This window comes from Dendropsophus ebraccatus, chromosome 12 (genome assembly GCF_027789765.1).
Source record: "Dendropsophus ebraccatus isolate aDenEbr1 chromosome 12, aDenEbr1.pat, whole genome shotgun sequence".
NCBI classification, from domain to species: Eukaryota; Metazoa; Chordata; class Amphibia; order Anura; family Hylidae; genus Dendropsophus; species Dendropsophus ebraccatus.
Genome location: NC_091465.1, coordinates 48,746,238 through 48,804,811, shown reverse-complemented (window position 1 = coordinate 48,804,811; position 58,574 = coordinate 48,746,238). Strand labels below are relative to the sequence as shown.

Below are 58,574 nucleotides of genomic sequence, written 5' to 3'. Positions count from 1 at the left end.
TAGAGCTTAATTGCAATCTGCACCTGAACTGGAGACAACAGTAGGGGGAAAAGGGGCCATGTTTTTGTAGCGCTGGATAACCCCTTTAAGAAAAACTTGTACCTCAGGAATGGCAGCAGCTAGGACAGGAGACAGCTCAAAATACTCAGGGGGGCTTGGTGAGTAAGATCAGCTTGCACTTAATTTTTCAGCTCTTAGGTGGATAACCCCTTTAAGTCTCATGTATTAGTTTCCAATTGACAATTGATGTATCTCAGTTCTTGTGTACCGTGCACCTGTTTTAAATTTTGGCATAAGCCATGTTCGTTTTAGGATTGATCCAATCTTGAATAAATTATTCAGCCCAGTGGTGGTGGTGAAGTTATTCTACTGTTTACCTCTAAAGCATTAGCTTTACTATCTGAATATTGTTTATATCCATGCTTTTAGGGGCACAGTCTATGCATATTCTAATGTATTCTCCCAGCAGGATAAGACGCCGTATCATAAAACATACATTGTTCAGCATACATACCATTGCTTTCAGTGTTCTTCAATATAGCGCTCAGGCACCAAATAGAAATCTAATAGAGTAGCTTTGGGATTTAGTAGAGTAAATGTGTGTGGACCAGCATGCCATGCACAAATGTTTTTTCACCTTGTCACATTCATCCAGGTTACATAGTGAATGTGTAAAAGAAGATTTCTCCCAAGTACCAGAAAGGTGCATCAGATAAAACTGCTGCTTAATGTATAGCTTGGCTTTATACACATGAGAAAGCAGGCAAATTTCCAGGAACATTTTTTTTATAAGCCGCCCCCATTCCGGAAGATGCGAGCGAGCAGTGATGATATCACAGAATGTATATGAGCCATATACTGTACATGTCAGTTTAAAGGAAAAATATATTTAATTGTTAGGTTTGTCAGGACAAAGACTCTCCCACAAAGCAAAAAGCAACAAACATATTTTAGACAACGTACAAAAACAGTTGCACAGTTCTAGTGTACTGATCCAAGAGTCTTACCTCAACATACAAAAGTCAAAACAATTCTAACTATATTAGGTTAACAACTTATTGTATTGGGCTGGGTTCACCAAGGGGGAAGGGGGTGGGGAGTTTTTACTTCTATTAAAATAAAAAAAAAGGCCAGAGGGTATATGCCATTGTCCAGTGTGAACCCAATCTAAAGCAGGTTACTGCCCAATTGTCTTTACAGCTTTACAAAAGGTGTAGCAATGAACTAACAAGAACTATAATGGACTACTATGAGGGACATCGTAAGCAATCGGACATGATAGTGTATGTGTTTAGTTAATGTAAGCCATTAATAAAGAGTAGTGTCTCTAGGACTGTGCTAAAGTAATACAGCAAATATCTATATTATAACAGTTTCAGATAAAAAAAATACATTTATACCGTTGCATAGAGGATTGTGTTGCTTTCTTATTTTAGATACCATGGAATTTCGCACGTATGACCATTTCATGCCCTAGGAATTTTTTTTTTCTGATGTTCCAGCATTTCTTCAAACTGGAACTCAAACTATCAAGTACATTCAGAATGTTACATCTCTGTGCGATATACTCTTCGCATATAGGTATAAGTAATATGTTCTATTTTTATGGTTTTAAAGAAGGTCATCTTAGTTAAAAAGATGCTCTGGCTTGGAATCACTTTAGCTAACATAACTAGCACCCCCCCTAGCAATCTGGAATATATAGGACATTAAAGGGGTTGTGCCATGTGCCAGTCGGGGGCTCTGGGTGTATGGACCGCCATTTCTTTTTACATATAGCCAGAGGAAGCGCTAGGCTCAACATTTCTCTCTCAAACTACCTGCAATATCTGTCTTGCCAGACATATGGATCCCAGGAGTGACGCACATAACAACCTGCTTCTACTGGCAATATCTAGAAATCGGTGATAACCTAACACTCTAACTAGACACTGACCGATCAAATGAATGTTCAACAATATAGAACATGGTTTGGCTTGTACAGAGGGGACCTTTATTTAAGACATCCACATTTAGGGAAAGAGGCTTACCTTTATTCAACAACCCATTTCCTATTATAATATTATGTTGTTATAGGAAGGGCTTTACTTATAGGTGTAAACATTTTATCAATAACCTATAAAGATGCAAAAAATTCCTATATTCCCTACCTATACTCTGTAAACGCACTGTCCATTTAGCAGATTGTGTAAATGGTGACTGTGTTCTGCTGACAGCAATGAGAAATGTGAACACCTACCTTCCCACCCTATAATGGCATTAGTGCTTCTTAAGAAGTGGACAATTCTTGTACCCACATATTATGGAGTTATGGTAGTTATGTAATAAGACTTATTAACATACAGGCTATTTAACATACAGGCTATAAGGTTATTTAACATACAGTAAAATAAAAGCAAAATATGACAGTAAAATAGGTACCATATTTTCTGGCGTATAACACAACTTTTTAACCCCGAAAAATCTTCTCAGAAGATTATCTTATACGTTCGGTATGATGGCCGCATACGGTGAGGGAGCTCAAAAATGGCCGCATCCCTAGCATTTGTGGCAACCACAATAAAAAAAACAACAATTCAACTCACCTGTGACCTGTTCCCGGCAGCCACGTGTTTCCCGTCCTATTTTCGGTGCACGCAGTGTGATGCAGAGACACTGCCTGTCCCGGAGGTCTTCGAAGCTCTCCCTGCAGCCAAGCTTCTCATCGGAGAATCTCGTTGACGCTCGGCTTCTGGGAGAGCTTCAGGAGAATGGCCGAGGTGCCGGAAGTCCCCAAAGCCTCTGTCATTCTCCGGAAGCTCTCCCGGCAGCTGAGCGTCTCCGAGCTTCTCTGATGAGAAGCTTGGCTGCAGGAAGAGCTTTGTGGACCTCCGGCGCTGACAGTGTGCATCAAACTGCCTGCGCCCGGAATATGACGGGAGATGTGCGGCTTCCGAGAACGGGTGACAAGTGAGTTCAGTTCAGTTAACCCCTGCCTGACTGCAGCAGGGCTCCAGCTAGTAAACCCTGCTTCAGTCAGCCAGGGGTTACCATTTTCCAGCATATAAGACAAACCCCTGAAAATCTTAAGAGTCAGGGGTCATTTTATATGCCAGAAAATACGGTATATAACCTGGCTGTATTTTTTATCTAATAATTAGCTGCATTAAAGTCTATGGAAAAACAGCCATCTATGCACAATGTGTATATTATACAGCTGTATATTGCTTTTATTTTACTGTGTGTAAACATAGCCATAAAATGAATCTGAACCAGAGCTAAATCTGTATACAAACACCTTTTATATTCTCAATCTTGAATGTAAAAATATATATATATAATACAATAATATTTACAATAGAAGGAGAATCAGAAGCTATTTCCAAGGTCATGTCTGAAGCAGCTGCCGCCTTACCTTCCAGTGCCTTGTGATGGGACTTACAAAATAAAAAACTATTGGCATCTATGATGTATATGTGGTAGGATGACTTTTTCAATCTTAAATGCTGACTTTATGGCAAGAAAAAGGCAAATAAATCTTATAAAGCAATAAAGTTCTTGTGAGAGAGCTGATCCCCTGGAACATCACATTTATTATCAAACTGATGGGTGCAAATGTGTGGTTGGCTCATGAAACCCGTCCTGCCAAATCCTATTCTATAATAAGTGACAATTACTTCTGGTAGTATGGCGATTCATGAAGTGGGAGTAATAAAGAATGAGATTAGTATATGCCAAATCCAGTGAGCTACAGGTTCACAAGACAAACCCAATAAAAAAAAACGTCCCTAGGTCTGTCCAATGCTCCTTCTGTATATCTCTTCATTTGCGGTAAGGAAAATGTCTGTTGTGTTACTCCCGTTTTCTTAGGTGGATGTACATGATGCCGCTCACCATTGCGAGAGGGAAGGCCACCCAGGCCAATACAAAGCAGTGACCAAAGGATCCTCCTTCACCCTTATCTTTATGAAACTCTGACACGTGGGTCGCATAGATTACTGCCCCAGAAAACACAGCCAGACCTGTGGGAAAAAAATATAAGAAGTCATTCGGCATGTTATCGCATGGCCATCTACAACAGAATGGAAATAACGTCCATAGCAAGATAATGCATGCACATATGGAGTTTATCTCCATCCTACAATAATTAAACAGAGGCATGAAATAGAAGAAGAACTGAAAGAGGTGTAGTATATATAACTAAAATATTAGCTTAAAGAGGTTGTCCCATCATTAAAATTTATAGGGCATACCTGTTTGTTTAAGGGGGTCACAAAGGGCGGACCTCAAGAACCCAGATCATCATAATGAAGTAGCAGAATGCACATGTGACCAACACTCCATTCATTCTGTATAGATGCTGGAGATGGTCAAGTGTTGTACTTGCCTATCTTTGACAGTTGTCGTAGGAAATTATTGGAGGGGCAGTGTACACATGGGACCACTGCTCTTTTCTGATGGAAAACTCAAGTGCCTATACTTGAGATTGGAATCCTTCCAGGATCAGTTGTCTCAGATTCTATGGATATGGGAAAATGTCTATGGCTGGGTTCACACTGAGGAATTCTGTAGGAATTGTAGAGGAAAGTTTTCTGCTTGAAATTCCTCGTCTATTCAGCTCTGGCGGAATAGGAGCAGAATTTGAGCGGAATTTAAGCAGAATTCAAGCAGAATTTAATGCAGAATTTAAGCCCCATTAACTTCTATAGGATTCCTCTAGCGGAATCCGCCCAAATTGTTCAGTGTGCATATACCCAAAAATTGACATGTCAATTCTTCAGGCGGAAAGCGGATCCGCGACAGAATTTTCTGCATGGAAATTCCACTGTGTGAACAAATAAGCGGAAAGCCCATTTAAGCCAATGTACATTAACAATGTTCATTCTTTATGGGCATGAGGGAGAAAATAACAAAAATGCAGCGCTCAGAGATGGTAGCTATGTATGCAATTCCATAAAAGGCCACCATTGGCAATATGTAGCACTCACTTCACAGTGGGGGAAAGGCCATACTTTATGGGCAGAATTACGGGCGGATTCCACATGCATTTTGCAGCGGAATCTGCCTGAAAATCCGCTAGAATTCCTTAGTGTGAACCCAGCCCAGTTCAGGTGGCTGAACTCCTTTAATTAAAGAGTCCCTGTCAGTAGAAACCCCCCCCCTCCTCCCTACCCATCCCGATCATGTTTTTACTCTGACACACACACACCCCACAACCGCCAGGCTACTCTTGGGACAGTTTCGACGTTGTGCTAATTCTACTGCTATCCTCTGTGTACCTTATGCTCCGTTTTATGTATGATTGGTATGCCTCTGTCCTCATTTGACTTTGCAATTACTGTGGTTGTTGTTCCTTATCTGTATTTGAAATAATTAAAGCATAACTATAATTTAAGTAGCCAAAAATTGAATTTCTCAAATAAAAAGCCCATGTGTTACCCTTTAAAAAGAGCCCTGAACTGTGTTGATGTGTTGTGTTGAACTGTGTGTGCGCTCGCTGAGATGTCCCCAGTTGTTTTGCTCAGAAGAATAAATGAATTTTTCTTCTGGCTGACTGAAAGTGGGCGTGGCCTATCCCTCATCTCCCTGGCTGGCTCCCTCTATTCTCTGACCAGCACCTTAGCAGATGGTATCACACACATTGGATCAGATAGAGCTCCAGCATACAGTATCACACAGTAAGATTAGATACAGAGCCCCAGCAGATAGTATCACATACAGTGGGATTAGATACAGTCATCTGCTCTCATAACACTGCAGAATAATGTCAGCCATGGAGGTGGGGGCAAAAGTCGCATATACGCAAACAAGGTACCGATAGTACAGATCATGGCGCAAAAAGTAACAACTGGCACAGCCCCATAGACCAAAGAATAAAAGCGTGATAAGGATGGTAATAGAGCAATGTTAAGGAACATTTAGTTTTTTAAATAGATTTTAATTTTTTTAAAAGCTGTTTTATTTTCAATTTCACCACACATATAAATTTTTTCTCGTTTGGCAGCATATTTTATGACGCAAAAATAAGGGCTCATGTGGGTCTGTAAGTGAAAAATACAAGTGCTATGGCCTTTTAAATACAAGGAGGAAATAACGAAAGTGCAAAAATTTATATTGGTTCAGACCTTAAGGGGTTAAATAAAGGCTGTTTTGTGGACGGTGTGTGAACATAGCCTTAACTTGTTGCTGAATTTTGAAGTTTTGATCGGTCAGGGTCTGGGTGTTCAGACCTCCACTGATCTGTAAAATGAGCCAGAAGAAGCACACTGTTATGTTCTTCACTACCTGGCTAACTACATTTTCTGTCTCATTACATGAGACAAGCTCCATAGACTTATAATGGAGCTAATCTTGTGCAGTGAGACAGAAATAGCAGCAAACAAGTGATTGAAGCACATAACCGCATGATTGCCTTTGAAAGTCTTTATACATGCACTGTGATAAAATGTGCTCTCGATATATATACATTTCTATTTATCGATATGTATACATTCCTATATATCAGTATGTATACATCCCTATATATCGATATGTATACATCCGTATATTAGGAACGGCATATGAAACACTTACACAGACCAATATACAGATGAGAGGAGAAATGCAGGAGATTACTATAGATTACCACCAAGCACTGGCGGAACTACCGCCGTAGCAGCCGTAGCGGCTGCTACGGGGCCCCGCCGCATCAGGGGGCCCGTGACGCGGGCCCCTGGAGCTTACATATCCTGCAGCACCCGGCGGCTGAGCATGCCTCCCGGGTGCTGTAGCCGGGGGCCGGTCCCGTGCTCCTCCCGACCCGGAGACTCCTTTCCCCAACCATAGGGAAAAGGAGTCACTGGGCCAGGAGGAGCACGGGACCAGTCCACAGCGCTCCTGTCACCCCCTGTCTGATGCGCGGCTGCCGTCTGATGCCGCGTCCTAGCCCCGGCAGCGCGCGTATCATAGAGTTCTGTGTGGGCTTGTGCTGCGGCCGCGACTTTCGGCACAGAGACGTGTGCCGGAAGTCGCGGCCACAGGCCCACACAGAACTCTATGATAGGCGCGCTGCCGGGGCTAGGACGCGGCATCAGACGGCAGCCGCGCATCAGACGGGGTGACAGGAAAAAAGCTCGACGGGGGAGTGTGTTGTTAGGTGAGTTTTTTTCTTTTTTTAAACTTGCTTTCCTCGGACGGAGGGGGGGGGAGAAGGGGGCATCTATAAGCAAGTGGGGGGGGAGAAGGGGGCATCTATAAGGAAGGGGGCGGAGAAGAGAAGGGGGCATCTATAAGGAATGGGGGGAGAAGAGAAGGGGGCATCTAGAAGAGAAGGGGGCATCTATAAGAAAGGGGGGGAGGGGGACATCTATAAGGAAGGGGGGGGGAGAGGGGGGCATCTATAAGGAAGGGGGCGGAGAAGAGAAGGGGGCATCTAGAAGGAATGGGGGAGAAGAGAAGGGGGCATCTAGAAGAGAAGGGGGCATCTATAAGGAAGGGGGGGAGGGGGACATCTATAAGGAAGGGGGGGAGAGGGGGGCATCTATAAGGAAGGGGGGGAGAGGGGGGCATCTATAAGGGAGGGGGGAGAGAGGGACCATCTATAAGGAAGGGGGGGGGAAGGGGGCATCTATAAGGAAGGGGGCGGAGAAGAGAAGGGGGCATCTATAAGGAATGGGGGGAGAAGAGAAGGGGGCATCTAGAAGAGAAGGGGGCATCTATAAGGAAGGGGGGAGGGGGACATCTATAAGGAAGGGGGGGAGAGGGGGGCATCTATAAGGAAGGGAGGGAGGGGGGAGAGAGGGACCATCTATAAGGAAGGGGGGGGGAGGGGGGCATCTATAAGGGGGGGGACCATAGGGGGAGAGAAGGCCATCTATAAGGGGAGAACATAGGGGGAAAGGGGGACAACATAGGGGGAGAGGGGGATATAAACGTACAACTTTGGGGGAGTGGGGAACATCTATAAGGGGACAATAAAGGGGGAAAGGGGGCCATCTATAAGGGGACAATATAGGGAAAGAGGGGGCCATCTATAGGGGGGGCAACATAGGGGACCATCTATAAGGGGAAAACATGGGGGGGCATCTATAAGGGGGACAGCGGGGGTGGGGCAACATAAGGAAGCTATCTATAAGGAGGGGCGACAGAGAGGAGGGCCATATACTAAAATGGGATCACATAGAGTCAGCCTACCCACTAAATGTGGGTGTAAAGGGGCCAATACAGATGTGCAGTGTGTATAGAGATGAGGATGGTGACAGAGTGTGGAGCCTAATATGTCTGTCTGGCAGATTCTGTGGATTCGTGGCCCGGAGAAGTTCTCATAACGGCACAGGGCAAATGGAAAAGAAAATGAAAAGGGAAGAACTCCGATCAGAGAAGACGTCTCCTGTAAGTCACCTGATGTAACTGTACTGTAATTTATATGGTGTACAGAACCTGTGTAGAGCTGAGTGTGTTGATGGCATAGTGGTCGATTGAGAGGGGGTGGGGCGGGGGGCCCAATCAAAAGTTTGCTATGGGGCCCAGCCATTTCTAGTTACGCCCCTGCCACCAAGTGTTATGACAGGATCTTCTATCCAAACTGTATTCTTGCTCTTACATACAAAAGGACAAAACTATGGCATTGTCCAACAAATTACTAGCTGAATGAAAGAATTAGCTGTCAAAATCTTTCAGACTCTGCAATGTAAAGTAAAACTGACCATAAACAGACAAGGAATTTCTCACTGGTCATACTGCCCTTTAAAACATGACATACGGGGGTTGTTCATCGCTCAGGAGTCACTTCTTTGAGCTGGAATGAAGTGCTGCTTTTGTAGAGAAGGATTTAAAGGGGTTATCCAGTGCTACAAAAACATGGCTACTTTCTTTGACAGACAACACGACTCTTGTCTCCAGTTCAGGTGCGGTTTGCAATTAAGCTCCATTCACATCAATAGAACTTAGCAGCAAAACCCCGCCCAAGCTGGAGACAAGAGTGGTGCTGCCTCTGGAAGAAAGTGGCCATGTTTTTGTAGCACTGGATAACCCCTTTAAGCTGTCTATCCCTCCAGTGGAGATGTAAGCATGGGCTCTTTATCTTTTTCTATATTCTTGCTACGATATATAAGTTTTTAGTATCCGGATAACTCCTTTAGCGTTCAGCCCCTTCACCCTTCGCCACTTATAGAGGTGGTGGTGTTGGTGGGGGTGCACAGCAGGGGACATTATTACTGTATGGGGAGGCACAGCAGGGGACATTATTTCAGCAAGCCTCATAGATGCAAACAAGAATTTGGCCCATACAATATTCTTTTTAATGGGAAAGTGTTCTAGCCATATTCTATGACCCTGGCAAAGAGAGGGTCTTCAAACTACCTGTTGTGAATGGAGTGTTATCTATATACTGGTGTCTATATACTCGGTCTGTGATAATAAGGAGAAAACTGCTGCAAAGAGATCTGTAGAGTACCAGAAGTGTCAGCTTTCACTTTAGGCCTACTGGTCACTTCAAGATTTCAGGATTATTTTATAATATGCATTGTAAAAGGGAAAATAAAAATAAATAAAAAATAAAGAAACATTTTGGAAAGGATCAGATAATCACAAAAAGAATTTCTATCATAGTGAAAAATCTCTTTTCATGCCATTCAATCTTATTCATTCCATTAGCTGTGGATGGTCAGCTTCACACTTTTCTTTTAGTAGTAGTTGGTGTTAGTTGGTATGAAAGAGATTATCTGGACGAGGGTGGTGCTGTTTCTAGAAGAAAGCAGCCATGTTTTTAATATCCTTTATAACCCCTTTAACTTAAAAAAAGAACTAAAAACTTAAGACATATATTTTATGAGTACAGAAACTTTTTGAACTAGAACCAAAAAATGGAAATCACATTTTATTTCACGTCTTTTAAAAACTCTAAACTCTTAATAAATAATTTTCTCATTTAAACTCTTCTTTCTCTCTTTCAATATAAATCTTACAGAAATTATGTAGATCAGTCTATAAGTAGCATGTTAATTAAATTCCCCTTGGATGTGTAGAAGCTAGCCCCACTAATGCTATGTAAAATAATCAGTCATCATCTTCTCAAGCAATGTCTCTGATTTATCATCAAGACAAAAACTCTTCACAATCATTTGTAACTATGAGGATGTAATCTAAAGTATGCAGAGACTATGCAAAGGAGAACCACTATAATTAACACAGGAGCGAGCTCTATGAAAGGACACACTACGGTAGTTGGTTAATAAGTAGATATCTGGGATTGTTATACTTACTGGCGAGAATTTGAAAGACACCGGTTGCATAAAAGAGGCCTCCTTTCTCCATGGTGTAGAGCTGACACATAAACAACATAAAGGAGAAACTGGAAAAGAGGACTGAGAGCACCACCAACGCCTGGACTGCATGGAACCACTCTGAGGAAGAGAAAACATAGGTTACTAACTGTTAATAAAATATTCAGTATGGTGTTTAACCCTTTGAGGACCAGGCCCAAAATGACCCAGTGGACCGCGCAAATTTTGATCTTAGTGTTTTTGTTTTTCCCTCCTCCCCTTCTAAGAGCTCTAGCACTCTCAGTTTTCTATCTACAGGCCATGTAAGTGCTTGTTTTTTACAGGAATAGTTGTACTTTGTAATGGCGTCTTTCATTTTACCATAATATGTATGACGGAATTCCAAATATATTATTTATGAAGATATAAATTGGTGAAATTGTAAAAAAGAATGCAATATGGTAACGTTTGGGGGGTTCCTGTGTCTACGTAATGCACTATACAGTAAAAGCAACATGATAGTATTACTCTATAGGTCAGTCCGAACACAACCATATGCAGGTTTACACAGAGTCTCTACTGTTATATATATATTTTTTTTTAAATGAAATTCTTTTTTTTTGGCAATTAATTATAAATAAAATAGCCCTATTGTGACGCTTATAACAGTTTTATTTTTTTACCTATCAGGCTGTATGGGGTGTCATTTTTTCCGCCATGATCTCTAGTTTTTATTAATAGCATATTTGTGAAGATCGACGTTTTGATCACTTTTTATAATTTTTTTTAATATATAATGTAACATTAAATCGGTAATCCGCTCACTTTTTCCCCTCTTTTCGTGTACGCCGTTTACCGTTCGCAATGACGCTTGTTATATTTTAATAGATTGGACAATTACGCACACTACGGTATATTATATGTTTATTTGTTTATTTATTTTTATATGTTTTATTTATATAAGAAAGAGAAAGGGGGGTGATTTCAACTTTTATTGGGGGAGGGGTTTTGGGGTAGTGTATTAGTAATTTTAACTTTTTTTTTTTACACATTTGAAACCCCTTTGGGGGACTTGTACATACATTACTTTGATTTGTACACTGATCATTGCTATGCCATAGGCATAGCATTGATCAGTGTTATCGGCGCTCTGCTAATTGAGCCTGCCTGTGCAGGCTCAGTGACTAGAGCGCCGAACGGACCGCACAGAGGCAGGTGAGAGACCTCCGGCGGTCCGTTTTAACGATCGGGACTCCCCCTGTCACTTTCACTTAAATGTCGCGGCGTTTAAGGAGTTAATGACACACGGCAGCGCGATCGCTGCAGCGTGTCATTACCGGTGAGGTCCCGGCTGCTGATTGCAGCCGCCGCCCACCTGCTATAAAGCGTGTTCCGCTCCGGAGCACGCTTCATAGCCGGAGAAACACCCAGGACGTATAGTTACGCCCTAGGTTGTCTGGGGACAGACTTTCATGGCGCAACTATACGCCCCGGGTCGTCTAAGGCTTAAAGTGTCACTGTGGTTTTTTTTTGTTTGTTTTTTTGCAGAAATCAATAGTACAGGCGATTTTAAGAAATTTTGTATTTAGGTTTCTTAGGCAAATATGCTATTATCTGCATATAAAAAGACTTTACCCAGGCCCCCCCCCCCCCCCTCTTTCTCTCTCATTCACTGCTCATTATCAGGAAATTGTGTCTTGTTGCATCAGACATGCCCCTGTCTGTGCTATGGAGAGGGGAGGGGGAGGAGGGAGATTAGTTGGCAGCAGAGAACAAAAGATTACACAGTGGGAGCTGTGTGAAGTCGGTATTCAGAGGTCAGAGAGGTCAGTTCTGACTTAAGAAAAGATAGCCCAGTGATGTAACTGTAAATTAACTCTTTGTTGTCCTGTTTTGGTGCCTCATCTCTCTCCACCCATCCCCTCTCCATAGAGAACAATGAAGACAGGGGGGAGAGCTTGAAACTACTTTTCATGATAAAAATGCATTTTTTCGGCTACTAAACCCAAATACAAAGTTTCTTAATATCGCCTGTAAAAAAAATTAAACGACAGTGACACTTTAAAGTCACTTCTAATTCTTTGCCTTCTAAGGCACTAATGGGTATTGATGGGAACTTCGCTGGCTAGTACTATTGATAAGGTCTCTCTTCTAGGGCAATCTCATGATCTCATGCAGTTTATATTTGAGGACAAGTCTGAAGACTTTCCCTGAAGCTACAGAAAAAAATAGGCGAATGTCATTATAATACCCAAATTTCAAGTTAAATAATAAACGGAGACATACACATTTGGATTGGGTTGAAATAAACCTATAAGAAGTAGACCCTACTAGGAAGTTAAAAGGGTTGTCCAGGCTAAAAAAAATAAAAATTCTATGAGCTGGGGCTGGTAAAGAAATAGTAAATATGCAATATGCTGTGCTAGTGCTCCCAGTACTTGTTGGTCTCTGCTTCTTCCCAGTCCTGTGTCATCCCAATCGCACGCCCTGTGCGGTCAGAAATATACAGAACTCAGAAGAAGTGGAGACGAGGAGAGGACCTAGAACACCTGCATGATAGTGGGGACTGAAGAACGTGAATATATAGAAGGTGAATATACCATGTTTATTTTACACCACACACAGCCCTGGAGCAAACTTTTGTTTTGCCTGGACAATCACTTTAATGGCTCCAAGCCCAGCATCAAATGGTTTTCTCCTTGATCCTTTGAAGCCCATTATGTTGTCAGAGCTTGGGCCACTGGGGGATCTGGTATACTCCGATGATCCAGTCTTATCCTAAGCCAGTCATGATTACCAACATTATTATTATTATTATTATTATTATTATTATTATTATTTATTTATAAAGCGCCCTTAGTTCCAGAGCGCTATACAATAGATAGGCAACAGGCAGGAACAATACAAGGTCAGAAAACATTACATGAAGGCAAAAGACAGACTGGTACATGGGGGAAGAGGACCCTGCCCGCGAGGGCTTACAATCTATGGGGTTTAGGGAGAGAAACAGGAGGTAAAGTGCAGCCATTCAAGTGTGATGCAGAGTTATTGTAGGTTGTAGCCTTGTTTGAAGAGATGGGTTTTCAGGTTACTTTTGAAGGACTTGATGGTGGATGAGAGACGGATGTGTCGGGGTAGCGAGTTCCAGAGTATGGGGGAGGCTCGGGCAAAGTCTTGGAGGCGGTTATGCGAGGTACGAACAAGGGGGGAGCGGAGACGGAGGTCACTGGAGGATCGAAGGTTGCGTGAGGGACCGTAGCGGGATATCAGGTCAGAGATGTACGGAGGGGACAGGTTGTGGATTGCCTTGTATGTCATGGTCAACAATTTAAAGTCAATACGTTGGGCAATGGGGAGCCAGTGGAGGGATTGGCAGAGGGGAGAGGCTGAGGCAAAGCGAGGGGAAAGGTGGATTAGTCGGGCAGCAGAGTTAAGAATAGACTGGAGAGGATCAAGGGAGTTAGCTGGAAGGCCAGAGAGGAGGATGTTACAGTAGTCCAAGCGGGAGATAATGAGAGCATGGACCAGCAGTTTGGTGGAGTCAGGGGTGAGGAAAGAGCGGATTCTGGAAATGTTTTTGAGGTGAAGGCAGCAGGAGGTGGTCAGGGCCTGAATATGTCGTTTAAAGGACAGGGCAGAGTCAAAGGTGACGCCAAGGCAGCGGACTTGGGGGACAGGGGACAGAGTACAGCCATTGATAGTGATTGACAGATTAGAAGGCGGGGTGGAGCGAGATGGGGGAAAGATGATAAGTTCTGTTTTGTCCATGTTGAGTTTTAGAAAGCGGGAGGAGAAGAAGGAGGATATGGCCGATAGACACTCTGGAATCCTGGATAGCAAAGAGGTGACATCCGGACCAGAGAGGTAGATCTGAGTGTCATCGGCATAAAGATGGTACCTGAAGCCATGGGATTCTATGATATGTCCCAGGCCAGAGGTGTAGATGGAGAAGAGAAGAGGCCCGAGTACAGAGCCTTGGGGAACACCAACAGTAAGGGGACGAGGAGAGGAGGTGGTGTGGGAGTGGGAGACACTAAAAGTGCGGTTGGAGAGGTAAGAGGAGATCCAGGAGAGAGCTAGGCTAGTGACACCAAGGGATGAGAGGATTTGTAAGAGGAGAAAATGGTCAACTGTGTCGAAGGCAGAAGATAGGTCAAGGAGAAGGAGCACAGAGTAGTGGCGCGAGGTTTTGGCAGTCAGCAGGTCATTGGCCACTTTGGTGAGGGCAGTTTCTGTGGAGTGGTGGGAGCGGAAACTGGATTGCAGGGAGTCAAAAAACGAGTTGGATGAAAAATGTGAGGAAAGTTCATGGTAGACATGTTGTTCCAGGAGTTTTGAGGCAAAGGGGAGAAGCGAGATGGGGCGGTAGCTGGATAAGGAGGTAGGGTCAAGGGATGGCTTTTTGAGGATGGGTGTGATGGTTGCATGTTTATATGGAGATGGGAAGATGCCAGAAGTTAGTGATAGATTGAAGAGATGGGTAAGTGCTGGGACAAGTGCTGAGGAGAGGTTGGGGATAAGGTGGGATGGAATAGGGTCAAGTGCGCAGGTGGTGAGGTGCGATGTGGAGAGTAGTTTGGAGAGATGTTCTTCTGTGATGGTGGAGAGGTGAGTTAGTGGGGACGGGCAGTAGGCAGGCATTAGGGGGGGCTGAGGGGACTGTGAGTTGAAGCTTCCTCTGATGTCATCGATTTTCTGCTTGAAGAATGTGGCGAAGTCCTCAGCAGAGATGAGAGATGTGGGGGGTGGCAGTGGGGGGCGGAGAAGAGAGTTGAAGGTGTTAAACAGTTGCCTAGGGTTATGAGATAAGGAAGATATGAGGGAAGAAAAGTAGTCCTGTTTAGCAGAGGTGAGGGCAGATTTGAACTCAAGGAGTGCTCTCACCAAGTAAAACTTGTCAGGAGTTTGATGTATATTATACCAGAACTTTTAGTCCAGCAGTCTAACAATCTAAAATATTACTTTACTGAAAGTAGTAGATGTTTGGAACAAACTTTCAGCAGATGTGGTTGGTAAATCTACAGTAACTGAATATATAAACCTGCCTAGGATAAACATACATCTATCCTAAGATACTAACAGGGGGCGTAATGTAAGGGCAGCCTAGATGGACCATGTGGTCTCTTTCTGCCCACAAAGTATATGTTTCTACAGTGGGGAAAATAAGTGTTTGATACACTGCTGATTTTGCAAGTTTCCCCACCTACAGTACAAATGGAGAGGTGTGTAATTTTTTATTGCAGGTGCACTTCAATTGTGAGAGACAGAATATATATGAAATATTTCTGCAAATTACATTGTATTATTTTTAAATAATTATTTTGCATTTTATTGCATGATATATGTATTTGATCACCTACCAACCAGCAAGAATTCTGGCTCTCACTGTTAGTTTTTCTTTAAGAAGCTCCTCCTACTCTGCAGTCTTTACCTAATCCAACCTTCCCACCATGGCCAAGACAAATGAGCTGTCTAAGGACTGCAGGGACAACATTGTAGACCTGCACAAGGTTGGGATAGGCTGCGGGACAATAGGTAAGCAGCTTGGTGAGAAGGCAACAGCTGTTGGCGCAGTTATTAGAAAATAGACGAAATACAAGATGACATTCAATCTTCCTTAGTCTGGGGCTTTATGCAAGATCTTGCCTTGTAGGGTAAGGATGATTGTGAAAAAGGTCAGGAATCAGCTGGTCAATGACCTAAAGAGAGCTTGGATCACAATCGCAAAGATTACCATTAGTAACACACTATGCCGTCATGGATTAAAATCCTGCAGGGCACACAAGGTCCCCCCTGGTCATGCCAGCATATGTTCAGGCCTGTTTGTAGTTCGCCAATGACCATCTGGATGATCCATAGGAGGCAAAGGAGAAGGTCAGATGAGACCAAAATAGAACTTTTAGGTATCAACCCCACTTGTCGTGTTTGGAGAAAGAAGAATGTACAACCTCAAAAACACAGTCCTAACCATGAAGCATCAAGGTCAAAATACTATACTGTGGGGGTACTTTTCAGCAAAGGGGACAGGACACTGTACTGTATTGAAGGGAGAATGAATGGGGCCATGTATTGCAAGATTTTGGCCAACAACCTCCTTCCCTCAGTAAGACCACTTACTGATGGGTCATGGCTGGATCTTGCTGCATGAGAATGACCAAAAACACACAGCCAGAGCAACAAAAGACTGACTCTATAAGAAGGATTTCAATGTCCTGAAGTGGCCTAGCCAGCCTCCAGACCTGAACCCAAGAGAAAGTCTTTGGAGGGAGCTGAAAATCAATGTTGCCCAGTGACAACCCCAAAACCTGAAAGATCTGGATAAGATCTGTATGCAGGAGTGGGACAAAATCCCTGTGGCGGTGTCTGCAAACTTGGTCTTTAGGAAAACGTCGGACCTCTGTAATTGCAATCTAAGGTTTCTGTATTGAATATTAAGTTCTGTTTTTCCATTGTATCAAACAATTTTCTGGAATTTATTTTGATACATTCTGTAACAGGTGAAGTGTACCTATGGTGCAAAATCAAATACTTATTTTTCCCACTGTATGTATTTGATGTCAGCAGTGTCTGATTCGATAAAGAATTTCAAAGTAACTTAAAAACAAACAAATGCTAAATCATGCCATCTAAAACTCACCATTTGTAGACACTGAAGTGCACATCCAGCTGTCCGAGCTGTTGTTGTAAATGCAGTCGTGCCATAGGTTTAGAGTCTCATCTTGTGACAGCACCCACCAGGACTGGATTCACAATAAAGACAGACAGGTTAGATTGCACATTCATTTTTATACTTCAGGCAGACAACAAGCAGTAAATGAAGGTGCAGGCAGATGGAGCATGATTCATTCTGACATATGCCATGATCCAGTGCTGCTGTGCTAGAGAGCATATGCCTGGCTGCATCAACTTAACCCAGCCTATTTTATCATAGCAATATGCTGATATGATTATGGGAAACTATGTGTACTATGTGCATTGCCAGACAGCTGATCAATAACCCAATCTCCCGGCTTTCCATAGTAAATATGTTCTTTATGTGTATTTCATATTAGATACGGAGAACTTGCTTGCTTCACATGTAATTTTCTCGAAAATTGTCTCAGTACTAAGTGAACTTTTTACGCTATGAGATTGTTTCATACGTTGCTAAATGGTGGTTATTTGTAAAAGCAGCTGAGAAGACATACATGCTAATATTGGCTTCAATCCTCATTAAAGGGTTGTTTCCTATAGACATTGGTGGCATATCAATTGGATATGATTAGCAGGTGTCTGACCTCTGATAAGTAGTCATCTGGTTGTTCTGCCCACTCATTGACAGCTGACTCTATATGCACTAGGGTTATGACTTTTTGACTTTTTTGAACATTTTAATTATCATGGTGTTGCATTTGATGAACTTTTGCCTATATGTTAGTTTTCTGGTGTTCTTTTGTTATTTTCATTGAAAATAACCCTGTAGTTAAAAATCATAGTACTTAAAGGAGAAGTCCGGTGAAATTTTTATTTAAGTATTGTATTGCCCCCCAAAAGTTTTACAAATCACCAATATACATTTACAATATACAATATACACTGTTACGGGAAATGTACATAAAGTGCTTTTTTCCCTGCACTTACTACTGCATCAAGGCTTCACTTCCTGGATAAAATGGTGATGTCACGACCCGACTCCCAGAGCTGTGCGGGCTGTGGCTGCTGGAGAGGATGATGACAGGGGGCCACAGCCTGCACTGTCCATGTTTTTGTAGCGCTGGATAACCCCTTTAAATCTACTTAAGACTTCATTGCTAAGATATGGTCGAAAACAGCACTATTCAGGAGCCTCAATGATACAATGAGCTGCATGCTGCTATTTCCAAATTGAAGTGTCCTAAGGCTTTATAATATTTTTTCATAAAACAGGATAAAAAAACTGTCGCTGCTTGATGTTCCTCGGTCAAATATGGTTGTCAAGCGAGCTGTTAAGCTCAAGGAAGAGCTTTATAACACTAGCAAAACTGAGAAACATCTTACCAACAAATTCATAAAAAGTAATTCAGAAATGTAATTGCTTTTTGCTCATTTGCTGTGTTATTTTTATTTGCAAATAAATAAAGACTTTGTACACTTATCAACAGTTTTTTTTATTCTTTACCCTGATACAATATTTCTACAGGTGCAGAAGCTTTTTACAATTTCACATTACAAAAAAACATTAGTTGTTTTTTTTTAGTTTTTTAGACCAGTGTATTTCATATTTATAGTTTTTTTATGCTTTACATCATAAAATACTATGATTTTTCATTTCGCTAGAGAGCAATGGGTGCAGGAGGTTTTAAAAAAAAATAACAAAAGAACACAAAAAAACTAACACGTAGCTGCCAATCGGAATATTTTACATGAATAGGTTTACATGAATAGTAATATTGCAACTTTTCCCATTAAACTATGTGTATTAATTCCAACACATGATGCCTTCAGATTGGACTGCATTTCAGTCTTTGTTCAGACAATGTCAAAAAAGAAAAAACATGGCCACTTTTTTTTTTTTATTTAAAGCGACTCTGTACCCCCAACCTAAAAACAACTTTTAATCCTACAGCGCTGTGTCTAACGGCCGGGGCTTACATTTGTATATGCATTAGGCTTGCACACCCTCTCCGTCCTTCCTCCCCACCCTCCTTATTATTAGGAATGATCCAGGAACATTTACTGCTGTTTGAGCTTTGCACAGGTGTATTAACGATCCAGCCCATGTGCCGGGCTGCCACAGGTGGGGAATAGGAAGCAATCTGCCTGGAGCATTCCTAATGATGAGGAGGGTGGGGAGGAAGGACAGAAATGTAAGCCCTGGCCGTTAGACACAGCGCTGCCGGATTAAAAGTTGTTTTTATGACAATAACTGCATCCCCTGCCGAACGGACCCCAGGACAGATCTTGAATTAAAAGCAGCTATCTGAAGGTACAAGTGGTTTGGGGGGGGGGTCAGATTGTGGGTACGGAGTCGCTTTAAAAAGACGTCTGTTATTACTGCAATGCATTAAAGTCAATGAAATGATGCAGTATTAAATGACGGACGTTGTCTGTGCAGACTTAAAAAAAAATTATCATGGCAAATCTGTTGCTAACACTGGACTCAAAATGACAAACTCAAAATGACAGACGTAATTATACAAAAAAAAAAAACTTAAAGAAAAAAAGGTTATTTGAACAAAAATTGTCAACAGTTTACCCTATGGTTGTAACAAGCGATGAGTGAATCTGGCGAATGAAAATTTGCTGTAAATCAGGCCTTCAATTCCTTAAGGAAATTCACAAAAAAACAAAATGGCCGCCGCACATGCAGACTGGAGCATCACTGGGCAGGAGAAAGGGATTAACCATAATCCTAAATGCCCGTCCAATCAGCTGCAGGCTCCTCTGTGATGTCAGCACCTAATCCTCACCACCTATATAAGGCGGTTCGTTTACGGAGGTGGCCAGCCGGCTGTGTGTGGAGGAGAGAGCAGGATGGCAGCAGTCAGTTAGAGCAGAGCAGGGAGAGACTAACAGAGTGATTTAGGGATAGAGGGGAAAGGAGAGGATAGGAGGGCTGATTGTGGGTGATTGTTTTGTTGTAGCTGCCAACAAAGTGTCCAGTTTACTAAATATCTGGGTGCCTATAGGGATTTACTTGGACCAGTGAAGACACAGTCCATATTATTTACTCACTAGGCACTGTAAACTCCTGCTGAGTTCTACCGATTTACTGGGATCAGTGTATGCAGTGTGCACCTTACATAATCAGTGCTCGCACTCCACTCCTACTGTGTTAAAGAAATTTGGTTTTATAACTGTACTGAGTGTGTGCTTTACATAACCAGTGCTCACACTCAGGCCCGGATTGGTAATCTGGCAAAGCGGGCAAATGCCCGCTGGGCTGCCAGTATTACCAATCCGGGGGCCGCCGTTCCTGGCCCCCATGTGCACCGGCCCTCAGCAGTGGCTGCAAGAATAGCGCAGCCGGCCGCTGCGCTATTCATTCAGCCTGTGCAGAGGGCCGGCGCCCTGGCCCTTTAACTGTGAGCGTTCAAGATGAACGCTCACAGCTTGTAGCGGCTGCGCTCTGACTGACAGAGCCAGGAAGCTATTGGCCCCCGGCACTGCCAGTAAGGAGCGGGCTGGGCCGGAGAGCGGGGGGGGCTGGTCTTCAGCCCCCTCCGGCATCTGGAAGGTGTCAGGGCCGGCCCGGGGCTGCAGACGTGCCGCGCGCAGGCACGTCTGCAGGCACCTCTGCCAGGTCCCCAGCGGCTGACGTCACTTCCCTGACGCACCGCTGAGGACCTGGGAGCAGAAACAGGAGAGGAGCTGCCTCCGCTCTGCACCGGGGAGAAGAGCTGTGGACCGAACATCCGAGAAGAAGAAGCTGCTGGGGAGCGAGGTGAAAGGTGAGAATGTGTGTTTTTTTTTTACCTCTTTCACTAGTGGCCATGGGGGGGGGGGTATTCTATTCTATATGGGTGGGATGCAAGGAGAAGGGGGTATTCTATATGGGTGGGATGCAAGGAGAAGGGGGTATTCTATATGGGTGGGATGCAAGGAGAAGGGGGTATTCTATATGGGTGGGATGCAAGGAGAAGGGGGTGTTCTATATGGGTGGGATGCAAGGAGAAGGGGGTATTCTATATGGGTGGGATGCAAGGAGAAGGGGGTATTCTATATGGGTGGGATGCAAGGAGAAGGGGGTATTCTATATGGGTGGGATGCAAGGAGAAGGGGGTATTCTATATGGGTGGGATGCAGGGGGGGTATTCTATATGGGGGGATGCAAGGAGGGGGTATTCTATATGGGGGGATGCAAGGAGGGGGTATTCTATATGGGGGATGCAAGGAGGGGTATTCTATAGGGGGGGTGCAAGGAGGGGGTATTCTATAGGGGGGATGCAAGGAGGGGTATTCTATAGGGGGATGCAAGGAGGGGTATTCTATAGGGGGATGCAAGGAGGGGGTATTCTATAGGGGGATGCAAGGAGGGGGTATTCTATATGGGGGGATGCAGGTGGGGTATTCTATATGGGGGATGCAGGTGGGGTATTCTATATGGGGGATGCAGGGGGGGTATTCTATATGGAGGGATGCAGGGGGATATTCTATAGGGGGGATGCAAGGAGGGGTATTCTATAGGGGGGATGCAAGGAGGGGGTATTCTATAGGGGGGGATGCAAGGAGGGGTATTCTATAGGGGGGATGCAAGGAGGGGGTATTCTATAGGGGGGGGATGCAAGGAGGGGGTATTCTATAGGGGGGATGCAAGGAGGGGGTATTCTATAGGGGAGATGCAGGGGGGGTATTGTATATGGGGGGATGCACGGGGGGCTATTCTATATGGGGGATGCAAGGAGGGGCTATTCTATATGGGGGGATGCACGGGGGGCTATTCTATATGGGGGATGCAAGGAGGGGCTATTCTATATGGGGGGATGTACAGCAGGGGGGCTATTCTATATGGAAGGATGTGCAGTGGAGGGGGGGGGCTATTCTATTTGGGGGGGATGTATAGATGAGGATGTTGCTGAAGCAAGAAGCCTAAAATGTCTGTCTGGCAGATCCCGTGGAGAGGAGTCATGGCCCGAGAAGCCTTCATGATGGCCGGAGATAGATGGAGAAGAAAAGGAAAAGTGGACGTCTCTTCATGCAGAGAAGACGCCTACTGTGAGTCACTGAATGTAATTGTAATCATCACTTTTAAGGTCTGCAGGACCATTATACAGCTGGGATCTACTTCTGTATCAGGGGTGTCACACTCCGGCCCTCCAGGTGTTACAAAACTACAATTCCCGTCATGCTTTAGCTGACCAGGCATGATGGGATTTCTAGTTCTGTAACAGCTGGAGTGTGACACCTGTGTTCTATGGTCACTGTTCTGGGTGAATATTGGTCTTTATATAGTGGCTGTTATTTGGTGCCAGTATAGTGGTATTATCCAGCCACTGTATGCTGAGGGTAGTGGGCATGGTGTGATGGTATAGTGGTATTATCCAGTCACTGTATGGTGGGAGTAGTGGGCATGGTGTGATGGTATAGTGGTATTATCCAGTCACTGTATGGTGGGAGTAGTGGGCATGGTGTGATGGTATAGTGGTATTATCCAGTCACTGTATGGTGAGGGTAGTGGGCATGGTGTGGTGGTATAGTGGTATTATCCAGTCACCGTATGCTGAGGGTAGTGGGCATGGTGTGATGGTATAGTGGTATTATCCAGTCACCGTATGCTGAGGGTAGTGGGCATGGTGTGATGGTATTACTCGTATTATTGGTAATATTAGTGTTGTATATAGTGGATTGTATTCAGTCACAGTGTAACGGTATTATTCATTATGTGGTGATAATGGCCGTGCTCATGGTGTGGTGATATTATTTGTTACTTATATACTGGTAGTATTGGCAATATTGCTGGGTTTGCTTAGTAACAGTATGGCAGTAATGTGTAAAGTATGGGGATAATATTTGCTTACTGGTGTTATTAACTATGACAGTATTATCATGCACAGAAAATTCTAGATAGATAGATAGATAGATAGACAGACAGGAGATAAATAGATAGAGAGATAGATAGATAGATAGATAGATAGATAGATAGATAGACAGACAGGAGATAAATAGATAGATAGAAGATAGATATCCAGTAGGAAATATCTATCTAGCAGCTTATTTTTAAGCTTTGATTACACATGAGATCACAACCAGCAGACACATTTTAATAATTAAAACCTTACTGCTTATACCGCCATTATATGGAGTGCAGACATAGTCAGGATAAAAGGGATTTAAAAAATATAGTAACTTTTGTCCAAAAACAGCACCATGCCTGTCTTCAGGTTATGTAAAGGTATTACAACTTCACTCCATTCACTTCAATGGAATTGAGCTGCAATACCTCACACAAACTGAAGAAGAGTGTGGCACTGTTTCTGGAAGAAAGTGGCTATGTTTTTCTCCTTTAAAGGGAATCTGTGAGGTCCATACCTGGTCTAGGGCTGTAGATCTCAGCAGACAATAGTGACAGGACCTTTAGTCCAGTGTAAACTTTTATAATTGTCCTTTTCATTACCGACTAAAGTTTCACAACGGCAACTGCAGCAGCAGCACTAACCTATACGTCCATCAGTCAGAGCAGGAAGGGGCGGGGGCAGAGGGTGCTGCTGTGACTCAGCTCCGCCTCTCTGACACTTCAGCTGGTAATTAAAAGAATGATTATAATAGTTTACAATGGACTAAAGGTCCGGTCCCTGACCTGTACGCTGGGATCTACAGCTGTGCACCTGGTATAGACCTCACAGGTTCCCTTTAAGGGAACGTTCATACCTAATCCATTGCGGTTTTGATGCTTCTGATTTAATCAGTTAAAATAAATGCATATATATGCCACATCAAATCCACAGCAGATTATGTTATAGCATTAATTTTAGGTGCTGGTGGTGGGGTTCACATGTTTAAGGGAGTAGTGGGGGACATGGCTAAATGAAGCAGAATTTGCTACAGCACGTATTTTACACGGATATCCATGATATGGTATGTGGGCTGCTGGGGTCTGATTGCCAGGGCTGATTTTAAGTCCCAGTCCGGCCCTGCTCACACTCCACATCTTCTGTGTTATACAAGTTGGGTTTCATTAGATGGGATCATTGACTGACTGGCTGATGAAGAACATGCGTTAAAAATTCATCCTTGTGTAATAGTCCCAGTACTGAAGCTACTATTGTTTGGCTGTTTTACTTAAATTCATTAAGATTCTAATATTAATGAATTTGACCCAAAATTTTCGAAGCGAAATTCCATCTGCTTCACAGCTGTAACACTTAGAGCTGTAAAAGTAATAATTTATGTGTGTGCACAAACAGCCATTTTATGTAAGCATTTTTCAAGACAAAAGCAGGATGAAATATATCATAGCTTTGTTGTGTTGCTCGCTGTGCCTTGTACAAATGTATCTTATTTTGTCAACCTGCCCAGCTTATTTTTTGTGAATGAACTTCCTGCAGACTGCTCACTGACTCTAGTTCCTCAATAGAAGCAAAGCCTTATTGACATGCACATGTAATCTACTATGTCAGTAAGGCCTCTTCTGCCCTCTTGACCATGATATAACATCAGTCAATGAGGGTAAAAATAATAATGGCAGAAGAATGTGAAATATTTGAAATATTTTTTTTTTAACTACCTAAGTGTAATTGGAGAATGCTTCATCTGAGCAGGCAAGGAGATGTATACCTGACTGCTCACTACTGTATTTTCTCAGTGTTCACTGCATGTAATGATAAACGGGATGACTCTGCATGCCGCGCATGCTTTACATAAATGTTTCAACAAATGCCTTTCAGAAATGTTATGATCTGTGGTATGAAATGCTTGTAAATACCGAACTAAATATGGAACGGAAGATAACACATAAAGTCTAAGAAGCTTCATGTCACGTGGATCTGTTCATTGAGTTTTCAACATATGTAGTGTCATATGATACAAAATGAGCAACAACAAAAAAATTATGAAAGGTTGATGTCTGTAAACAGACAATAAAACTGTTCTTTCTATTTCATTGGGAGGTTTTCTTTGCATCAATCATTGTCAGCCATGGTGACAGATGTCTAGTGCAATGGATGGGAACATTTTACATACAACATTGTCTGCTCAAGCACAAATGAAGTAAATTGCCTTCCCTTCTAGTTACTAAAATTTAAATCAATGGCATGACGTATTTAATGGATCAAAAGAATGGATGTCATGGATGACACTGATTTTACCTCTTAAGTATCAGCAGGAATACAGTAACTGATTCCACCCAATCACGTGAATGAGAACAATGGATAGAAAAACTATTACTATATAGTCCCTAGGTTAATGTTGTATTTTTTATAAGCTATGCTATAAATTATTCATCAACTTATCTGCTTACACTGTCAAGGGTAGCAACGAAGAGGATGATCAATATAGCGACGTGAAGGGCCGTTACACCAAGGAGTAGAAGACTCATTTTCTGTTCTTAGGTGGGAAACCTGCAAAAAAAAAAAAAATAATAATTGACTGATGACCTGTTATCACTTATTGTAAAGGCTTCATCACATCTCATTTTCAGTCTTCATAAATAACATTATATTAGGTAGTCTTCAAACAAATAAAAAAAAAGCCATATGTTAAATTCCAAAGATAGACCCAAGAATTGTGCCATAAAAATCTTAAAATAATGCCAAAAAGGAACATATTGCATTAAAAGTATAGCAATATCTGGGCACCGTGTTGTAGAGCAGGAGGAGCTGATTGGTATATAAATCTTGCTTCAGCCAGGTGAGAGCAAATGAATGCAAGGGGTCAGACAAAATGGCTGAAATCCAAAAAGGAGACCCCCCCCCCCCATTAACCATAGATGTAACACACGTTGTATGAGAGAAGGCTGTTTCCTTAGAATTATTTATTTGGCCCCAATGAAGATACTATTAGCTCTAGTTACAGCGAGCTATTAAAAGATGATAGTAAAACACTAATAGCAGCATTTAATCTAACTTTGAAGACGCCTGACTTTAATCTCCAACCTATGCAGATTTAACACGGTCGCACTCACAAATGTCATTTCCTATTAGACAGCATAAATTTCACTTTTACGGAGTAGCTGGCTAAAAAGCAAAAGATCTAATTAATCTTGTACACTTTATGAATAGAATATATGAACATGGACATAACTCTCTGTCCTACGAAGAAATGAATCTTATTACTTCGATGTAGTGGTCACAGCTTGTACTCTCGGCTTTGTAGTCATAAATAACAGCTGACCAAAATAATGTAATATGCTATAAATTATATTTTTTACCTTGGCTGACAGGGCCATCACTATACAGAGCAGGTAGTCATTAGTCTCCTGTGCCTAAAGGGAATGCACCACTGTTACATCACTTTTTTGTTTTTTACATGAATAGACCGGAGTCGGTACAAGGATGCTGATCCTTTTTTTGAAAGGCCTGTGGGTTCCCCCGCCCTGCCCTGGTCTATAACTGAGCACCAGCCGGCCATGAAGCACTGGAGGTGGGCCAGCTGGCCCCCAGTGTGACAGTCTGCCCTCCCCTCTGTCATGTGGCTCCATTAAAATCAAATGAGCCACGTCACGGAGGGGGGGCGTCATACTGTGAGCCAGTGGGGCCCACCCACAGTGCTTCATTGCCGGCTGGTGCTCAGCAATAGACCAGCGCCGTGCCCGGGAACTGGGCGGTTCAAAAACAGGACCACTGCACTAACATCCCCTCACCAGCGCTGGTCTATTCATTTAAAAAACAATAAAAAGTGATGTACCAGTGGTACATTCGCTTTAACTCTTGTGATAATCTTTTTTAAGTATTATAATAGTCCAATATGTCCTATGTAGGTTTGGATGACTGGCCGCATGACACGCTAAGGCATATAGATATGTGGGCCAATAAAGAGGCACTTGGTACTTACCAACTATAAGATTCTTTTTGAAGCAAGAAAACATTTATCTAGAGTGTTTGCATTGTATAGTCTGCAGTCTGGGCAGTCCAACAGTATCAGAACACCCTTATTGCTTCCCAAGAGATCAGGTGATGCATTTATTCAGCCCTACGCTGATCACTGAGAGAACTATGCAGCCATACATAGCTCTACAGTCAGTGTCGGACTGGCCCACCAGAGCACGGGAGGATCCTCCGTTGGGCCTCCATCTTTAGAACCTGCACAAACACTGACTGACATGTTGTTTCTCACTGACCCTTCATTGATGGGCCCCCAGGATCATTTCCTCTGGTGGGCCCCAGATACCCCAGTCCGACACTGTCTACAGTCTTCTCTATCCTCCTGATATATGGGATCGGTGCTATGTGCACTTCATATCCAGCTTCCTACAACAATAAAAGGACCCATGATGTCATCAGTCTGTGATCGCCAACAGCATACTTGGTACTAGTCCTAGGACTGATCCTGGAATGTTTTTAGGAATAGTCAGAGATAAACCAGGACTTCTTATCATGTGAATATTCCTTACAATTCAACCAGACCTTTCAAAGTCCATCACTCTCTTCTTAGTAACTCAAGCAGAATAAAGGGGAAAAGAATGCCTTTATAGCTACATTTTTACATATAAGGTAGTTGATCACTGCTTCTATAAAGTACCTTGGCACTGTTTTATATATCAGGGGTCCTCAACTGGCGGAGGCAGAGGCCAGCTGTCTGGAAGAGGAAGAAAGCGCACAGGGGGCTACATGGGAGAGTGCACAGGGGAGGCTCTATGGGAGGGGGAGAGTGCACAGGAGGGCTATATGGGAAGGGGAGAGTGCACAGGGGGGCTATATACTACAGGGGGAGAGCGCACAGAGGGTCTATATACTACAGGGGGAGAGCACACAGGTGGGCTATATACTACGGGGGAGAGCGTGTAGGGGAGCTATATACTACAGGGGAGAGCATACAGGTGGGCTATATACTACAGGGGGAGAGCGCATAGGGGGCTATATACTACTGGGGGAGAGCGCACAGGGGGCTATATACTACAGGGGGAGAGTGCACAGGGGGGCTGTATACTACAGGGGGAGAGCGCACAGGGGGGCTATATACTACTTGGGGAGAGTGCACGGGGGGCTATATACTACTTGGGGAAAGCGCACAGGGGGCTATATACTACTGGGGGAGCAACAGGGTGGCTATATACTATTGGGGGAGAGCGCATGAGGGCTATATACTACTGGGACAATCATCCCCTTTGTATCTAATTTCAAAGGGCTTGTGAGGGAGAAAAAATGCCAGTTTTCCAACTAAGCATCAATTCTATATGTAAATAGTTCAACAACCTTTGTGAAAAGTTAACAAAACACGTTAACTACTGATGTTCAGCTCCGACCTTCACCTGACAATAGACCCCGGTAAGTGGACCCTCACTAAAAGTTGTTGAGTACCCCTGTTATATATGTTCGCACCTTCACAACCCAAAATCTAAATGGCATATGTGAACAACACTTCAGAGAGTGCTAACAGTGCGGAGACACAGGGACGTTACTTAAGTTACCAGTTTTATGCTAGGAAAGTATGACTATTGGTCAATTGCTCCACTGTTTACAAGAACGAAGAAGGAATGTCTTTTTGATATTGAGCCAAATGAGACTAAATGTGCCCAAGGCAGAGACGTTTACTAGAATCTTCAGGGTTCACAGTCACATTTAACAGTGATAAACAGAACATAAACTCTTAAAATATATGTCATAGTAAATAATTATCTCTTCACAGTTTTTATCCATACGCATAGCTAACCCTATGTTCACACAACGTTTTTTCAACAGTTTTTCAACAGTTTAAGATGATGTCCGTCATTTTGAGTCTAAAATAACGGACATCAACGGACGACAACTATTAAAAAACGTTCACTGTTTGCAAAAGAAGTCCTAAAATAATGATCATGTTCATTATTTTGATGTCTGCGAAAAAAAAAAAAAAAATTAAAAACGTCCGTTATTCAATACATTGTGTGCATTGGACGTCCGTTTTTCCATTGATTTCAATGCATTGCCATTGCGACGATAATTGCGACGATAACGAACATTTTTTTTAAATATCAAAATCGTCTGCCTTTTCTCTATTTTTGACGTTGTGTGAACATATCTGAAAACTCTAATAATTGCACATACCCCGCCGGCCCCATAGTGGAGTATGTGCTTTACATGTGCTTTACATGGTGGCTATAGATGGTTGAATTCATATGCCAGGCTTGTGTTTTAAAGCAAGTCACATATATGATATTCATTTAAAAAAAAAATCACTTGGGATGATCTTTTTAGTTGTGCTCCTATTCCTGGCTACTATCTGCTGCTTGACAACTGAATATCATGTACTTTCACTTATATATGACAATTGCCGTTTCAGTCATATGAATATATTATCATTAGATGAAGGTTAGTTTACTCAGTTGTCCACAAGATGTGCTCCTTTGTGTGGCTGATATCACACCTTGGCTACACAAATGTTGCCTTCCTATAGTAGGCCACAATGTGCAATAATGCATGTTGTGTACAGTAGTAAAGTACCAAGCAAGTCTCTTTTAAGCGTCTCTGTAACCACAATTTGCTCCGCCACAACCACTTGTACCGTCGTATAGCTGTTTTTTATCCATGATCTGTCCTGGGGTCCGTTCGGCAGGTGATGCAGTTATTGTCCTAACAAACAACTTTTAAACTTGCAGCCCTGTGTCAAATTGGCGTGGCCTAGAGTGTCTGTGCCCTAGGCTTGCACCGCCCCTCCCACCCTCCTCCCCTCTTCATCATTAGGAATGCCCCTGGGCAGGATTTCTCATAATCACCGCTTGTCTAAACACTGCACATGTGCCTTAACTATCCAGCACATGTGCAGTGTTCAGGGAAGTGATGAATAGGAGAAATTCTGTCAGTGGCATTCCTAATGGTGAAGAGGGAGGAGGGATGGAGAGGTGTTGGAAGCCTAGGGCACAGACACTCTAGGCCACGCCAATTTGACACAGGGCTGCAAATTTAAAAGTTGTTTTTTAGGACAATAACTGCATCACCTGCTGAACAGTAAGATTTTGGATTAAAAGCAGCTATCCGAAGGTACAAGCAATTTGGGGGGGGGGGGGGAATTGTGGGTACAGAGTCACTTTAAGGCTATGTTCACATTACGTGAACATCCGGCCGTTCCGTTACCCCCGGCCGGTCTTAGCCCGGATCATCCCGGCTGGTACTTAAGTAGCGGCCGGATGATCTTTCCGGCCGTGGAGCTCTGATGCGGGCGCATCAGCGCGCGCCCGCATCAGAGCTTGCCACAGCACACAGTGAAGCGAGCGGTCGGAGCCACTCGCTTCACTGTGTGAACTGACAGGTCTTTCTGCGGCCGGAATTCACTGAATTCCGGCCACAGAAAACTGACCTGTCAGTTTTCTTACGGCGCCGCATGGATCCCGGCCAGAGCGCGTACGATGTGTGTACGCTCCAGCCGGGATCCCACTGACAGTAAGGCAATATTCCACCCCGCAAAACTACGGCCGTAGTTCTGCGGCGAGAACTACGGCCGTAGTTTTACGTAGTGTGAACATAGCCTAAAGCACAAGCCGTAATCTATAATGTTATACTATAATAGCGCCTCCTAACTAAAGCATGGCTTTTAAAATTCATGGCCCTTCCTTGCGATATCATTAGATGTTTGGGAGTCCAACTCCTGGCAACCCTGCTGTTCAGCTGCTTGGACAGGTAACAATGAAATACAAATAATCATTTAGTTGACATAGAGTTAAAAGCACCCTCAAACCACCGATATCGTTATGTAACGTTAACGAATCCATGGCTGATGTTGGGGTCCATTTTCCTATAGGTGCCAGGATTCTGCTAAAACATCTTTTATCCCCTTTCGAGAGGGATGCACAGGGGGCCTAGGGCATAGAACCTGCTACGCCCGAAAAAAAAGGTCTTTTACCAGTAAAATTGAACCCTTTTGTGAAATACATAATTTTTCTTATCAGAAGGCTTATTGTAGATTCCAGTCCAAGAGAAAACTGGCCACTTATGTATAATTTCCTGCACAAGGAACAATAACTTAGAGCAGGGGTCCTCAACTGGCGGACCGCGGTCCAAACCCGGACTGCGGAGGCCAGCTGCCGGACCCCTTGTCAGACCTCCCAACCACCCCGTCCCGGGACGGCCCCCATGTGCCCCACTCCCCACCGCACTGCCTCTTGTCCCATAGGCGTACTGTCCTTAGATTTCAGTACGCCTGTGGGGCTGGGGGCAGTGTCGGCCCGGCCCCTGGCTGATATATGCTCTCTGGGGACTTCCCGGGGATTCCCCAGCAGAGTGCGCATCAGTGACCTCAGTGTACGCTGCCGTCCTGAACTTCCCGGAATAAAAGGCCAGCGGCGTACACTGAGGTCACTGGTGCTGCTGGGGAATCCCCGGGACGTCCCCAGAGAGCGCGTATCAGCCGGGGGCCGAGCCAACAGGGGAAAAGAAGAAGACAGGAACAGTGGGGAACGAGGTGCTAGGTGAGTTGTATTTTTTTTTTTTTTTTTGTCTTGGGGCCATCTATAAGGGGAGAGCGCACAGGGGGGCTATATACTACTGGGGGGAGCTCACAGGGGGCTATATACTACAGGGGAAGAGCACACAGGGGGGCTATATATTACTGGGAAGGGCTATATACTACTGGGGGGAGCCCACAGGGGGGGCTATATACTACTGGGGGGGCTATATACTACTGGGGGGAGCGCACAGGGGGGCTATATACTACTGGGGAGAGCTCACAGGGAGCTATATACTACTGGAGGAGAGTGCACAGGGGGGCTATATACTACAGGGGAGAGCGCACAGGGGGATATATACTACTGGGGAGAGCTCACAGGGGGCTATATACTACTGGGGGGAGCGCAAAGGGGGGCTATATACTACTGGGGGAGAGCTCACAGGGGGCTATATACTACTGGGGGAGAGCGCACAGCGGGCTATATACTACTGGGGAGAGCGCACAGGGGGATATATACTACTGGGGGAGAGCTCACGGGGGACTATATACTACTGGGTGGAGTCACAGGGGGCTATTTATTACAGGGGAGAGCGCACGGGGGCTATATACTACAGGGGGAAAGTGCACAGGGGGGCTATATACTACTGGGGGAGCTCACAGGGGGCTATATACTACTGGGGAGAGTGCACAGGGGGGCTATATACTACAGGGGGAGAGTGCACAGGGGGGCTATATACTACTGGGGGAGCTCACAGGGGGCTATATACTACAGGGGAGAGCGCACAGGGGGGGGCTATATACTACAGGGGGAGAGTGCACAGGGGGGCTATAAACTACTGGGGGGGATCTCACAGGGGGCTATATACTACAGGGGAGAGCGCACAAGGGGGCTATATACTACAGGGGGAGAGTGCACAGGGGGGCTATAAACTACTGGGGGGAGTTCACAGGGGGCTATATACTACTCGGGGAGAGTGCATAGGGGGCTATATACTACTGCGGGAGAGCGCACAGGGGGGATATATACTACTGGGGGAGAGCTCACAGGGGGGCTATATACTACTGGGGGAGAGCGCGCAGGGGGGCTATATACTACTGGGGGAGCAACAGGGGGGGCTATATACTACTAGGGCAGTCACCTCCTTTGTACCCAATATCAAATCGCTGTTGAGAGAGAAAAAAACGCCAGTTTTCCCGCTAATAAGCATTTATTCTGTATGTAAATAGTTGAACGTTTGTGAAAAGTTCTACTGGGGGAAAGCGCACAGGGGGCTATATACTACTGGGGGAGCAACAGGGTGGCTATATACTATTGGGGGAGAGTGCATGAGGGCTATATACTACTGGGGCAGTCATCCCCTTTGTATCTAATTTCAAAGGGCTTGTGAGGGAGAAAAAATGCCAGTTTTCCAACTAATAAGCATCAATTCTATATGTAAATAGTTCAACAACCTTTGTGAAAAGTTAACAAAACACGTTAACTACTGATGTTCAGCTCGGACCTTCACCTGACAATAGACCCCGGTAAGTGGACCCTCACTAAAGTTGTTGAGTACCCCTGACTTAGAGCCTCCTCCTCAATTTGACGCCCTTCCCCTCACTCTGCCATAGATGACATACAGTACCAGCAGTCATCTTAGCTGAGGAGCCTGGAAATTTTGCTGTTGCTGTAAATATCCATTGAGTAAGTGTAAAGAAGCCAGTCGGACAACCAGTCACCAGTCAGACAACCAATAAATGACATGCTCTAATGTGTAATCAGGATCTCAGTCTCTGGGTGGCTGCATTCCTGTAAACTACTTGATTATATCATGACCTGTCAGATCCCTCTCGGCAGCTCTTAGGCCCCTTTTCTACAACCCAGATATATCTGTATTGCCCCTTTATTTATAGCCGTCATTAGCTGTCAATATCTGTGCCTATTTACATGTAATAGCAGTCCAAAAATTAAAACATATAAACTCTAAACTTGGTCAGAAAGCCAAACACAGCTGAAGCCAGTGAGTTAGGTAATATGCCCAAGTCCTATTGACTTTAATGTTACTTACACAAGCAGTGTAGCCCTGTGAGCTATGCTGTTTCCATAAATCCCATAGTTGCATAAATAGCTTAGCTCGTGGGCTTCACTGTTTGCATTCAATGGGAGAAACTGAAGCTTTAGGTGTTTTCGGTTTCCAGACCCCTTACTGGTGTCCGTGGACAGGCCCAAGGGGCCCAGGGAGCTTCTAGTCTGGAGCGATGGGCAGTTCCCAGAAGTGGGACCTGCATCTAAAGGACACTAATAGCATCTACTGTGTATATGCCGTAAGGGTCCCAGTTGGGTAAACCTCCTTTTTGGAGACTATTGGGCACTATTGCTATCTTTCAGGTAACAGATGTATTTTTGTTGTTCTGCCCCTATGACAAAGTAGAACAATGGAAATGACTGTGCAGATGTGAAGGCTTAAAGGCTGAGCTGATTTTTAGCACAGTGCTAGGGAGGGGGAGGATGAAAGAAGTAACACACTCTCACCTCCCCCGCTCCAGTACTGGTGCCGGTATCCCGCGGTCCTGCTGTCCCGACCGCTTCTGGGTCTGAATGGGTACCTGGGAAGTGATGTGCCAGCCCGCTCAGCCAGTCAGTGGCCATAGTGCGGTCCTTCTTTGGCCACTGACTGGATGAGCAAGCCTAACACTTTATATCTCAGGTGCCCACTTAGACTCAGAAGTGTCCGGGCCTGGGGGACCGGAGCTGTGGGATAGTGGCACCAGCACTGGAGTGGGGGAGGTGAAAGGGTGAGAGCCATGGCAGCATGCAATCTGCACAGTATGAACTAGTGCAAGTGGAGTGCTGGCTATTATTTTGCTTTTAGATCAACTCTCTCTGTATCTCTACCTTTTAGATTGCATGCTGCATTAGGCCTTTAATCTAAAAGGGATCCAGAGCAGCTGGGGATGTCTTTCTTGCAGAGGCTCCCCCATGAGATCTGCAGGCAGCCTGCACCAGGCAGCATCCCGCAGGGCACAGGAGCATGGGGGCAGCTGGAAAGGTGAGTAGTTCTTTTTCATTTAAGAGGTGGAAAAATCAGTACTTGGGAGCACAGGGGGTGGCTTATTACTACTTGAGAGCAAAGGAGGTGGATTATCACTACTTGGGGGCACAGGAGGGAGGATTAATGCTAATTTTGGGCACAGGAGGGGGATTATTGCTTCTTAGGGGCACAGAAAGGGGGAATTATTGCTATTTGGGGAGCACATGAGGGGATTATAATAGTATGGAGGTGGTGGCTACGTGGGGGCACAGGAGGGGGCATTATTGCTATTTGGGGAGCACATGAGGGGGGATTATAATAGTATGGAGGTGAAGGATCGTATTAAGTGTCAGGGTAAAAAGAGCATTATTTACAGCGTGGGAAAACAGACAGGACTAAATACTGTGTGGGTCTTAAATATGGGGAACTATTCATGTTTTGGGCACTATGGATGGGGCATTGTATAGGGTTGAGGAGAGTAATGAAAAATTGTGGAACCTACAATGTTTGTCTTGTAGATGCTGTGAGATAAGTCATGGCTGAAAGAAATCTTCATAATGGCTGGGACAGAATGAAGAAGAAAAGGGAAAGTAAACGACAATGAAAGAAGATGCACTGTGTGAGTCACTGGATGTAACTACACTTTGACTACTACACTGTCACTATGTGGGGGTAATGATGGTATTTTTCAATCATTAAGCAGTGGTAATGCGGTCAGGACGTGGCGGTATTATTTTTCCCTTATGTTGTGGTAACATTGATGATAATATTTAATCACTATGTGGTGGTAATATGTGGTTGACTTTGGAGGGGGGCTATTTCATTTTACATCTCAGGCAGCAGAGAAACTAGAACAGGGGTGGGGAACCTCCGGCCTGCGGGCCGCATCCGGCCCCTGAGACCTCCCGATGCGGCCCGCAGCCCGCAGCTCCCCTGTGATGCGCGCCGCTCTGGAGGAGGAAGGAGCCGGTGCACACAGCATCCTCCGGTGTCTGTGACAGCTGCCGGACACAGGAGGATGCTGTCTATGCCGGCTTCTTCCCCAGCAGAGCGGCGCGTGTCTTCAGTCTCCTGCAGGCCGCGCGCGATGACGTCATTTCATCGCGCGCCGTCTGCAGGAGAAAGACTGGCACAGAGGACCTGGGACAGAAGAGGACATGGGCAGCATGGGAACGGAGGTAAGGTGAGTGGGATGTTTATTTTTTTTATTTGGGGGTTAACTAGGCCACCAGGGACATGCCTGATGGGGGTTAACTAGGCCACCAGGGACATGCCTGATGGGGGTTAACTAGGCCACCAGGGACATGCCTGATGGGGGTTAACTAGGCCACCAGGGACATGCCTGATGGGGGTTAACTAGGCCACCAGGGACATGCCTGATGGGGGTTAACTAGGCAACCAGGGACATGCCTGATGGGGGTTAACTAGGCCACCAGGGACATGCCTGATGGGGGTTAACTAGGCCACCTGGGACATGACTGATGGGGGTTAACTAGGCCACCTGGGACATGACTGATGGGGGTTAACTAGGCTACCAGGGACATGCCTGATGGGGGTTAATTAGGCCACCTGGGACATGACTGATGGGGGTTAACTAGGCTACCAGGGACATGCCTGATGGGGGTTAATTAGGCCACCAGGGACATGCCTGATGGGGGTTAATTAGGCCACCAGGGACATGCCTGATGGGGGTTAACTAGGCCACCTGGGACATGACTGATGGGGGTTAACTAGGCTACCAGGGACATGACTTGGGGGTTAACTAGACTACAAGGGGCATCACTGGGGGGGGTTAACTACAATAGCAGGGGAACTAGGGGAACAATACTTTGCCTTGCCCTGGGTGCTGCAAACCCACGCTACTAACTGCCGCAGACGGTATGTGGCCCTCGAATGATTTTATTAATGCCCGACCGGCCCTCGACATGGAAAAGGTTCCCCACCCCTGAACTAGAATCACCCATGAAGTCTATGAAGTCTGACCGTGCACACGTTGTATAGAGACTGCTGTAGTTTATAACGGCTATAAAAATAACTTATTACTTAAGTTTGTTAGTTACAAAAAGCTGCTGTTTTTGTGATCTGTTTAGGCATAATTTTATTTTGTAAAATACCAAAATGTTAGCTGTATTTCAATTAAATCTATTAAAATAAGCAAAGACAATAGGCTAAGTGGCCATCTTAGCAGGATAAGGGTCAATTTAAATAACAGAGTAGTAAAAAGATGTATCACTGGATAAAAAGTGACAAATCCTGAAATACAGTCGCAAATTGTCTACGTAAAATCAGTCGCAGTTGTGATTTTTCCTCAATCTGTATGCCATTTTCAGCTGTTTTATACCTCCCTAACCTTTCCTATACTGAAATTTTCAGCTAAGACATTTGAAACCTAGTCGTTGAAACAATTCCTAAATAAAACTGATGGAGACAAATGGAAATAAACATTTTCTAGTAACACCATTCTACTTTTCAGGCTCCCCCTCCCCCAAACACATATGGGGCTATAAGTGTGCAGTTGTTGATGCTATATCCAGTGCCCCCCTCTCTCTTTATACTCACAGGAATGTGTACAAGGTCAACAGGGTATCCTAAGAGGCAGCCAAGAATTCTGCTCTATGGTCAAAGGCCACCCAGCAGCAAAAAGGCACCAGCAGAATTTTGGTAATTTGAAGGCTCAGATGAATGAAAGTACATGAACCTACACACGTGTCGAAAAAGAATTGGAAAACATTATTTTACCATCTAACTTCCTGTGACTTATAACAAAAATGTCCTTGTGTTCAGCTAAAATGAAAACCAGATGTGAGTCATCTGACCGCAGTGACGGACCCTTCCCATACCATGTGCTTCATGCACTGAAGATTCAATTTGTAGCCTGATTTTCCAGCCCATGCTACAATGTTATCTTTCTGCAATAAGTGCACACCCTGTTTAAGTTCTGTCTAGGGTTTTATTTTGCATTTTTATGTAAGTATAACCGTAAGACCATAGAAAATCTGAAGCACAGTGAGGCCCCATAGAAGTCCAAGTCCATGGGTGCTGTATTAGTTCAGACATCATTCAGAGCTATTATACATTTATCCAAGCTTAGGGATTGTTTCTTCAAACTCTGATTCCCAAATTGAAAAGGAAATCTGAGCCTTTGTATCATCATTTACTGCTCCATCCCTTATCCTTCTGAAACATTTAGTACAAACTATCGAGCCTGATCAGGTAAAACAATGACAAAATCCCCCTTTAGTTCCTATAAATGAAAACTATTGCTGTAAAGCCCAGATCCTGGTAAATACCTATGTTATGCCAGCTGGCACCAACAGTACAGCTCTCGCCTTTCTCAATAAATGAATGTGTGCCAGGTACCATTCATGGTATAAACAGCTAAATGTAAAGAGCATGTGGTACAATGCATAGCAGTAAGTGACACCATTCAGATATGTAGAGAAAGAAATGCGCACAGAGGAAGGGAATTCATTCCCAAAATGCTTCGTATATGCGCCACTTTAAAAAAAATTAATTTACTTTACTTTGAGATTGTATAGTCTCTATGGACAGCCTGATACTGTGGGACTCCCATACTTTTTCTACTTCATTTACACGATTTAGTAATAGCATGGATATATTACTGGTATGTGCAGTACCACTAGGTCACATTCTCCTTTTATAAGGATGACCTGTGGTTAAAATAAAAAAATATATATATATCACCTTTTACTGTCCAAGCCTTTATTTACCTTTTAGGTATTTTATTACTACAGTGGTGCCTTGGATTACGAGCATAATTCGTTCCAGGACCGTGTTTGCAATCCAAATCCACTCTTAAACCAAAGCATATTTTCCCATAAGAAATCATAGAAATACAGACAATTGGTTCCACACCCCATAAATAATGATTTATTATTCTGAATAACATGTAAAACAATTGAAACAAACATTCAGAAACAGCAGAATATGTGATATTATAAGTTACTGTACAGTAATGGAGAGGATGGGAAACACAAGGACTGACAGAGACTGCAGGGAGTATGAAGGAATGAGCAGGAGAGATGTGGGCACATACATGCAGCATTCTCTGTCCGGGGAGAGAGGGGTTACAGCTATGAGGAGATTACCTCCACAGTCCTGTCCCCTGATGTAAGCCCCAGCCTGAAGTGGATCTGCTATGATTTGGAAGGTGAGGGAAACTTCCTGGGTCAGAATACAGGGCTGTAGACCCCACTATGCAGACCATGACCCTCCTCCACTCCCGCTCCCACCCAGTACAGGGAGCTCTTAAACCAAAGCAATGCTCTTAAACCAAGCCACAATTTTGAAAAACTGTGAGCTCTTAAACCAAAACGCTCTTAAACCAAGTTACTCTTAAACCAAGGTACCAGTGTATTTGCTATTTTTCCCTGAATTGACAGATGGTGATTTCAAAGAGAGATGTGAATGCTATGCTAAGGATATGAATCTGAGGTTGTGGTGGTGGTGGGGCTTTTATTCTGTCTCAGGGGGTATGGATATAAGGCTTAAGGATCATAAATTAGGTTCACTGCACCACCAGCTGGAGGACTGTTAATAAAGTGCAGGTAGACAACCAAAGAGTAAAATCCCCTAATTTCGAGAATGGCACAGAGTAGAATAGCAATAAAAAGGCTACAAAATTATAGAAACACTAAGGGGGAGATTTATCAAAGGTTGTAAAAGTTAGACTGGTGCAAACTGCCCAGAGCAACCAATCACAGCTCCTCTTTTATTTTATCAGAGCTGAAAGCCGAGCTGTGATTGGTTGCTGTGGGCAGTTTGCACCAGTCTAACTTTTACACCCTTTGATAAATCTGGGCCTAATTTTTTTAAATACTTACCTATTAATACCAATAATAGCAACATGTAAATACTCCTTAATGACTAACCACTAGTAAGTACATGCCATTCATAGAAAGCAAATACACAGAATTGTTGATAAATACATTACAATTTGGCCCTCCTTTTTGGACACTGTGGTGATCTGTTTTATCATTTGCACCGACATATATAAGATTTGGTGCATTAAAGCGAATGTACCAGTACAATCGCTTTAAGTTTTACACATGGATAGAACGGCGCAGGGCCCGCCTCCCGCGTACGGCGCCGTTCTATTCCCGGGCACCATCACTGCACTGGAGGTGGGCCAGCCTGCCGCCAGTGGGAGGAAACCCCTGCTCCTCTGTCATGCGGTGCCAATGATTCTAATGGAGCCACATTCGCTTAAAGGATGTGATTTCATTACACTGAAAGTTCACATGAACACCAAATTTTACAATGCATTGCAAAAATTAGACTGTGGTTTTGCAATAGGATGCAGGGGTGGATATGTACAGCCAGGTTATTCTCTAGTGAAGACAAGCAGCCAGTAATGACATGTAAAAGCATTAAAAGGGATTTTCCAATAATTTAATTGATGGAAATTGGAGCCATTGCTGTGCAACAGAGTGAAAGGGCAACGGTTCTTACACCTTCATTGTTTATTCAGGTACAGTGACAGTAGTACAGGTGTGTCTGTGTCTCTATCATACCAGTGTCTCTATCATATCAGTTTATGCTTTTGCCATGTGTTTTTTTTTTTTTTTTTTTTTTTGCTATAGTGTGTATTGCATTGATCACAGATATTTAACCCCTTAAGGACAGAGCCAATTTCGATTTTTGCGTTTTCGTTTTTTCCTCCTTGTGCTTAAAAGGCCATAGCACTTAAATTTTTCCACCTAGAGACCCACATGAGCCCTTATTTTTTGTGCCACTAGTTGTACTTTGCAGTGACAGGCTGAATTTTTTCATAAAGTACACTAGAAAACCAGAAATAAAATAAATATGTGTTGAAATTGAAAAACGCATTTTGTTTATTTGGGGGGGGTATATGTTTTTCCATCATTTGCCCTGGGGTAAAACTGACTTGTTATATATGTTCCTCTAGTCGTTACGATTAAAACAATATATAACATGTATAACTTTTATTTTATCTGATTTATCTGAAAAATTTAAACCATTGTTAACAAAAATATATGTTCCTTAAAATCGCTCTATTCCCAGGCTTATAACGCTTTTATCCTTTGGTCTATGGGACTGTGTGGGGTGTCATTTTTTGCGCCATGATGTGTTCTTTCTATCGGTACCTTGATTGCGCATATGCGACTTTTTGATCGCTTTTTGTTACAATATTTCTGGATTTGATGCAACCAAAAATGCGCAATTTTGCACTTTGGGATTTTTTTGCGCTTACACCGTTTACCGTGCGAGTTCAGGAATGTGATTAATTAATAGTTCGGGCGGTTACGCACGCAGCGATACCAAACATGTTTATTTATTTATTTACTTTTATTTATAACCTGGGAAAAGGGGGGTGATTCAAACTTTTATTAGGGGAGGGTGCTTTTTATTGACAACAACACTTTATTTTATTTTTTTACACTTATACTAGAAGCCGCCCTGGGGGACTTCTAGTATAAGTACACTGATCTCTCATACAGATCTATGCTGCATAGATATGCAGCATAGATCAATGAGATCGGTACTCGTTTGCTTTCGGCTGCTGCAGTCGAAAGCATCCGAGTGCCGAGCCGGGATCAGAGCCATTTTGGCGGAGACCCTGGCCGGCATCAGTCACGGAGATCACTCCTCTGGGACAACGTCCCGGGGGGCGATCTCCGCCACTAGACACCAGGGAACGGCTGCATTCAGTAATCGGATGCAGCTGTCAGCTTTGACAGCTGCATCTGATTACCTTATTAGCAGGCACGGCAATCGGACCATGCCCGCTAATAGCCGCGGTCCCGGGCTACATGCGGCACCCGGGATCGCGGTGGTTCAGAGTGGGGTCGCCGCACGGCCCTGTTCTGAACCCCCTTACCGTCAATAGGGCGTAAATTTACGCCCTTTGTCGTTAAGGGGTTAAGGGGTTGTCCAAGCTTAGAAAAAAAATTAAAGCTTTCTTCCAGAAACAGCACCTCTCCTGTCCTCAGTTTGATAGTGAATTTTGAAGATCAGTTGCATTTAAGTGAATGGAGCTGAATTGTAAAATTGCACCCAAAAACTGCACCTTACAGTTTTATGCATACAGTTACTTCTAAGGTAGAGTTACAGTACTGTGCATAGTGTACATACTGTATGCTGGCTCAGCAAAGTCAAGTCTCCATAACAATATGGCTTCTTACAAATGGGGCGAAAGACAGATATGTATTATAGTCCCCATCATACAAGACTGTCCTTGTAAAGCTCCAATCCTAATAATGCATAGGGGATCTACCTCCTATTACATCCAGGTACTTAGAACTGATAGGCCATATGTTAATGTGGCAGGTACAGGAGGGGGTAATTGATATCCTATATTTATCACATGTAAATTAGTCTTTAGGTATTAGCCTAGAAGTACATTTTCATCGAATACAGTTAAGCAAAAGTAGCCACATCAGAAGTACAGAGGCAACACCCAGCTAGAAATAGAGGCTACAAAAAGGAAACCATGGCAGAAGGCTGTAGTTCCTAGCTTGCCCTTGTCCCGGAGTGCTCTCTATCAACCTATGAAAATGTCTGCATCTCACTACATTAGACCCTATTACCTAATAACCACATGTATACATTGGAACCTGGATGAATTCTTGCAAATGAAAGTTCAAAGAAAAGAGAAAGAAACTTTCATCTGCTTCTATCAACCTCCAGTCATTCTGGACGTAGGAAGAAAAAATACTTTCATCATTGTAAAAGGGATTTCCACAGTATGAGTAATCCGCTCCACTTACTTACACATGACACACGTTTTACCATAAGGCAGCTTCTTATCACACAGACGTCCTCCTGTGGTTTACAGCAACTTCAGACCGTGTTGTATTTGTTTGTTGCCTATGGAGACAGCACAAGCTATAAAAAACCTGATAAAGTGTGACTGTCTCCATAGGCAAACTAAGTAAACGGGACTGAAAAACACAAAAATAACTATGGAAAATAGAAGCAAGCTAAACAGATCAATACGTCTCTGTAAATGGAAAGCAATGTATTTCTGTAAAGCCAACAACAGGTTAATAAGTTATTCTTGTCCATAGTTATAGCTGCGAGTGAGAAAGAGAGAGCATCAGCAGCCAGTCAGTTCATCCACAATGAAGCACGACATATGTCAGGGTATATTCACACTTGGCAGATTTTCTGTAAATAAAAATTAATTCCGATTGTCTAAATCGAATTGATTCGGCAGCAAGTACCTAGATGACTGGGAGGGTCGCAGAAATGTCTGTAACAAATCTGCCTTATGTTGCCCCTTCAGCTGATGTACTCCCTTGCATGCCATAGATTTTATAGGCATTTTCAAATACTGGAAATTCCAAGTTAATAAAGGGAAAAAGACTCCTATTCAGGATCTTACTATAAGCCAAAGCAGTGAGTAGCTACTAAGAGAGTCTTTCACTCTGGAGGACATATATACAACCGTTATATGTTGGTTAGAGGTTGTGCACTGCTTTATTTCCCCTGTGGTGGTTCTGAACACTTATTACAATTACTGTACAGATTACAGTTGTGTACTGGGTATTCCCATAGTAGGACATCATGTGATCAGCATATTGTTGGGGAAACAATTCTAATGGCTGTATTACATGGCCCGATGAGAGGGCTAAGCAAGCGCTGATTTGCTAGATGGGGCTCGCTTAGAGAGCCTATTAGATGTCTTGATGATCATGCGGCCAGGGCAGCAATGTCCATGTAGCCCATGCTTTAAAAGGGGTACTCAGTGTCAGTATAAAAAAAATAAAGAAGCTATACTTACCTCTCCACACTCCCCCAGTGTAATCCTGTCACGTCTCTGGGATTCTCAGCTGATCGCAGCTGCCGACAACACTTCCAAATCTGTCTCTGCCGTGACAGCACCAATCACTGTCTTGGTTAGTGATTGGCTGAGTGGGCTGTCACTGCAGAGACAGACGGGTTCGGAAGTGATGGCAGTGACTGCGGTCAGCAGGGGACACAGAGACATGGCAGGAGGACCTCTGGGTAGCCTGGAGAGGTAAGTATAGCTTCTTTATTCTTTTCCATATACTGATGCCTGTGATCCCTTTAATCAGCCGTGCATTACCTATTACATTTTAAAACTTGTTAAAAGACAACAACAAGCCCATATGGGTATGATAGCTTGCTCCTCGGCTGATCGTTGTCTTTATTACATGGAACGATATCTTCCCGATTTGGCAGATAATCCCTGAGGAAGTTACCCAGCATTTCCAAAACACGTTGGAAGTGTAGTGACATCTGACCTTCCTGCAGTGAAGTCGCTTGGACACTAGAGGACTAGCGGAAGCAAATGAATCAATGCTGCTGGCCAAAGCGTTCTCACATGCAAATCTTTTTGCCAATACTGACTCAATTACCTATAGATTTTTGTCCTCAACCTAATTAGTAACAGGATCAGTATGTACAATCATACTCCAATCACTGGAAGGACTGAGCAGGAAATATCAAATCCTACACAGATTGTCTGGAGATCATTAGACTCAGAGGAAGGCCTTGCCCTGCCTTGCATTACTAAGTTTCTGCAAGATATTTACCTCTCTAGGTTCCCCAACCGAGCCTATAACTTGTCCATCTAGACGACCATACAGTATTTATCCCTATCAGGCCAATTGACAATGGACAGCACGTTGCATCTTTAAATTTACATCCATCTTGCCAATGATATTTGATTATTTCTTGGTTCTTGACTTACTGTATTTTTCTGCTTTTCACATACTACAGGTTTCCTTATTAATCTGTTCTCTTAAAGTACACAGAGCTAAAAAAAATTCACAAAAAGAATTTCACAAAAAGTTGAAAGTTACTTACACCATTCTACCATGCACTGGAAAAAGACAGCTGTAACCACAATATGGCCAGTTTGCACTCTGTGTGTTCTTAATGTGTTTGTACAGGTTTCCTTCAGATTCTCTGGTTTACTCCCACACTCTAAAATATACTGATAGGTTAGCTGGCTGCCTATGTGTATGCGATAAGAAAATTAGGAACCAATGTAATTGTTATAACCTTTGTATAGTACCACTAAATATGTTGGTGCTGTCTAAGCAACAAGAAAAACAGTGGAGCTAACACTGTGAGAGGTGGGGCGAAAGAAAGGGAGGTTCTCCTACTGGAAGCCCTGCACATGAGCATGTAACAGAGGCTCAGGGACTGCTGCAAGAAGGTCAGCGGCTGTGCATATTGACTGTGTATAAGCCCACAAATCACATCACAACTGCCCTATGGCCTGGAACCAGCCATGAAATAAGACTGAGAAACGTTGCTACAGGTCACCTCTAGTAGACAGAGGTGTAAATAAAAATGAGTGCTGCTACACCAAACTAAGCAGAGTAGTACTCTTAAAGTGGTGGTCACTTTGTTTATTGACTCCGAAATTAAATTTTGTTATCATTGGCTGCTTTTGAGCCTCGGGATTTAATTATTAAAAAAAATGTGTGCTATTGGGGTAATTCCAAAAATGGGTAGTTGCAGAGACTCCTGGAGACACTAGAGAATTTGCCATCTGCTGACATGGGTGTGTGAATTGTGATGCTCCAGCAGAATGCTAATAGGAGGGGCAGAGAAGAGTGATTTGGCACCAAAAGGCATGGGTTTGTCCATCAGTGGTTTATCAGAGAGCTGGATATCAGAGTGGTCTGTACACTGGGAGGAGTCTGTGCAGTGTCAGACTGGGCCAGCGGAGTACTGGAGGATCTTCCGGTAGGCCCCAGTCCCCACGCTAATGCCGCACACTGACTGTCGGGCGGCTGGGCCCCCCGAAAGTTATACAGTGCTGCTGTGGGCCCCCCCTTGCAGCACAGTGTCTTGCTTGCGGTCACAAGGCAATCTGGTCCCCAGCTGATACTGCGCTCCCTGGGGGGTTGTCCTGCATCCAGCCTGCGCACACATCAAGAAGCTCCGTATGCGCCAGGGGCCAAAACTTCCGGTGCAGGAAGCGTGTGTTAGAGACGCTCCCTGTACCAGAAGTACTGGCCTTGGTGCACACTGAGCTACCTGATGCCTGCACCGGCTGGCAATCCCCGGGACCCTCCCCCCCCCCTCCCAGGGAGCAGAGCATCAGCACAGAAAGAGGAAGAAAAGACAGACAACGGGGGAGAGAGTTGTTAGGTGAGTTTTGTTTTTTTTCTTAATCTGTACAAGGGGCATCGATAAAGGGGATTACTTGGGGGGGGGGGGGCAGAGATGCTGTGGACTTGTAAAAGACCTCAGCCTACAGGGGGCCTAAAAAGCATAGGCTGAGGAAGGCCTTAATCCTGGAGTTAGGACTGAGAGGGGCTGTGTTAGATATCATAGATATCAGTCTGAGAAGCTATTTGGGTCCTGCGTATAGTGGGAGATTTGCTGCCCTGAGACCTGAAGTGTGACCTGGATAGTCTGAACAAATGAAAGCTATTGGAGGGGTAAGTTAAATAAAGGCTTTCAGGAATTTGGCCAGGTACAACAGAAATCCTCTACCCTGGTTAAGAGCCAGAAAAATTTGATTAGCAGGGGCTGCTGAAGTTGGATAAAGCCCTAAGGCTATGTGGAAAACATGGATATAGTCTTTGGCTGTATCCATGTTTTCCAGACAACCTTAGAGCTTTATCCAACTTCAGCAGCCACCGCTAATAAAAATGTCGAACGATCGGTTTCGGATGGACTCGAGCATGCTCAAGGTCCGCTCATCTCTATTAGCTGGGTAACATTCTTGAGGGAAGTGTGGAAGCAACACTACCCTGAGGTCTGTGTGAAGCCAACACAAAACCGTTCTAGTTCAATTCTGGAAAAATATTTTATGCCACTGATTGTGTTTGGCAGCCAACAAGCTTCTGTGTCCACAAGTGCAAATGTAAAGTCCTTTTGTCAGGACAAACGCAACCCAATACAGAATGGTCAAAGGTCCAAGTCAGCAACAAGAGGGCAATGCAGTACAAAACGTAATCCAGAGAAATAGTCAAAGTCCAAAAGCCAGAAGGCAGACTACCAGGTACACAAATGCGGGAAGGAATGCTAGGTCAAGACACGATAGTAAATTAGGCTCTATCGCAGGCAAGGCATGGTGGACAGGGAAGGATACTTATGGGGCCTTGAGTCCCAACCTCCAGCCCCAGTACACACCTAACAGCTAACTGGCGGTGCCGGCCGCCTGTTAATGTTTGAACACTAGAACACCTGATGCCGTTCGGCCTTAGTTGGTGAAGCCCAGGCCACGGCTACTCAATAAGAAGCTGCGCAGCGCCCCTAGCAACCGGCCAGGTCGGTTGCCAGGGACGTCGTTGTCAGGGGGCCGGCCGCATGCTCAGGAGGTGCGGGGAACCGGCTGGCTCCTGACACCTTTGCCCAAGAGTTTGGGCAAATGTCTTAAAGGGTAGCTAACGTCTCCTCCATGAATGTCAATAGAAATTAATGCAACTGATCTGCCCAACCAGTAATCCAGGCCTATCCGAATGCCCCAAATCATAAATTCCATGGAAGCCAATAATAAAATAATTAATATCATTCAACATTAGTATGTCTACAGTTAAAGGTTAAAGTTATGGTTTTGCAACTATAAAAATTAACAGCATAACACTGGAAAATGCCATTACTGTCTGATTGTTAGAGGTCTGTTATAGGAAACCCCAGTGATCCTCTGAACGAAGGGTTATATTTGTCCACTGTACTGTGGTTTTTACATTCACCCACTCTGCATGAAGCATAGGCCACTAATAATGAAGCTGTGCTATGCCCTAGTGATATTGTGATGACTTTCTAAGATTGTGATATCCCTTTAAGAAATCAGCATTGAACATAACCATATGTGGATATGTGCAGCAAATTCTACATAATTATCCTTTTATCTAACAGACGGAAAATATTTCTTCATTCTGTAAAGCAGATCCAACTTTTTGCAGTTCCGTGTGCTCAGAAATAGTTCTGGCACTGGAAATAGTATCCAAATGGACTGCGATGGTCAACAGACAAAATGAATGAGTGCATTTTACTTCTGTAAAAGATTTAAACCACATGTTCCTCCTATTACAAGCCTGGAGTTCTGTTCTCTTCTCCCTCTACATCTCGGGGGCCCCACAAGCAAACTACCTCGAACATCTTGTGTCTTTTCTGTTTCTAGAGCAGGAAAACGGAGCTACATCTACAGCGGCAGAAGGAAAAGTGTCGAGGAATGTTTTTGTCTTTTAGAATATTCTTTTCATTATAAGGAGCTGTAGTTTTATGTATTGTATTTGGTCAGAATAAAACGAGAGTTAACAAAAGTAAACTAATAGTATAAAGCATGACACTAAGCTCTTTGTAGTAAGTATGAAAAAATATCTTACCAAGATGTGAAGTCTCAAGAAGTGGCTTCTATTAAAGAGATGGTCTTCTCTTGCCTTTTTCTCTCGACACTGTAGTCCTCTGTTCACATAGAAGTGATGCCTTAAGTGGGAGTTTACATGAACTGTTTGCATTACAGCACTCCTCCCTTCTGCTAAAAGTTGATGGAGACCTATACCCTCCCACCCCACACCCATCCAAACCACACGTCAAAGAGAACTTTGCTAGGCATATTAATCACAGCCCCCACCACCACCCTTCCCTTTTCTAAACTGGGCAGCTCTCCAGCACTCACATTCTGCAACTGTCTCTACAGACAGATGTTTTAGCTTAAGTTGGGATCCTAAGCAGTTAAGTTGGTAGAAAGAGATGAGCATCAGATGTTGAGGGTTTGCAATAAAGATTGTTCAAAGTTTGGAACAAGCATGCATCGGAAGTTTGACGAAACTTTGTTAACTCACTGATACATAAAGACGTTAACAATATTTTGGAGGAGAAAAGAGAGACGTATGAAAAGTTTTTATCAGTCAGGGTCTGAGAATAAGTCGGGGATGGTCCACACTTAATGGTTTCCCTCCGTCACAGACATGGCTGCATGTAATTCTGTGAGACCATCCACCTCGCATAGACTTGGAGCAGGGTGAGCAGAAGACACAGACTGATAAAAACATGTCTGAGTCAAGTTAAAGTTTTGTTTTGCTTTTTTCAGAACAGGTCAGCTTTAGCCATTTGCAGAAAGTTTTTTTGTTGACTATTATTGCTATATTAGTTTTATATGATACTACTGCCCTTTATTGCAAAGACTATTCCCCAGTACTTCGTGCAGGTGCATTTGTAAAGAGGGGTTTGGTGCCTCTGATGAGGGGTGTTGAACAATTGTAAGCTGCCTGCAGCCAATCAAGCTGTTTGGGAAATAGGCTGTTGGTGATAGGTGTAACGTCTGGAGTCGTTGATCCGCTGTACCACCGTTACCGATGGCATAAGCTGCACCAGGAAGCGGAGCCCAAGGGGCCACTGGCCTTCACCAGTGCCAGTCGCAAGGCAAAATGGACTTACTGCAGCAGGCGACCCCCAGGCCACTACCCCTGGCTAGGCTTGCTAATGGTGGGCAAGGTGCAGCTGGAGACACGTGAGTAGGCAGGAACACAGCAGGACACATGGCGGGGGGGGGGGGGGGGTTAATGGCATTTTTACGTACATACTCCCAGCGGGATGTAAATCCCGCTGTGAGTGTGCATCCTAATTGAAAGTAATCAGCATAGGATCCACAGCATATTTCGTTGCGAATTCGCAGCACAAAATCCACTGCGGATCCGTCCATGTGAATTTACCCTTACACTGGCTGATTATCGCCCTAATAAACATTTCTAGCAAACATTGCTGATAATCGGCACGTGTAAAAGGGACCTTAGTGGAAAATTAATTAAATATAAAATTACATATAAATATACAGTGGTGCCTTGGATTACGAGCATAATTTGTTCCGGGACCGTGCTTGTAATCCAAATCCACTCTTAAACCAAAGCAAATTTTCTCATAAGAAATCACTGAAATGCAGACAATTGGTTCCACGTCCCCAAAATAATAATTTTTTATTCTAAATAAAATGTAGAATAGATGAAACAAACAATAAGAAACAGCTGAATATGTAATATTATAAATTACTATACAGTATAGCAATCTGCATGTGATGTATAATGTATAGTAAATGCATAAACTGATGACACAGCAGTAGTTTGTAGATACAGAACAAAGCTGCAGATCCCCATAATGCAGTAGTGTAGTACAACAGGCTAGAATAGAGAAGCAGGGACCAATCCGGAAGTGAGAATCAGAACTGTGCAGGAGGACAGTGACAGAAACGTTTCTATACAGCAGTGTGAGTGGCTGAGTGTAAGTGCAGGCACATTATAGCAGCAGTGTGTATAGCTGAGTGTAAGTGCAGGCACATTATAGCAGGAATGGAGAGGATGTGAAACGCAAGGGCTTACAGAGACTGCAGGGAGCATAAAGGAATGAGCAGGGCAGATGTGGGCACAGTATAGTAGCCCTCTCTGACCAGGAAGAGAGGGGGTTACAGCTATGAAGAGATTACCTCCACAGTCCTGTCCCCTGATGTAATCCCCAGCCTGAAGTGGATCTGCTAAGATTTGGAAGGTAAGGGAGACTTGCTGGGTAAGAGTACAGTGCTGTAGACCCCACTATGCAGACCATGCCCCTCCCCCACTCGCCCTCCCACGCAGTACAGGGAGCTCTTACACCAAAGCAATGCTCTTAAACCAAGTTACAATTTTGAAAAACTGTGAGCTCTTCTAGCAAAACGCTCTTAATCCAAGTAACTCTTAAACCAAGGTACCACTGTATAGTTAAATAAAAATAAAATGTGTTAAAACTGAACGCATCTAATGTACCTTTGCCTTCCACTGAAAGTGATCTTCCCCAACAACCCCTTAACCCCTTGAAGATTGAGCCCATTAAAGCACGGGTTCGAGTCAAATTAATACAATGTTCCTCCCCGCTTTCTAAGAGCAATATCGCTTTTATTTTTCCCCCTACAGAGCTGGTTGGGGTGTCATTTTATGCGCCTTGATCTCTAGTTACTATTAATATCATATTGGTTTAAGAGAAAAATTTTGATCGCTTTTTAATAATAATTTTTTTCTGATGTATAATGTAAAAAAATAAAAAATCCTGGTGTTTACGTGTTTCACCGTTTACATCGGTACCATTCTGAGGGACATGTGGCACTTTAATAATTTTTTATAAAATTTTAGTAAGGTGGTATGAATAAAAAACAAAATTTAGCAGCTGTTTTTCACCGTTTTTTTTTACGGCATTTACTATACGTTACATATGACATGTTATCATGTCAGCGATATCCATTTTATAAAGCTTTTGTTATAGTTTATGGCATTTATACTATAAAAACTGTTTGTGTCTTGCATATTGTAAGAGCTGTAATATTTTTGACAGCTCATTCATACGATCAGGTCCCTGCCTTAGTGCAGGGACCTGATTGTCACATAGCATAGCAGCCCAGATGCAGTGGGCAGCATCTGGGTTGCTATGGTAAGGGGGGGGTCGGAGGGAGCGGTGAAGGGGGGGTCGGAGGGAGCGGATCTCCCTCCGGCTGCCCCATAGACACTGCAGTCCCACGGACCACGGTGCCTATGGGGTTAACTGCCAAGGGGGAATGCGGCTCCTCTCTGGGCAGTGGCAGCAGGAGGAGGCTGTGTGACACAGCCTCCTCCCGCTACCCGATTGTTTTTAGGGACAGTGTTTATTTTTGTATAGCGCACACAGATTCTGCAGCACTTCACCGATCTGTATGGGGGGAGGCAGGAAAAGAATGTCGTTTCCGGAACGTCATTTTGCGGCAAGGGGTTGAACTTTTATTGGGAGGGGTTTATAAGGGTTTTAAAATACTTTTTACAACTTTTTTAATACACTTTTTTTTAACACTTGTGTTCACTTTAAAACTTGTGTGGTGTCCCACCATGAGTATTTCAAGTCTTTACACCCTTTGCAAAAGTCTGTACTCTAAAGTAGAAGTGGTAATGAAGTAGTACCCAAGTTTTGGCACTAGATGTCGCTGTTATGTGTATTATGTTCCTAGGTATTGTACAACTGGATGTAACTTAAGGGTTATTGTTTTAGGATCTGTGCACCAATGGGAGTTTTCTCTTTTGATCCCATCTCTATCCATCTCTTTCCCTTGCACTCTCTTCTCACTCACTCATAGCACACCTTATAACTGCTGTAGAAGGAAGTCACATGGGGAGAGGAAGTGTAGCCACACCTTAGTGAGTCTTACTTAGTGAATGGATGCACATGAGACACCTTAGCACACCTTAGCATGCCCACACACTATGCAGTGCTGAACGTACTCAGTATAAAATATAACCAGTCTAAAAGAGCAGTACAGTATCCAGCAGAAGAAACTGATCCAGATATAGCAAAGTTGCTAGGAGCCTACGTACTCTATCTCGCAGCTAAAATTCTGACCACTCTGCTCATCCAAGGTAACAAGGTCTGAGGCCTGTGTCACCCTCTAGGACGGGTCGCCGGACACTGGTGGGCAATAGGTGGTGCAAAGACCAAAGAGTCAAAACACGGGCACAGGTATTCTCTCTACTCTCAAGTATTCTAGTTATTCTCCTTCTAAAGTTCCGGTAGAGCACACTGTATTACTGTATTGAGTCTTCCTACAGTAAAGAAGAGTTTATTTATTTTAACTGGATACGGTGGTTATTCGCTAAGCATCTAAACAACCATTGCTTCCTCCTTGGGTCATCTTCCCTTTCTGTGGGTGGCGCTACCAATAGTCAGGGGGTCATAGGTCCACTCCGGAGCACCGTTATAAGCACCCAAGGGACCCCCTCACATCCCGGCAGGTCACTTTAAAATAAAAGCAGGAGTGCCAGCATACCTGTGTGCCCAATCAGCACTGGCATCACAATAACCTAACATCTGGCTGAGCTATATTCCGACCAACCACCATAGAAGTGGCGTCACACGTTCCCACCTAGCAAGTGACTGGTCGAGCGTACACAACACATGCAATCATTAGATTGCATATACTAATCTGTGCTACGCCATAGCATAGATCAGTGTTATCCGTGGTCTATGCATAGAGCCTGCCTGAGATCAGACTCTATACATGAAACGCTGATCTGCCAGGATGGAGGTAAGTGACTTACCACCGCCCATCGGTACAAGCGATTGGGATCCCCGCTGTGACAGGAGCTTGTACAGGAGTACCTTAAATGCCGAGATCGCTATAGATTGCGGCGTTTAAGGGGTTAATGAAAGGCAGCTGCGGGATTGTCATTATGCTGGGCTCCCGGGACACTGATGTGTGAGGGGCTGCTCTCACTGCAGCGGTCCCGCACACATCAAACCCCTCTCATAGTCAGGTACACATATATACATTGCTACTGCACGGGGTATGTGCAGTATAAGGCTGGGTTCACACACAGTATATTTCAGGCTGTATTTGGTCCTCAAGTCAGGTCCTCATAGCAACCAAAACCAGGAGTGGATTGAAAACAAAGAAAGGATCTGTTCACACAATGTTGAAATTGAGTGGATGGCCGCCATATAACGGTAAATAACTGCCATTATTTCAATATAACAGCCGTTGTTTTAAAATAACAGCAAATATTTGCCATTAAATGACGGCCATCCACTCAATTACAACATTATGTGAACATAGCCTTTCTGTGTTTTCAATCCACTCCTTGTTTTGGTTGCTATACAGCCTCACAAATACAGCCTCAAATATACATAGTGTGAACCCAGCTTAAACGTATATCTACGTATTGCTGATGTAAGGGGTTAAACATGCCCATTCCCATAAACTAAGTGTGCATTTATACTGCCGGAAAGCACACCCACCAAATGCATCTGGCACCATTTGTCCTGTTTCACCCAACTGCAGAGGTCTGGCAAAAATCCTGCTGCCCTCATACATGTTAGACTATCTGTAGATCCAGCTGACTATCCAATGTCCACTTTACCCATCTAGGTACAGGTGTTCACATTTCTAATGTATGTCTATGTATGAGTTTGTATGCTCCAAGCTTATGTGAGTTTCCTTTGGTTTCTCCGGTTTCCTCCCACACTCCAAAAACATACTGTTAGGTTAATTGACTTCCTATGAAACTGGCTCTAGTGTATATCTGCGAGAGAGAATTAGATTGTGTGTCCCACTGGGGAATGGGATTGATGTGAAGGATGTCAATTTCTTACAGCGCTGCAAAATATGTTGGAGCTATAAAGCAACTGGGAATAAAGTAAAGAATAGTAGAGGTTACCGCTGACGTTATATAAATTGCTCTATGAAGAAAAACTGTTTATCTGTTTGGCGTAAAAGCTGCCGGGAATCTTGTAAATTCTGTATCACTGGCATTAGTAGCAGAAAAGAAGGCTCTGGTCTCCTCCGTCCAACTATTTTATACAACAACAATCAAAACACCAAACATTATATATACTATCATGAGGAATTAAAGGTAAACTCCAGGCAAAACTACTTTTTTTATTTTATATACTCTCCATATATCTCACACAGATTAGCTGTCCTGTATGAGGCCAATATATGGCTATATGTTCACACTACGTAAAAGTATACGTACACTATGTACTTTATGCAGAGTGGAACATTGCCTTATCTGCTATGGGATCCCGGCCGGAGCGTATACACATAGTATACGCTCCGGCCAGGATCCCATGCGGATCCGCAAATAACAGACCTGTCAGTTCACACAATGAATGAAGCGAGCGGCTCCGGCTCTGGCGAGCGGCTCCATTGTGCGCTGTGTGAAGTTCTGATGCTGGGATGATCTGGGCAGAGACCGGCCGTTCCGTGACCCGGCTGGTCACGGAACATAGCCTTTATCTGAATCTGTGTAATATAAAATTGTAAATCCACAACAGAAATTTGAGGGTGTGCTTCAGATTTCCACTACAAATTCTCTAGTAAACGGAAAAGGATATTTCCAATGTGTAAACATAACCCATAGTTTGCCATGTAGTACCCATTTTATATAACCATGCAGTATCTAAATAACAAACTTAAAAATTCAGTTGTGTGCACACGAATATTGTGACATTGATTAAACATTTTCATTTTGAGACCTGTGAATGAAGACTTGTGGTGTAGCCCAGGCCAAGGCCTTCCCCTCAAGGAGGCTGATAACAAAGGCCACCTTAGACTGTTCTGTGGTGAACTGATTGGCAATGAGCTCAATGTACATGGTGCATCATGGCAGACAACTACTACATCTGTTGCAACTGTTTGGCTATCTGCTGACTCTGTTGGGTGACCGCTGTGGAGATCTCATGTATGTATAGCTTTTCCATTCAAAGGTGCCCGTAACCTTTAGGGATTCATACAGACTCAGAGTTATTGGCAACTATTCTACCTTTAGTACACACCCACAGGGAAAGCAATCCACAATGCACACCTACACAGGAAGCCTCCTCATCAGTTAGACACTATGATAGATACATAGAGGAAAAAAAAAAAAGAATCCAGCTTCTGGACAAAATCAAATCTACACTACTTTATTGATCTGTTTTACAAATGTTTTTTTTTAAATGGATCAATAAAGCATTGAAGATTTTATTTTTTGTCCGGGAGCTGGATTCTATTTTTCTGTGTAACTACTGTATCTACATAAGCCTTTGTTATCATATATATCCAATAGAAACCAAATTCTGGCATACTCCATTGGATGCCATATTATAGAGCGATCTCGCCTAGAAGCAATACTATATAATAAAGCACGCTACAGACTACTATAGCGCTACATAAGTCTGGATGGTCAGTCTTGCCCTGGACGCACAGTATATGAACATGGCTTCATATCCTTGACATTAGGCTCCTGCCAGCTATTTCCCAGTATGGCGTCTTCTCATTCAATATTATCTTCTCCGTGTCTTTTAGAGAATTCTCTTACACAGACAAATTTGCAGAAACTTTGCTTTCTGTGAGAATCTATGAGCTGCAAATTGATAAAAATTATCCTCTCAAAGTCATGAGAGATGTCCTGTATATTAGTCAGCTGTCCCCGCTAAATTGCTCTGGAGTGTATTCATTAATTTTTTTTTTCAAGTTTCCCTTTGACTAAATTCTGTATCAAATTGCCTACATCAATCAATCATGACTTTAATTAATGTGCATCCGTAATCCTCCACCGTCTAAAGTGAGACACCTTTCTCACCATGTGAATATATTATTGCCTTTATTCCTCTTCTACAGTTATTTCACCTAATTTTGATAAATGTGCTTGGCTAGACGGAACAAGTCTATTATTATATGTTCTGACCGTTGTTGTCATTATTAACGCTTTACATAATACCGTATAGTGGGAGCCACTGACATGTTTACAACAACGCTGACTGCGTATTGTGTTATTTGTATGTAATATATGTATCAATAACATTGTAGGGAGATTGCTTAATATGATTAGTATAGGCTTAGAACCTTGTTATTTTTCTATGGGGTTCTGTTGTTCTGACTGTGGTCTGTGCCCACTACTCATGGCTGTGTCGGACTGGGGTATCTAGGGCCCACCAGTAGAACTAATCCTGAGGCCCATCAGTGAGGAACAACATGCTGAACTGGTTCCATACCCATTTAACCCTTTGAGTTTTGTAACCCTTTGACCCTTTGTACTTCATATCTAAGCATATCCTGAGGGCTGCAAATTCTCAGTAAATGCTGGGAGTTGTAGTGTTTGTATCGGTTGGAGGGTCCTAGGTGCATCGTACACTGGATGCATTGCGAAAGATCAGAATACACAGTTCTGTGGAGGTTCAATGTGTGGAGTAAAATCGGTAGAGCAAAAGCGGCTCTCTGCCCCGCAATCCCACCTGCCGCAGTGTCACACAATATCTCTATGGGAGAGCTGGTGCGCCTCTGCTCTTAGCTCAAAGGATTGACATGTTCTGACCTTTGTCATCCCAAGAAGTAGAAAGTAAAAATTTTCAGGGAACAAAGACATTTATGTTCCATAGAAGTGACTCAACTGAGGTTTGGGTTGTCAGGTAGTAGTTTCAACTTGGATGAGATGCAGCGAATGGCTGATGCTAATGTGCAAGTCTATATAGTTATATTGGCTTTATCAAACTAGTTTAGCCGGTCGTGTCAGTGCGCCTGCGCACGATCTGATCCCAAGAACTCTACAAGATGACGTAGGCAGTGTGCGCCAACATGTTATGCGATGGGGCGGGGTGGCCGCTGACAGGCATGCGAGCCGGGGCTGGGCCAAGAGCGTCACTAAACAGGGCGTGGAAGACGGCCAAAGGAGGTGGTGCGGACCCGGCTATGTCACTACAGCGGCGCCGGAGCTCAAAAAATGCTGCATGCGCATTTACATTGAACCCTGTAAAGGCGGGCAGGGGGCGGCACAGGAGGCAGGGGAGACGACCAGCAACACCACAAAGCGGCGCTGCACTAGGGAATGAACGCTTCGGCCCCGCCTCTTAGAGACGGCAGCCCCGCTACTAAAGTTGGATTTTCTGTCTCATCAAAGCCTAACCTGCTTTACAAAACACACCAACAGAAAGGACTTCGCCTAAGCTACAACAAGGTATAAGTAGTTTGGGGGGGTTCCACAGTGGCCACAGAGTCGCTTTAAGCATTTTCTTAGAGTGTAACCTATGAAACTACTGTTTCCATCACCATATGCAAAACTTGCTTTTACTGGTAATACTACATGCAGCAGCTGTAATGTTAGCATAGACCCTTAGAGGGCATTCACAGGTTCCATGATTACAGTCCATGTACGGGAGATATGCTATGTATCAGAATTACGGAGCTCTCAGCATCATGTATCATTATGATGCTGCGAGCTCCGAAAACGCTTCAAATATTAAATTGATGATATCAAAATGTGTGAATACCTCTCTAAGTCTTGGCAGATACAGTATAATGATAATAGTTGTCTTAGGGATCATTCACACTTTCGTATATTGAATACATACATTTTTTATATTTAAAGCGTAACTGTCATTTCAGGGTCATTTTTCTGAAAACATTAAATATCAACAGTACAAGCGATTTTAAGAAACTCTGTAATAGGTTTTATGTACTAAAAGAGTTTCCTTCTGTACTGAAAAAGCAATCTCCCAGCCTCCCCCCTCACTGCAGAAGCAGCAGGATTTCTGTGTCCATTATGTGTCTATGGAGAGGGGAGGGGCTGTTAGGAGTGACTGAGCACGGAGGATTTCTGCACAGCACAACACCCTGCAATCTTCTCTCAGTAAGTTCATAGATAAGCACTGACCTTTCTGACCCCAGAATCCTGCGGTTTAGGTGCCCAGAGAGTCTACAAACAGCTGACCTTCATGTCACCTCTTCCTGCTCCCTCATCTCCCTCGGCCCCTCCCCCCTCCATAAGGATAGAATGGAGAGAGCAGAACCAGTCTTCACTGGCTTCTCTGTAATGAAGACGTGTTTGCCTGATAATGCACAGATAAGAAGTCAGGGGGGGGAGGCTGGGAGATTGCTTCTTGAGTACAGAAGGAGGCTTTTTTGGCTGATGAAACCTATTACAGAGTTTCTTAAAATCGCTTATACTACTGATTTCTGCAATAAAAAAAAAAACATGACAGTTACGCTTTAAATTTCAGCAATTTTACCACACCAGTAAAAAAACAGTAGTGAAGAGGGTGTTCCTATCTCCCAAAATTATCCGCTATCCACAAGCTGACAGATGGGGATCCAACTGTGGTCAGCAATGTTTGGAAACCCCATAGAGAATGATTGGAGTGCTGGCCGTGCACATTCCGTTGACGACTGTGCATCCATATTTGATCCTTGTATTCATATGGAATTGTGAATAAACCCTTAGCCTGACAGTTTTCATTGTTCACACTTCATTTAGCAGAACTGGAAACTTATACTGTATATATGGAAAGAACTTATCCAATACTAAGACCCTCTGTAGAGAATAATCCGGAACTAACCAGCAGTAATCATGTCAAACCAATAACAAAACACTTAGCTCCTCTTTATTAGACAGTGCACTGTGTATAATGCCTTAGCAATGAATTAGCTTTGCTATTTTGGCTTTGTATATTCATTTAGCGGATATAAAACTATACCGTGCCATGGCAGCCTAGGAAGCTCTTCTCACCATTTGTCTACAGCACTGCCTGTAAATAGCGCCATCTGACATTGCCTACAGTCTTCCACTAATAATTAATGCTGCACTGTTGTGAGAATACAGTTTAATGTTATAGTTGCGGTAATAAAACCCTCATCCATTATTACTAAATGAATGAATGTCTCTATTACAGCGCCCCAGATAAACACAGCCAGCCCGATAAATTACCATAGTTCCCATATTCTAATGTTTGTAGAAGATCGCTCATTAAAATACTGCTTATTAAAGGCAAAATAACTAACGATAACGTAATGATTGGCCTTGTGGTAAATCGTGGCCAAGCACCGCATTATCGAGTGTACAGCTGGGTTAAATTTACAGCGGTAAATGTAGTAATAGCGCTGCTATACCTTACAATGGAATAAAGGACACTGACATCATATATTAATAATTCC

At 43.7% G+C, this 58,574-nt stretch overlaps 1 protein-coding gene across 1 annotated transcript; it reads right to left on the bottom strand.

Annotated features, from left to right (window-relative positions):
- Positions 1–867: 867 nt before the first annotated feature.
- Positions 868–47,648, bottom strand: EMP3 (epithelial membrane protein 3 (MAM blood group)). Its single transcript, XM_069946461.1, has 5 exons — positions 47,509–47,648; positions 25,135–25,234; positions 16,858–16,960; positions 10,221–10,361; positions 868–4,001 (listed from the first exon to the last, which is right to left on the bottom strand). Exons 2-5 carry the CDS (start codon positions 25,210–25,212, stop codon positions 3,832–3,834), a joined length of 492 nt encoding a protein of 163 aa, XP_069802562.1. The 5' UTR covers positions 25,213–25,234; positions 47,509–47,648; the 3' UTR covers positions 868–3,831.
- Positions 47,649–58,574: the final 10,926 nt, after the last annotated feature.

What these genes read in the sequence shown, in the direction of transcription:
- EMP3 (XM_069946461.1), bottom strand. Translation starts at nt 25,212, where the DNA reads ATGAGTCTTCTACTCCTTGGTGTAACGGCCCTTCACGTCGCTATATTG. An exon ending in CACTTCAGTGTCTACAAATG is followed by an intron (nt 10,362 to 16,857) that starts GTGAGTTTTAGA and finishes TCTCTTCCTCAG; the next exon opens with AGTGGTTCCATGCAGTCCAG. An exon ending in TGTCTTTCAAATTCTCGCCA is followed by an intron (nt 4,002 to 10,220) that starts GTAAGTATAACA and finishes TTTTTCCCACAG; the next exon opens with GTCTGGCTGTGTTTTCTGGG.